Source organism: Ascaphus truei, unplaced genomic scaffold, assembly GCF_040206685.1.
Source record: "Ascaphus truei isolate aAscTru1 unplaced genomic scaffold, aAscTru1.hap1 HAP1_SCAFFOLD_317, whole genome shotgun sequence".
In the NCBI taxonomy this organism is placed as follows: domain Eukaryota; kingdom Metazoa; phylum Chordata; class Amphibia; order Anura; family Ascaphidae; genus Ascaphus; species Ascaphus truei.
This window is the reverse complement of record NW_027456147.1, coordinates 36,278-97,500: the sequence shown is the minus strand read 5'-3', so window position 1 is coordinate 97,500 and position 61,223 is coordinate 36,278. Positions and strand designations below refer to the sequence as shown.

General features: G+C 49.0%; 1 protein-coding gene and 1 pseudogene across 3 annotated transcripts in view; both read left to right on the top strand.

The window, feature by feature from the left end:
• Positions 1-1,626: 1,626 nt before the first annotated feature.
• LOC142483299 (importin-8-like) lies at positions 1,627-41,171 on the top strand (annotated as a pseudogene).
• An 8,042-nt stretch (positions 41,172-49,213) lies between these two features.
• Positions 49,214-61,223, top strand: part of LOC142483297 (importin-8-like) — a 19,190-nt gene continuing 7,180 nt past the window's right edge. Inside the window, exons 1-4 of one of the 3 annotated variants that reach the window (XM_075583396.1) lie at positions 50,590-51,866; positions 54,181-54,237; positions 54,500-54,624; positions 54,789-54,855. In XM_075583396.1, coding sequence (XP_075439511.1) covers positions 54,562-54,624; positions 54,789-54,855 — 130 coding nt within the window. In that variant the 5' untranslated portion in view covers positions 50,590-51,866; positions 54,181-54,237; positions 54,500-54,561. The other 2 variants (XM_075583395.1, XR_012797291.1) reach the window with 2 other exon arrangements.

Genomic DNA, 61,223 nt, shown 5'->3' with positions numbered 1-61,223 from the left:
CTTTACAACAAATAGTCACCTATTGTTCCACCATTTATAAATAATACTACCTATTACGCATTTACATCCCGGGCAACGCCGGGTCTCTCAGCTAGTAGTCAATATAGGCGTCCCAGTGCCCATTGCCATACAGGTGGACTCAGGGGACCCGAGTTGCAGAAGGGCGTTAAGGTTTGGGTTCTGAACCCATCAGGAAAAAAGAAGAGAAGCAGGAGGGGGGATAATGCAGCAGAACAGGAAAGTACCTGTTTAATGCTCATAGATGGGGATAATAGGCCTGTGTATTAACCCTCATAAAGTTTAATACCTATTGCTTAATGCTTCCTTCTTTTCTTACAGATGGTGGTTCCAGGTGCAGCTAATGTATGTGGTCGACCAGTACTTTTGTGACAACATGCCAGCAGCCAGAACCAAACAGATTGCTTTGGAGCCTTTTCGAAATGGATACCTTAGCTGTTCCATGGACTTACTAAGACTGCAATCTGTCCATATTGGGTGGTGCTGATGTACCCTTTCTTTCTCCTTTAATTTTACAATATGATCGTCTGATGATCAAGATATCACCATTGGCTGCTGGTACCATGGAGAATGATGACCAAGATACATCGAGGGACCAAAACAACAGGAGCCGACACCGGGAATTGAACCAAACTCCCCTACTTCAAAGTGCCAGTCAGTGTCATTACTCACTGAGCTACTCCCTCTCTTTTAGAATCTTAGCATGATTTGAAAACCTCTAAATATGAAAATATTCCCTCCACTCTCTGTTGTCTATGTGCGGGATACAATACTGCGTTATCCTGGTGTTTAAGAAGCTAACAGGTAACAACTTGCCTGCTCTCTGCCCTCAGTATGCGCTGCCGCTCCAGCTGGTGAATAATCAGATGATGACCCAATGGATGAGTGTTTTCAGCAGCATCACTGACAGGGACGTGCCTCCAGTAAGACTGGACGTGGATAATCTGCTTTGCATTATTCGCACGAATAAATCGCGTTTTCATGATGGACCTTGACATTTTCAGAGATGGTGTTGTGTGAGGTTAGAAGATTAGCAGCATAATAACCTTTTAAAAGGGCATAAATAGAGAGGCAGGATACCAGGAGCCAGCTTACCTTGGCACACCTTAAAGATATGAAAAACTATATAACATATTTAAGCATGTTCTAATGCCAACATTTTGTTACAACAATGGTACCTTTATCAACGAATGATTGGGGTGTTGTACCTGCCCATAGGGGCTTGGGCTATCTCCACAGACTTTGTCCATGTCACTTGGTGATGGTCTCTTAGTCAGATCAAGCTGCTGCCTTTTAAATTAGAATTTCTTTATTGCTTTGTGCTGTATATATTTTCAGCCTGTAGCAGCACAAGCTCTGTTATGCTGTATGTTCTCATCACAGAACAAGCAAATGGAGTGAAATTAGTCTGGATAAACTGGACGGTGAAATCTGATGCAGTTTCACCAAGAAAGGGAGTAGGTTCAGCAGTAAATGTGGGGTGGCAGGGTGAGCTCTGAATAAATGGGGAGTTCACATCTGCTCCATGAAGCTGCACAGCTTATTTCATGCTGAACAGAAGTTCTGTCTATTTACAGTATAACAGTTTGTTGACTATCTTCTGTCTGACAGGAAACATTGCAGGTGGATGAGGATGATTGTCCGGAGCTGTTGTGGTGGAAGTGTAAGAAGTGGGCGCTTCACGTCATCACGCGTCTATTTGAGCGGTAACGTTCCTGTTTAGTCCTGTACCAGGTGACACATTCCCTGGGCAATCAGGGAGCTAGTGGCCTGTGTGGCGTATTGACGGGGGGAGTACCACACTTTGGACCCCCCCTAAAAAAATATATATCTATTAAACGAGAGAAAGCCACGCACTTTCTCTATTCCCTTCCCACATGGCCCCTCCCAAAGAAAATGTCACTGTCATGTGTTCACTTGGTCCTCCTCAGAAGCCTTTGAGTTTCTCATATAATGTTAATACCTTGATCCCTTTAGCATGTCCTGTTCTTAAAATAAAAAAACAGCATTGGAAAGTGTAAAACTTTATACTGCAAAAAATGGCGAGCAGTGTGGATTGCGCTTTAGGACCTGTTTTAGTTACGCTCCCTACACAATTTGTAATGGAATTACATAGCATCCTTGTCTATTCACTGATTTCACTCTTAGAAGATCCATGTTCAATTTTTGTGTTTCTGTTTCTCGGCTCGGCTTTGTGGGTTGTTGTGTCCCCATTGCACCACACATCACTTTGTGGGCTACTATTACTAAATCCCAACACATCCTTCTCCTACTTCTCACCCTAATGTGACTATTTAATTCCCCATCATGTCTGTGGCCTGGACTTTGTCCCTCCACATGTCTGTGTGGGCTGGTCATGGTCCCCTTTCTCTCTCCACCCCCCCCCCCCCCATGGCATGTCTGTGTGGACTGGTCATGGTGGCCATGGTCCTTTTCCTCCCCATTGCATGTCTGTGTGGGCCTGACATGCTCCCCTCACTCCTGCATGAGTTGTGAGTTGTACTGTGCCTGTTGCTGATGAGTGCCTTGTCCTTGGTAGGTATGGGAGCCCGGGGAACGTCACCAAGGAATATTTTGAATTTTCAGAGTTTTTTCTGAAGACATACGCTGTTGGGATTCAGCAGGTAACACTTCAGAGATTTGAAATGAAAGATTATGGCATTGTTGCAGGGCTAGGGACAGGGGCTGGCTGACAAATTGTAGCCTGTGGGCAAACACAACCTACTGCTCATGGACTAGTATCCCACGGAAACAAATACATGAACTTCTGAAATTGGATAGATACACACGGGCAGTAGTTCATAAATACATAATATGGACATAAGCTATGTCAAAGCACATCTTAGGCAATTTCCCAGTTACCTTTTAGAGTAGAGTGCTTCTGGAGGCTCCCTGATTTGCCTTTTCAGCCCATTACCCATTTACAATTTGTTGTGTCTGTCTGCCTTGAACCGGTTTCTCTCCACTTCTTGAGTCTCTTTGGCATGTGCCTTATGTCTCAACCCTGATCCCTGTGTCTCACCACAATGTATTTTCCCATGTCTGTCTCCTCAATGCCAGGGAAGGCCACTTCTCTATATAACTCTGCAGCAGGTAGGGAGCTGGTAAAGTAGAGAGGTGAGAATTAGGTTTCCCATGGGTCCTACTGCTTACCGCATCCTGAGACAGATACAGCTTTCAGCTGTTGAGGTCAGAAAGATTTTGTTTCTTAGACACTGGTCCAAGTAATTAAGGCGGCCCAGGGGAATTGCTGCCTTCTACCCCAGCCAGTCCAGCCCTGGGTAGGGTGAATTTATGGTGAGGGTTGGTAGAGTTATGGGACATCAATCCAGTAAAAGCATAAATCCCTGTTGTTCTTTTACATAATTGTGACTGGGGAGTCCCCGGGAGTTAGGTAACATTATTCCTAGCTCTGTGGGACCCTGTGGTTCCAAAGATGTTTACTGTATGTCCCAGTAAAATAAAAACAGGTTGCTGTGGTTCTCCAAAAAGAAGCTGAAATGTGGGAGTGGGGCTTGGGTGGCAGCCATGTTAATTTCCCAAAAGTGACCAGAAACAACGGCACACGAGAATGTAAATATCTCAGGAAAATCTGGCCTCCCCGTGTCTTAAACACGACTCTGCTTCCGTTCCAATAGTATGACGTTCCCTGTAAGTCATAAGACCCCCGGTGTGCCAGCCCCCATGACCTACTGGATACGTCGTAAGGGCAGCCTGGAGGTAAAGTTAGAATATATTAATGGGCTAATGATAATGAATTGCAGTCTTTATACGTTTTGTTATAGAAAATGTAGAAATAATATTTCATGCTAATAGATTGTTTGGGCTTTATTCAGAATGAAACCAAAGCTGCACTCAATGCGATGATACTCTGGATATAAGCAAAATAGTACATTTAATGTGAACACATATCAGCGAACATAACATACAGACATAGATGCACAGTAATTGCAAAAAAAGGGGAAGCAGTTACTCAAGGTGTAAAAAAAATACCTGTGAGTAAAAAAGGTGAAAAGGGAGGACAAGGGATTGGGGAAGGAAGGGAAAACAGATGGGAGGGGAGGGGAGGGGGGGGGAAAAGGGGGGCGTTTAACAGAATAAAGGCAATTGATGGGGATAACGTTTCGGGGATAGACCCCTTCTTTTGGCCCGTTCCCTGCGATCTGTAGGACCAAAGGTACTTCCCTTGCTCTATATCCTGACCTCCTAAAATCAAGAAACGTGAACCAATGCAACTAAAGAAGTCTCTGTGGGGGTAAGCCCAGGCATACCCAAATTGGTACAGAGAGCAGCAAAAGCACTGGTTCGGGCACTACGGGTCTGTAAGAATAAAATAAGTAGGAAGCCCTGGAGCCGCGCTTGTCCCTGCCAATGAGGGCTTAGTTGGCCAATGATGCTCAAGTGGTAAAGCGTACATAAAAACTCCACCGTACTCTACTCTATCAGCAGTGAACTCTTCTGGGTCACAATTAACACTGAAATCTACATGATGCTATAAAAATAAATATGCCAAATTCAGAAACAAACAAAAGCGACGTTTTGACAAACATGGCTCAATCCACCGAATCTTTGCTCCAAAAATAGAAATAAAAAACAAACAAAACTTCAGTCTCCTTCGAGGCCTAATTCAGGGGCATGGTGGCCCTCTCTAATCCCTGACCATATCGGCGTTGATGGTGAGAATTAGATCCTCTGCCTTCATATCTCCTTTTGTTCCCTCTTCAATGGGGTTTTGTTTTTTAGGTTTTTTTTAATCTCCTTTTTCTTCTTTTCAGCTCTTGCTCCCTTAGGTCCCGCTTCCACTACAGTGTTTATATCAGGGGTCTCAAAGTCAGTCCTCAAGGGCCACTAACAGGCCAGTTTTTATGGATATCCCTGCTTCAGCACAGGTGGTGCAGTCTTCCACTAAGCCACTGATGGAGCCACATGTGCTGAAGCAGGGATATTGATAAAAGCTGGCCTGTTGGTAGCCCATGAGGACTGAGTTTGAGACCCCTGGTTTATAGTGTCTGCCCCCCCACCCCCCTCATATGCATGTGGCATAAAAATATTGCCATGGTAAAAATAATTGTACTGCTGACAATATGCCTCTAATGAATAGGTTGTTGGAAATAAATAGCAATGTAGGGAGATCTCAACCTTAAGGTGAATCAGGCATTATGTTGGGGGGGAATGTAGATGTGTTGTTTTGTTGCCTACTGCTTGTATTTCTAGGTTTGTGGGGGGGATTGGATTATATGAGTTGGTAGTGGGAATCAGCATCTGATATGATTTACAGCAGGCATGTCAAACATGCGGCAGCCCGCAACGGATATTTTTGTGGTCCGCTCACAACCAGCGCGGCGGTCGTGTGTGTCGACGAGCGCGTGGGCGGCGGTTAAAAGTTTTGGCCGCGGGAGAAGCGAGCGCGGGTGTGGGGGAAGAGAGTAGCACGGGCGGAAGTAAAATCTGGCCTGCAGGGGCTGGAGGCGTACGGTGGCCGGGTGCAGTCAATCTGCACTCGTGCCGTGTGTGGGAGGACACGGGGGCGGAGTCAAAACCCCGGCGGAGACATTCTCCTTGAAGCCTGGTAAACCTGGGGGGGGGGGGAGTGTGTGTGTGTTTGAGTGAATGTGTGAGTGAGCATCTCAGTGTGTGTGTGTATCTCAGTGTTTGTGTGTGTGTGTGTTCAGCTCTCAGGCTTACATGAATGATGAGCTTTCCTCTCCAGCACTGCAGCATGGAAATCACTATCATGCCCCCTCCGGGAGGAGGGCACAAGGTATATACCTATCCCATAGGTCTCAGACCTGGAAGTCACAAGCCTCCTGCATAATGTATTGTACAAGGATGAGAACAGCAGCAGCACTGGGTTTCTCCCCTAGATCCAAATCACTGGGATCGCAGGGACACAAGATTTCCCCTGAATGCAGTGATCCCTGCAGAGGGCGAGCGCGTGGGCGGCGGTAGCAAGCGTGTGACCGAGAGTTGCGAGTGCGGTGGCGGGCGGAGGTGGCAAGCACGGCTGAAGGAAGAGCTGGCCTGCTGGGGCTGTATGGTGGCCGGGCGCAGTCATCCTGCACTCGTGCCATGTGTGGGATGTGGAGAGCACAGCAGAGGCGGAGCCAACTCCACCGGCGGAGAAAGCTTCAGAGACGTCTGTGGGACTGCCTCCTGCCTGGAAGCCTGGGAATAAGGTAAGGACAAAATGCTGATGAGGCATGGGGGCCAGCCTGGGGTCACCCACCCGACCCCTGTCACCCCCTGCCCCTGTCACCTCCTGCCCGTCACCCCCTGCCAACCCCTGCCACCCCGTCACCCCCTGCCTCTGTCACCCTCTGTCACCCCCTGCCCCTGTCACCCCCTGCCCCTGTCACCCACTGCCCCTGTCACCCCCTGCCCCTGTCACCCCCTGTCCATGTCACCCCCTGCCCCTTTCACCCCCTGCCAACCCCTGCCACCCCGTGTCACCCCCTGCCTCTGTCACCCCCTGCCTCTGTCACCCCCTGCCCCTGTCACCCCCTGCCTCTGTCACCCCGTCACCCCCTGCCTCTGTCACCCCCTGCCTGTCACCCCCTGCCCCTGTCATCCCCTGCCTCTGTCACCCCCAGTCACCCCATGCCCCTTTCACCCCCTGCATCTGCCACCCCCTGCCTCTGTCACCCCCTGCCTCTGTCACCCCCTGCCTCTGCCACACCCTGCCACCCCGTGTCCATATCACCCCCTGTCAAGCCCTGCCCGTCACCCCCTGCCTCTGTCAACCCCTGCCCCTGTCACCCCCTGCCCCTGTCACCCCCTGCCCCTGTCAACCCCTGTCACCCCTTGCCTCTGTCACCCCCTGCCTCTGTCACCCCCTGCCTCTGTCACCCCCTGCCCCTTTCACCCCCTGCCTCTTGTCACCCTCTTTCACCCCCTGCCTCTATCACCCCCAGTCACCCCCTGCCCCTGTCACCCCCTGCCTCTTTCACCCCCAGTCACCCCCTGCCCCTTTCACCCCCTGCATCTGTCACCCCCTGCCACCCCCTGCCTCTGTCACCCCCTGTCACCCCCTGCCACCCTGTAACAGGAGACTTATCCCTATTCAGGTAATGTGCCTCTAATCCAGCAGTGTGGTGGTTAACCTCTGGTAGTTAATTACTAAACACCACCTGCCTTATTAGATGGCTTAGAAAGCCTGTCTTTTGAAACAGGAAGTGAGAACTCTTTAGCTGACACCTGAGCTGAACTTAGAGACACACTGGTCTTGAGCTCTGCAAAAGAGATAGCAGAGAGGCTTTCAAGACACAGGGAAACCTTCTAAACCTGTATGCTGACCAACCCTGGAGACAAGGGAGCTGAAGCAGGGACAGTGAGAAGATTTTCCCTCCAAGAAACAGATAAGACTTTTATTCTTAAGAGACTGCTTATATCTGCTTATTTTCATGCTATATGTTTTGGGGCTGCGAGAACTGCTTAACTAATAGGAGATGTGAACTAATTGCATAGGATTTCACTAGAAATACTCCCAAGTGAATGGAAGCTTTGTTCCCCCCCTGTGTTTGGATAATTTCCTGATGAAAAGGAACAGGCACAATAAAGCCTATTATAATTTCACATTATAAAGCCTCCTAAGTGTGTACCTCTGTGAACGTCCATCCACACACCCCCTGCCTCTGTCACCCCCTGTCAACCCCTGCCCCTGTCAACCCCTGTCACCCCCTGCCCGTCACCCCCCTGCCTTTGTCACCCCCTGTCAACCCCTGCCCCTGTCACCCCCTGCCCCTGTGTGTGGGGGGGAGAGTGTGTGTGTGGGGGGGGGGAGGGAGTGTGTGTGTGTGTGTGTGTATCAGTGGCTGTGTGTGTATGTCTATGCAGACCAGCAGTGACTGTGTGGGTGTCTGTGCGTGGTCAGTGTCTTTGTTGGTCTGTCTGTGTGTGTCTGTAGGTCAGTGGCTGTGTGCGTCTGTGCAGGTCAGAGAGAGAATGGGGGGGGGGAGAGAATGGAGGGGGGGGAGAGAATGGAGGGGGGGGAGAGGGAGATGGGTGGGGAGAGAGAAGAGGGGATTGCGAGAATGGGGGAGGGAAGGGAGAGAAAATGGGGGGAAAAATGGGGGGGAAGTAGAGAATGAGGGACAAGGCCGCCAACAGGGGGTCTGCCGGGGTTGACGTCCCGGGCCTGGTGAGTCAGTCAACCACCCTCTCTCCCCCTCTCTCTCTATCTCCCTGTCTCTCTCACTCTCCATCTGTTTCTCTCACTCTCTGTTTCTCTCTCTCTGTTTCTCTGTCTCTCTCTGTCTGTCTCACTCTCTCACTCTCTCTGTCTCTCTCACTCTCTCTGTCTCTCTCACTCTCTCTGTCTCTCTCACTCTCTCTCACTCTCACTCTCTCTGTCTCTCTCACTCTCTCTGTCTCTCTCACTCTCTCTCACTCTCTCTGTCTCTCTCACTCTGTCTCTCACTCTCTCTGTCTCTCCCACCCTCTCTCACTCTCCCACCCTCTCTGTCTGCCTCCCTCCCTCTCTGCCTCCCTCCCTCTCTGCCTCCCTCCCTCTCTGTCTGCCTCCCTCTCTGTCTGCCTCCCTCCCTCTCTGTCTGCCTCCCTCCCTCTCTGTCTGCCTCCCTCTCTGTCTGCCTCCCTCCCTCTCTGTCTGCCTGCCTGCCTCCCTCTCTGCCTACCTCCCTCTGCCCCTGTCAGTCTGCCTCCCCCCCTCTCTGTCTGCCTCCCTCCCTCTCTGTCTGCCTCCCTCCCTCTCTGTCTGCCTCCCTCTCTGTCTGCCTCCCTCCCTCTCTGTCTGCCTCCCTCCCTCCCTCTCTGTCTGCCTCTCTCCCTCCCTCCCTCTCTGTCTGCCTCTCTCCCTCCCTCCCTCTCTGTCTGCCTCTCTCCCTCCCTCTCTGTCTGCCTCCCTCCCTCCCTCTTTGTCTGCCTCCCTCCCTCTCTGTCTGCCTCCCTCCCTCTCTGTCTGCCTCCCTCCCTCCCTCTCTGTCTTCCTCCCTCTCTCTCTGTCTGCCTCCCTCTCTGTCTGTCTCTCTCTGTGTCACCCTCTCTCTCTCTCTGTGTCACCCTCTCTCTGTCTGTCACCCTCACCCACTCTCTTCGTTTTTATCTTAACTGCCCTATACCTACACCGAAATAACCTATTCTGCTTTCTTCCAGACCTGACTCTCAAGTTTCACATGGGGGACATTAGAAGACAGGTAAGGAACACCTCCCCTCCAGTATACTACGTTGAGAGACTGTGGATCAGGTAAGATCCCAGGTGGGATTGCTGCTTTGGAAATTGTTAAGAGGGGGCATCCTGACACTGGTTAATGCGTTCAGAATCATTCACATCTGGCTTTTTTTTTTTTAGGTCATCCGACACACACACAGACACACACACACACACACACACACACTGTACTTTTCGAAATAAACCTACGGTTCTATGAAAATGTAAGTTTTTATTTTTTTGCGTCCCACCTAGACTTAAACCTTGTTTATTTGGCTTGTTAGCATTTGAGTTTGACATGCTTGATTTACAGGATATGATCATCTTGTCGGGGGGGAGGGGTCTGTAATTATATCGCCCACCCCTGGCAATGTCCAATAGAGAAGGGGATTTTGCCATTTTTAGTGCAATTTGATTTCTGAAGTTTAGACTGAAGCAGTGATTCTGTCCCGTGAGTTGTCTGCATTGTGCTTGACCCTTGTACAACCAGAGATGCCAATATATTATCTTGTGGAGAATCACATTATGTCTCCAAGTCTAGAGCTGCAAGGTTTGAAATGTGAGACGGAGGCATCTCTTACAAGGATGTTCAGACTCGCAAGATCTGTTCTTATGGTCTGCATATACTGGCAGCCTTACTCCCTATCAAGGCCCCCTCTTCCCTAGTGTTGAGCTGTCCAACTGATCCCATAGATATGTCAACCCCATTGTCCCTGAATGAAACAGAAAAGTAGAGGTTTGCTGTGTACGCAATGCATCTTTTTGCCATGTATAGCAAGCCTCCGTTTGGAGGCTTTAATTCTTAACCTCTTTATTGCAGTGTACCAGGCCTCCCAGCGTAGGGTTGGGGTTAAATTGCCGCACATGCAACTACCACTGTTGGCTGAAGGTTAAATTGCTCCTGCACTAGGTTCTGTTGAAGGTATTGGAGTAACATCGACAGGATCAATATATCGCCCCGCAGGTTCTCCAGCAGACACTCAACTATCTGAACCTAGGTTTGTCTCACTCCGTCACGTGGAAGCAGCTGAAGCCACACATGCAGGTGAGTGCAAAATAGAAAGAAAGTGGCCTCTCCCACTGTGTGCCTGACTGATAACTCGGAGGAGGAGCTGGGATATCTTTGTGACACTCAGAAGTTGTTTGTGGCTTTAACACGGTTAGAACACCAGGTTCTATCAATCTTTCACAGATAATACCATAGTTCATGTGTCATACTGTCCGTGCTCGTTATTAGACCGCCATGATATTTAAATGTTTAGTATTTCGCCTGTTAATGCTGCCCTATTCATTTTACTTTTTCTGCCTGCTTCAGCTTTTTTGGTTAAGTAGAATATTGTGTTTCTTCTGGAGGCCTCCCCACCCAGGATATGTTCTTCTCTCCTAGGGTATTGCTGAAGATGTCATTTTCCCTCTTATGTGCTACGAGGATGAGGATCTGTGGCAGGACGATCCCTATGAATATATTCGCATGAAGTTTGGTAATCTCTCCCCCCCCCCCCCTTATATTTTTTTTTTTTACTGTGCAAGTTGTATGGGTTGCAGAAGAACAAATATACATAAATGTAAAAAAAGAGCAATTACTGTATGCAAAAAGGCAAAATAGAGGGTAATCCGGAAAAGGGGGAGCAAGGGGTGACATGTAGTCACCATCTGCAAATCATCTGAAATCAGAAAGACATCCCAATTTGTATCTTCATGTTATGCCATGTCTGGCCAATCTCCACACCTCATTGGTAGGAATTGTCACGGTGTACAAATGATAGGTTCTCAGTGCTGGACAGCTCCTTTGGTTGGTGATGGGTGAAAAAATCTGTACACTTTCAATCTTTGTTTCCTCGATATTTCCACGTGTATCTGTAATCCTCCATGAACCCTCTCGTTTCTTGATTTGGGCGACACCTAGCTGGACACTGGTTAAACGTGTTTATTTGAATGGCATAACTGCCATATCATATAGTTCTCTACATGTGTATAGGTGCTCATTACACACCCATCTACTTTCTTTGTTTCCTAGATGTATTTGAAGACTGTGTGTTTCCATCCTCCGCAGCACAAAACCTTCTATATACTGCATCAAAGAAAAGAAAAGAGGTGGGCTTGAGACTGGATGAATGTCTGGATTTCTGTCGGCCAGACATTAAATGTCTCTTTGCTTTAGGTCTTGCCGAAGATGATGGCCTTTTGTTACCAGATCCTTACAGCGTCCTCTGTAGATCCTCGGAAGAAGGATGGGGCTCTGCATGTTGTGGGGTCCCTGGCAGAGATCTTATTGAAGGTAATTCTGTAATATTTTAGGATGAGGTCTTTGTAGAAGTACAGAAAGAGCCTACTGTTGATACTCATAAACATTCATTTGCTAGATTTTTTATTGTTGTTTCATAAAACGTCACTTTTTAATATGTGCATTTTTTAAAAAGAAAATAGTACAAAATAAATAAATCAAAACTGCACTTTATTTACATGTGACGCAATGTTTGTGAAAACAGCTGTAAGCCTTGACTCCACATTAGGATATTCTGGGACAATGTTCCCTTATATTCTCTGTGGATTAGTGGACATTTTAGAGTAGTTTGTAGGGAGAGACTTGCTGATAAGGGGAAAGGGTGGGGGGTAGTGTAATTGACAAACTGATGGGAAGGGGTAACGGGGGGAACGCAGGAGTTTTTTAAGGCAAAAAGTGGAATATTCTGCAATGGCCGAGTCAATCACCTGATCTCAACCCGTTCGAGCATGCATTTCACTTGCTGAAGACAAAACTTAAGACAGAAAGACCCACGAACAAAGAACTGAAGACAGCTGCAGTAAAGGCCTGGCAAAGCATAGCAAAGGAGGAAACACAGCGTTTGGTGATGTCCATGCGTTCCAGTCTTCAAGCAGTCATTGCCTGCAAAGGATTCTCGACAAAGTATTAAAAATTAACATTTTATTTATTGTGTTAATTTGTCCAATTACATTTGAGCCCCTGAAATAAGGGGACTGTGTATGAAAATGGTTGCAATTCCTAAAGTTTCATATGATATTTTTGTTCTACCCCTTGAATTAAAGCTGAAAGTCTGCACTTCTATTGCATCTCGGTTGTTTCATTTCAAATTCATTGTGGTGGCGTACAGAGCCAAAATTATGAAAATTGTGTCAGTGTCCAATTATTTCCGGACCTAACTGTATATGAGTGACAAATATTTAAAAGAAATGATATATCTACTTATATCCTGAAGCTAGGGTCACGTGTTGAGGTATGAATAGCTTCAGTTAGCTTTAACTCATGTCTTCCCTCTTCCAAAGCATGACAAGTCCTTAATGTCTTTCTTAACTTTATTGCAGGAGTAGAAAACAACAGGAACTTGTAGGTGTAGTGTAGGCAGAGAGTACTTCTCTATGTGGGATGCTTCTATGAGGTTAGACTATGGTAAGAGAGAAAGGCCTTACCAGGGGTGGATGCAGACATGTCTGTACTCACTGTGATCTAGGGTGGAAAAGGAAGTGAGGAGCAATGTGGGTAAAGGAAATAGCCTTGGGACAGACTATCTTGAACAAACAGGAGGGGGGGCAGACTAGCCCATTCTGGTGAGGATCTCAGAGGCTGCAGTAGCAGCTCACTGATTTCATGCCCAGAGGCAAGAAAGGCAACATTGTTGCATGTCACGCAGGCACAGAATGTGTGTGCAAACTCCATGCAGCTGAGAATAAGATCTGACAGGCAGAAGCTGCAAAGGAGAGAGGGGGGTGAATCAGAAATGTAGTTCTTGTTCCATGACAACTTACGTACAGATCTGAAACTCGTACTGTGCAAGGCACTCGCCCTCTCCCTCGACACGGACACGGACACGGTTTGTTTGCGACACAATTTCTCATATGTATACAGCGGTTTTAGCATAATCTTTGTCATGTAAATACTGTAGTGTGCACTTTTTTAATATTTGCTTTTGAAAAAATACACTAAGTAAAAATGTTTTATAAAACAGCAATAATACAAAACAAGTAAATGAATGTTTGACGAGGGCATCAACAGTAAGCTTTCTCTCTCTGTACTTTTACAAACACCTCATCCTAAATTCTTTATCTTAAATCCTTGGTAGTAACCACACGAAATGATAACTCTAAGACAAAAATAAACCACGGGTCTGAGCGAGATCAGCCATTCTGTAAGACTGTAATATGTGTGTGATATATGTGCATACTGTATAGTATATTTCAAGACATAGATTTGTCTACATATGTGTCCAGTACTGTATTGGTATTAATTTAATCTTTGTGATCCTGATGAATAAGCACAGTTTGTTGGCTTTGTCAAGATAGCATGTTTATAGCATGCACAAAACATCACACAAAGATCCAAGGTGGGACTGAAATGTTGATCCAGTTCAATAAATGTTATACTTTTTTAATCTAGACCATAGGAGTGTCTGGATATTCTTTTCTTCTCCTTCTATAGACAGTCGACAGGTTGGTTTGTCTCAATTCTGACCTTGTAATTCCAGATGTTCCCACAGATGTAGTATTTGTAATTTTTTTTTGCTGTGTTTGGATTCTGCAACACGTTGACACCGCAGAGCAGAGTGAGGCAGACCATGGTATATATTATTCATAGCACAATGTTTTTACTTAATATGTTCATTTTTCACTTCCTTACAGAAATCTGTATACAAGGATCAGATGGAAGGTTTTCTTCAGAATCAGGTCTTCCCCCTCTTCTCCTCTGACCTGGGCTACCTCCGGGCAAGAGTGCGTTCTTACGGTCGGTTGAATTATTAATAAAGCGAGTGGCTGTATCCCAACGTCTTACATGTTCTTTCTCTTGTGTTACAGTCCTGCTGGGTCCTTCACTCATTCAGTACATTAAAATTCCATAATGAGCTGAACCTGAGAAATGCGGTGGAGTTGCAAAGAAAAGTCTCATTGGGGATAAAGAGCTGCCGGTGAAAGTGGAGGCTGCGATCGCACTGCAGATGTTGATAAGCAACCAGGGGCCAGGTAAGACAAGTGATGGACATTTGTGAAGCATTATGCTGTTTATGGTTCCTAGATGGGATAATTGCGGGATCTAACAATGTTCTCCCCTTACTCTCTGTCTGTTATCAATCTGACATGTATTTGGCACTGAATCCATTCTTTCTTTTGCTACCTCTTCTTCTATTTTCTTGGCTTTCTTGTGATTGGCTCTCTCGCTGCATGTAATTTGGCTGCTGCCTCATGGTTGGCTGCTTTATTATTGGCTGTCTTGTGATTTGGATCTTTGCTGTGTTGTCTTGTAGTTACTTCCTGACTGCAGCTTTGTGTCTCCTAGCTAAAGAGCATTTGAGACCATACATCAGGCATGTTATGCAAGAACTGCTTCACATAGTCAAAGAGACGGAGAACGATGACCTGACCAACGTTATTCAGAAGAGGATCTGTGAATACAGCCAGGAGGTGGCTCCCATTGCAGTAGACATGACAAGGCATCTGGTAAGTGGGAAAATATTTTCTTTATATGTAATGTATATTTAAGCTTGGCCCCCTGCAGAAGCACTTACCAGAATGCCTTCCTACTGTCTCTGTACGTCCTTCCTACCTATCAATTAGATTGTAAGCTCTTCGGAGCAGGAACTCCTTTTCCTAAATGTTACTTTTGTCTGGAGCACTGATCTGTTGTTTGTATTATTTGTTATTTATATAAGATTGTCAAGTGTATTACTGCTGTGAAGCACTATGTACATTAATGGTGCTATATAAATAAAGAGATATACATATTTTTATCTTTCACTAGCTGAAAGACCAGGCGTTGCCCATGAGTTAAATTTCCCGCTAGGAGAAGGGGGGGGAAAGGGGGGAGGAGGGGAGGGACAGTGAACAGGAGGAGGGGACGGGGGGAGGGACAGTGGACAGGAGGAGGGGAGGGGGAGGGACAGTGGACAGGAGGAGGGGGGGACAGTGGACGGGAGGGGGGGGGCAGTGGATGGGAGGGGGGGGGACAGTGGACGGGACCCCCCCCCATGCGTAGCTCCGGTCCCCACCCTAGAGTGTCTGACACACACACAGTGACTCACACACACACATAGTGTCACACTCACACACAGTGTAACACACACACACACACACACACACAGTGTCACACACACACACACACACACACACACACACACACACAGTGTCCCCCCCCCCACACACACAGTGTCACACACACACACACACACAGTGTCCCCCCCCCAGAGCACCGGGGGGGAGCTGAGCGGAGCACCGGGGGGGAGCTGAGCGGAGCACCGGGGGGGAGCTGAGCGGAGCACCGGGGGGGGAGCTGAGCGGAGCACAGGGGGGGGAGCTGAGCAGAGCACAGGGGGGGAAAGCTGAGCGGAGCACCGGGGGGGAAAGCTGAGCGGAGCACCGGGGGGGAGCTGAGCGGAGCATCGGGGGGGAGCTGAGCGGAGCACCGGGGGGGGGAGCTGAGCGGAGCACCGGGGGGGGGGAGCTGAGTGGAGCACCGGGGAGGGGGGGAGGTGAGTGTGATGGTTTGGGGGGAGAGGACAGAGAGAGAGAGGGGTGTGTGTGTGTGTGTGTGTGTCCTTTGGCCCGTCACTCCGCCTCAGGCCAATGAGAGGTGTGCGGGGGAGGGTGGGCCAAGGGACCAATGAGATTTCCCCTAGGGACAGAGACCATGCAGACATCCAGACAGGCATACAGTGCTTTCACAAATATAGTATAAGATTATAAGGCAGCAAGATATTGTGTAAGGTAGTAACAGAAGGTGAGAGACAATAATGCAATGTGGCAATCTATGAACACTCTCCAGTTGTAATCCAGGGGGAGCATGAAGGGAAAAGAACATAAAACAAGAAAAACAATCTAAGTGCAGACAATAAAATTCAAGTGATATAAATTCTGCGTTCTTTCTTGGCTTATATGTGATGTCTACTTACAAGATGTAAGTCAAAATCAAGCGGTTTTGACACTCAATGGTCTCTGCTGTGCAGGTATTCCCACCAGGTGATAGGGTCTCCAGCTCTCAGCTCCGCAGCAAAGTGTATGTAAAAGAAATACAAACCATAGTGCAGACCAGTATAATGTAAAAAAACTAGACTTTATGGGGTTTGAAAAATGAACACTTACAATAAAAACAAGTATTTCAGGCATGTACCACAATCATTGTGATCAAAGAGAGAAGATTTTTTGGTTTACACTTCAGGCTCACCCGCCTCCTCCAGTGTGACTTGGTGTGGACCACCACTCTCAGGGACTTTGTACCTCCAGCGGTGGGCGCATTGATCCAGGTCTCTCTCCCCTCGTGGGTTCCCTCTTCTGTGGGTCAATCACCTTCCCATAACAGCTGCCCGCAGGCACTGTGGAGTTCTCCACTGGGATACAGCCTCTCGGATGGATGTTTCAGCTTCACTCGCACACCGATGCGTCACTTCCGCTCCGTCCCGATACGTCACTTCCGGTCGCGGTTCTGTGAGTATCTGTCAGTAAATTTCTCCTCTCTTCTCTCTCCTCTCTGGGCGGCTACCACTCTACGCGTTTCGCCAAAAAAGGGTGTGTGGCTTCCTCAGGAGTGTACCGCCCCCTACTCTAAGGTAACATTATATACCTTCCTTAATTGGAATTTGATCTGGAACACTTGTGCATAAAAAACTGGTCTGCACTAATTACCATCTGTGCCTTTGTATGCATGAAGGAGCGATTCCAAATAGGGAAAAAAACCTCTGACTCATGACAGGATTAACCTGTTATTTTCTGGAACCGCAATATGAGGTGATAAAACGGATAATACTCATAGCTTTTTTTATGGGTAATCTGATCGTCAGGAGGGTGATTCTATGGAATCTAAATTTTGTCCAAAAAAATTGGAAACAGTGTAATATAATAGGGATTAACTGTGGTAATATAGGGTTGAATCAGAATATTTTCATGCTGTATATGATTACATTAGCATATTTCTATCTAGCAGGGAAGGGGTTAAATTGTGTCTTATCATTGTTTCCATAATAGGGGAGATGTTACTTATTCTCACAAGTGGGCTTAGATTAGGGGGCGGTACACTCCTGAGGAAGCCACGCACCCTTTTTTGTCGAAACGCGTAGAGTGGTAGCCGCCCAGAGAGGAGAGAGAAGAGAGGAGAAATTTACTGACAGATACTCACAGAACCGCGACCGGAAGTGACGTATCGGGACGGAGCGGAAGTGACGCATCGGTGTGCGAGTGAAGCTGAAACATCCATCCGAGAGGCTGTATCCCAGTGGAGAACTCCACAGTGCCTGCGGGCAGCTGTTATGGGAAGGTGATTGACCCACAGAAGAGGGAACCCACGAGGGGAGAGAGACCTGGATCAATGCGCCCACCGCTGGAGGTACAAAGTCCCTGAGAGTGGTGGTCCACACCAAGTCACACCGGAGGAGGCGGGTGAGCCTGAAGTGTAAACCAAAAAATCTTCTCTCTTTGATCACAATGATTGTGGTACATGCCTGAAATACTTGTTTTTATTGTAAGTGTTCATTTTTCAAACCCCATAAAGTCTAGTTTTTTTACATTATACTGGTCTGCACTATGGTTTGTATTTATTTTACATACACTTTGCTGCGGAGCTGAGAGCTGGAGACCCTATCACCTGGTGGGAATACCTGCACAGCAGAGACCATTGAGTGTCAAAACCACTTGATTTTGACTTACATCTTGTAAGTAGACATCACATATGAGCCAAGAAAGAACGCAGAATTTATATCACTTGAATTTTATTGTCTGCACTTAGATTGTTTTTCTTGTTTTATGTTCTTTTCCCTTCATGCTCCCCCTGGATTACAACTGGAGAGTGACGATTTGTGGGACTAGCGAAACCAGTCCCCACCAGCTGGGTTTGAGCAGGGGGTTTGAACCTTTCAATAATATTATCACGTTATTTGAACACAATATCACTGTTTAACAATTAATTGATTTGGTCAAAATATTCACTGTATATTATTAGTGTACACTAATAGAGTTAGCGCCGTTTTCTTTCACCTTCACGTAGCACAAATCTATGAACACTGACAGAGAAAAGAGTCTGTAAACATGAGCTTATGAAGTCAATTCTAGGAGAGAGTGAGCGCACAAGGTATAGTGGGGGAGAGACTGGCTGGGCAGGGTGTAATGTTGGGCGAGGGGCTAGCAACATATAATGCTAGGAGACTGACCAGATTGGTTCTTAAGCTGGTCTCCATGAGCAGTATGGGGCCAGCTTGGCTCTGCTTGTGTCAGTATGGGGGCAGGAGGATGTTGGATAGGCTTCCCTTAAGAATTGAACTTTCACGGCACCTTTTACATGTGTGTAAGGGATGTTGCAGGATGGATTTGACCTGGCTTTCAAGGGCAAGTTACGAGAAAGGTGCAGAGGCAAATATGTAGAGTAGAATACATTATTAATAATCATAGTAATAGCATGTTCTTGTATAGTGCTACTAGTTTTACGTAGCCTTTTAGAGACATTTTGCAGGCACAGGTCCCTGCCCCATGGAGCTTACACTCTATGTTTTTGGTACCTGAGGCACAGGGAGATTAAGTGACTTGCCCAGGGTCACAAGGAGCTGACACTGGGAATTGAACCAGGTTCCCCTGCTTAAAACTCAGTGCCAGTCAGGGTCTTTACTCACTGAGCCACTCCTACATTGGCATATACTCTGTGGCTAAACTACTGCTGCCTTTAGAAATGTTAACCCTTTAGTTACAGCAGACGTCTATAACATATGGTACTGTATGGGATCGAAAAACACGTTTATGTTGGGTATAGTCAATGCAATGCATATTGGAGTCCAGTAAAAACATTCTCTGCAATGCATGTCGTTTTGGAATCATAATGTGATATTGAAGTGATTTCAATCTTGGAATTCTGGGAAAAATAACTGGATATTTTAGCATCCATCACATCACCTACTTACTGCCTGTCCTGTCCATCACAGACATCACCATTATTCCAAACACTCAGGAATATCTCATACTTTACAGCAGGAGTGTCCAACTGCAGTCCTCAATGGTCACCAACTGATCAGGAATTAAGAATATCCCTGCTTCAGCACAGGTGGCTCAGTCAACAACTGAGCCACTGGTTGAGCCCACCTGTGCTGAAACGGATATCCTTAAATGCTGACCTGTAGGTGGCCCTAGAGGACCTGAGTTGGCCATCCCTGCTGCTTTACAGCAAGGGTTTATATTTGGTTCATCAGCTGCTATTTTAGGAGTCTTGGTGCTTGTTTTATCCATCTTGTGCATCTCAATCTTCTAAGGCAAATATGTGAAAGCTCTTGATGCAAAATCTAAATGTGTGATAAGCCGCATTATGCCTCAGTTTAATTTACCTCCTGGTTATCCAATTACGCTGCAGTGATATTAGTCTTCACATCTTGACACCAGTGTGACACTGTGTCTTTCTTTCAAGGCTGACATATTTGTCAAGGTTCTTCAGAGTGAGGAGTATGAAGAGGTGGAGGATAAGACAGTGATGGCCATGGGCATCCTGCACACAATCGATATTGTCCTGACCGTGGTGGAGGATTACAAGGAGGTGAGTGCACTCTGCTACTGCCTTTAACTGCTCTCTGCTGAGTGATCCCGCATAGCACCTTCTCTTTTCCTCCACTGTCTGCTTTGTTTGTTTGTGCCTGGAAATTATTCTTTACTGGGACACCTTTTATTTTCGGGATTGTAGCCTCTTTTGTTTTTTTTCAGGTAAAACAGCAGTTGGAGGAAATATGTTTACAGATCATTGGCCTTGTTTTGCAGAAACACATCATAGGTATCTTTCAAATATTCAGGTTTTAAATAACAGGACTCATGAGCCTGGCTGGCCTTTATGCACAAACCCAGGGTTTGTTTGGTTTCCAAACATTGGTTTACTACACATACACTGCATATAATATTTTTTTGTGTTATAGATCTTGCAGGGGTGGCAATTTTTTGGGGTTGGAGGGCCACTTGACAAGCTTGGGTAAACGTTGCCGGCTGCAAACATAATGTAGAATCTACACAAAGTCTGGGGTTCGCAAAGTTTATCATAGCTCCCCTTCTCGCAACCGGCATCTCACCTACCCACCTCACTCTCTCACTCACTTTCCCTCTTCTCTTTTAATAATCACTCTTCTTTTTTTTAATCTTCCCTATTCACTCCTCACTCTGATCCCCTTGCTCCTTTCTCCTCCTCCCCTTCCTCCTCCTTGCTCCCCTTCCTCCTCCTCACTCACCCTCTTTATCCCTCACTGTCCTTCAATCTCCCTCCTCTCCCCAACTTCCCTTCCCCCTCTCCTCCGGTCTCTACATGGGGTGCGGGCAACGGAGGCAGCAGCAGATGCTCTGCGTGCGTAGGTGACGGCACTGTGGCTGGATGTCCACCCATATAGTTATTTATGGAAGTTGGGCCCGACTTTCAGTCCATCCTAACTTCCATTTTAGGACCACCTGGGTGGGCTCCAGCCATGCTACTGTCTCAGCTGCCGAGCTGCTGCTGCTGCCACTGACGCTGCCTCAGTCGCCTGCACCATAGGCAATCATCCGACCTGCAGGCCTCACTTTGCCCACCCCGGCTCTAGAGGAAGAGAAATCTTTTCCATCACTCTCCACGGCAAGCAAATTCTGCATCATCCCTGCTGTTACAATAAAGAATATATTTTCAGCAGGTTACATTTCTTCAGCCTTGGTTGGTAATTCCATAGAGCAAGAATCTCCCCTGTAAGTTTTTTTTTGTATTGTTTGATATAGGTGTATATTTTTTTAAAAAAAATAGGAGATGGGGCACACGGATTTCAAAAATAATGAAAATTTATTAAAGCATACATTTATTAAAGCACATGCTTGAATACATTTTCATTATTTTTTAAATCCGTGTGCCCCATCTCCTATTTTTCTTATTTTCATAAGTAAACAGTTCAAATTTGATTAGTATTTCCTCTTACGGCTGACCTTACAGCAATCTGACTCGGCTCAACTACTTTTAGGTTTTCTTAGTTTAGAATCTGTAGTTTAGTTCTGATATATCCTTTTTAACGAATGTGTTCTAAGAATATCGTAGCTTGAGTATGGTATATTCTTCCTGGAGATTTAGAATGGTCAAAATCAGTGTCTGCTTCCCCTATCCATACACCGGTCATGCCATTCTATAGATCACCACTACTCTAAGTTTTCTTTTGGGGATATCTCCTTCCAAACGGGAAATGACTTGGATTAATGTCTTGTATATAATGTATAACCCTGTTCACTTGATGTAACTATGTATTTGTAACCATGTATTTCACATCATAACTCTGTGCCTAGGACATACTTGAAAACAAGAGGTAACGCTCAGTGTATTACGTCCTGGTAAAACATTTTATAAATAAATAAATCCAGTAACCACCAACCTTTTTCCTTCTGACTATCTCTCTCCCACGGCAAATGAAATTCCAGTGCTTACCTAGGCTAATTTTTAGATCAGCGTATGCCATATACACACAGATCTTTTCTTGGTACAGTACGCTAAAGTATATTGGATTCTGCCTTTGAATTTTCTATGACCTTATTGCCAGGTATGCAGGGAATTATGGTTGACAAGTTCCTGACCCACCATTTAGTTTACCAAAATCAATCCTTACGTTCTCCTTTACTCGCTGTTGCACACTTCCCACCCAACCTCTCTCTAATTTTTCAAACACCTTGGATATGGACTTGCCCTACTCTGAAGTGTACGACACTGCACGCTTTAATCACCTCTCTCCAGAGCAAACTCTGAGTAGAGTTATGCATGCCTAATATTTATACAGTACTAGTGTCCGTAATTCTAATTTATCGCTCCTCTTTCTATGCCACTAGGAATTAAAGGGAAAAAAGCCCAGGTTTTATTAGAGTATAGTGAATGACAGTTTAAGGACAAGTAACAAAGACTTTGAATTATTTCAATCGTTTTCAATTCTCTTACAAAAAAACAGTCGTCTTCAACGGATCGTCTTCTTTTTAAAAAAAATATTTTTATAGGTGATCATCATAAGAACCACAGAATCCATATTTAGAGACCAAGAAATGTTACGTCCATCACATGTCTTTCAACTGCTGAGTCAGTCAGAAAGCGCCCATGGAATCAGTTTGTTCTGCAGCAGAAAGAAGGGATCTATTGATCTGTAGATTCTGTCCACAGGGTGACACAGATGGAACCTATGACCCATGAAAGCAGTCTCTGCAATGTGACACACTGACATAAACAGGCGGGGCTTCCTATTGACTTCTATAGCTAGGATTTGGTGAGATTAAAGTGTTAATTGGTTCTATCTTTGTGAATTCCTTTTACTGTATTTCTTGCAGAGTTTTATGAGGAGATCCTGTCTTTGGCATACAGTCTGACCAACCAGACCATCTCCTCTCAGATGTGGCAGCTTCTAGGCATCTTGTTTAAAGTCTTTCAGAGGGATTGCTATGAATACTTTACAGGTTCGAGATAATTCAGGTTTCGTTTATTTGCCCTTGTCTAGCTGATCAATTTTTTTTCTAATAACTGTTTATTTGCAAGATTTTGGGCTTACAGAAGAGAAGGGTAAAGGGACCCAACATAAATTATAGTAGTAAGACATTTATACAAAAAGACCAAGGAGAGGGTAAACAGGAAGGAAAAAGGGATAAAAACAAATCAGTCCAAGTAAGGCCGCGGCTTGTAGTATAAGTAAAAAGTGCTTCCTCAGGGCCTGATGAAGCTGCACATCGTGGTGTTTGTATGCGTGACCTACGGAATACTTGGCAGCAGAGACCCGTCCACCTTACAGAGAGGAGTCACTTTTTTTAAAATTTTACTACAGGCTGGCAAGCTTCTGAGGCCTATTTTGGACCTAACTTGTCTGATACAAAGTCCGCATTGATGCTCGGGAGAAGGACACTTCTTTCCCTGAGAGATGCTTAGAGTTGTTTCAAAATGGCGATGCTAAGGCCGAGTCCATGCTCCCTGCTTGCTCGCTGAGGCGCACTGAGGCTCAGGAAAGCGGGTGCTTTCCCTGGCCTTGCGGTTGCTTACCGCACGCGCTCTCAGCAGGCCGTCAGGGGGTGGTCCGGGGGTGGGCGTGTCACTGGCCGGGGCAGGCCAGTGACATCACGGAGCTGGTTCGCCCTCATTGGGCGAACCGCTCACGTGACCGGCCTGTCTCGCCGGCAAGCAGGGGAATTTTAAATTCCCCTAAGACCTGCGCTTTCGCAAGCGCGCGGAAGCGCAGGTGAGCCCCTACTAAAGCCGCTCTAATTGCGACTGTAGTGGCTCAGTGCTGAGCGGGAGCGCGCGTCAGCACGCTTCCACCAGCAAGCGGTAAACATGGCCGAGGCCTTAGAGACTCGCAAGTATTCTCAAATTTGAATTGTTTGCCTACTGCACTGTCCCTTGCCTCTCTGAACCCCTAAATTACTATCGGGATGTGAAGACTTACTTTATTTGACTTTTTTCTTGTTTGGAATCATTCATCTTTAGTTTTCCTTCACGCATATCTGCAATCCACAATATTCTGGGTCAGTTTGAGTGACGTTATCCAGGCCAATTTCAATTTGCTATTCCCTACGAGGATGGCTGATGCATTTCCTTCCAAGGATCTGAGTCTTTATTCTGGTGGCCGTGCTGATATTACTTTCTTCTCTCTGGTTTATCGTCTTGCATGCACGGACGCTATATTGGGGTCTCCGATTATTTTTGCAGTTGACACTTATGAGTTCTGTTATCGTGCTGTTCTTGTATGTATGTCTTTATTTATATAGCGCTTCACAGTAGTAATACAAACGACAATCATATAAATAACAACCAATATAAATGACACGATGGGAATAAGTGCTTCAGACATAAAAGTAACATTAAGGAAGAGGAATCCCTGCTCCTATAAGCTTACAATCTAATTGGTAGGTAGGAAGAATGTACAGAGACAGTAGGAGGGCGTTCTGGTAAGTGTGTCTGCAGGGGGTCAAGGTATATGTATCAGGTGTACAGTATTAGTCACGGAGCTTCTCATACGCTTCTTTAAGCATGTGTGTTTTAAGGTGGGTCTCGGGGTGCTGCCGCGACGCGCTCTTGGAGCAATCACATTAATGTAATAAAATGTGCCTGTCCACTCTGGCGCTGTGCATGTGGACGTACGCTTGCCAATGCTCAGCGCTTGCCAATGCTCAGCGCTTTGGGAGACAGGCAAAAGTGATTTTCAAGCGCGCTGAAGGGTCACATGACCCCTCAGCAACGAATCAGACTGAGGGCAAAGAGAAATCCTTTTGTGCCTGCACACAGCAGCAACAGATGTAGATTTTGCACTGTGTAGACTAATTAGACTAAACTCTAAATAGCATACAGTAGTTACAATAACAAGAGATCCCACGCATATATTTTATAAAAAATGTATATTTATTATTTCACTAGCTGAGAGACCCGGCGTTGCCCGGGATATAAATGCGTAATAGGGAGTATTATTTATAAATCGTGGAACAATAGGTGACTGTTTGTTGTAAAGGTTGGATAATAATATTGAAAAGAAAGATGGAAGAAAATGTAATACGATGTTGTATAAAAATGGTTTATTGTAACCACACCACAGTACAATGTATATTTTGGTGGCATAAGTGATGTAAAAATCTGAGTCGTGTGTCCTGCTAGGGTGTGAGGCGGCGGGTGGCGCGTGGGTTGTGAGTGCTGTGTGCGAGTGGGGGTCCTGCTAGGGTGTGAGGCGGCGGGTGGTGCGTGGGTTGTGAGTGCTGTCTGTGAGTGGGGGTCCTGCAAGGGTGTGAGGCGGCGGCTGGCGCGTGGGTTGTGAGTGCTGTCTGTGAGTGGGGGTCCTGCTAGGGTGTGAGGCGGTGGGTCAGTGATGTCGGTGCGTAGGGGCGGGAGGCAGCAGGCGAGTGTGGCGGGTGTCTGTTGAGTGCGTGCAGCGGCTGTGAGGCGGTGGGTGAAAGGCAGAGGCGGCCGGAGTAAGGGCGGGTGAAAGGCAGAGGCGGGGGTGGGGAGGCGGTAAGGCGGGCATGAAGGCGAAGGGCGGCGGGAAGGGGAGGAGGGGGTGGAGGAGGGGGGCAAGGGGTGGAGGAGGGGGCAAGGGGTGGAGGAGGGGGCAAGGGGTAGAGGAGGAGGGGGGAAGGGTTAGAGGAGGGGGGGGGGAAGGGTTAGAGGAGGGGGGGGAAGGGTTAGAGGAGGGGGGGGGAAGGGTTAGAGGAGGGGGGGGGGAAGGGTTAGAGGAGGGGGGGGGAAGGGTTAGAGGAGGGGGGGGGAAGGGTTAGAGGAGGGGGGGGAAGGGTTAGAGGAGGGGGGGGAAGGGTTAGAGGAGGGGGGGGAAGGGTTAGAGGAGGGGGGGAAGGGTTAGAGGAGGGGGGGGAAGGGTTAGAGGAGGGGGGGAAGGGTTAGAGGAGGGGGGGGAAGGGTTAGAGGAGGGGGTGGAAGTGTGGGAGGGGGTGGGAGGGGAAAGGGGAAAAAGAGGTGGAGGGGGGGGGGGAAGAGGAGCGGAGGGGGGGGGAAGAGGAGCGGAGGGGGGGGTGGAAAGGGGAGCGGAGGGGGGGTGAAGGGGAGCGGAGGGGGGGGAAGGGGAGCGGAGGGGGGGAAGGGGAGCGGGGGGAAGGGGAGCGGGAAGGGGAGAAGTGGTGGGAAGGGGGAGGAGGGGGGAGGTGGTGGAAAGGGGGAGAAGGGGGGAGGTGGTGGAAAGGGGGAGAAGGGGGGAGGTGGTGGGAAGGGGGAGAAGGGGGGAGGTGGTGGGAAGGGGGGAGGTGGTGGGAAGGAGGAGGAGGGGGAAGGTGGTGGAAAGGGAGAGAAGGGGGGATGTGGTGGGAAGGGGGAGGAGGGGGAAGGTGGTGGGAAGGGGGAGAAGGGGGAAGGTGGTGGGAAGGGGGAGGAGGGGGAAGGTGGTGGGAAGGGGGAGGAGGGGGGAGGTGGTGGGAAGGGGGGGAGGGGGGAGGTGGTGGGAAGGGGGGGATGGTGGTGGGAAGGGGGGGAGGTGGTGGGAAGGGGGGGGAGGTGGTGGGAAGGGGGGGAGGTGGTGGGAAGGGGGGGGAGGGGTGAGGTGGTGGGAAGGGGGAGGAGGTGGGAAGGGGGAGGCGGAGGGAAGGCGGGGGGTGGGAGGCGGGGGGTGGGAGGAGGTGGGAAGGCGGGGGGGGGCGGTGGGAAGGGGGGGGGGCGGTTGGGAGGCGGTGGGAAGGGGGGGGGAGGCGGTGGGAAGGGGGGGGAGGCGGTGGGAAGGTGGAGGGAAGGGGGGGGAGGCGGTGGGAAGGGGGGGGGAGGCGGTGGGAAGGGGGGGGAGGCAGTGGGAAGGGGGGGGGAGGCAGTGGGAAGGGGGGGGGGAGGCGGTGGGAAGGGGGGGAGGCGGTGGGAAGGGGGGGTGGAGGGGAGGTGAAGGGGGGGTGGAGGGGAGGTGAAGGTGGGGGGGTGGAGGGGGGGGTGGAGGGGAGGTGAAGGGGGGGAGTGGAAGGGAGGTGAAGGGGGGGTGGAAGGGAGGTGAAGGGGGGGGTGGAAGGGAGGTGAAGGGGGGGGGTGGAGGGGAGGTGAAGGGGGGGGTGGAGGGGAGGTGAAGGGGGGGTGGTGGAGGGGAGGTGGAGGGGGGGGTGGAGGGGAGGTGAAGGTGGGGGGTGGAGGGGGGGGTGGGGGGGTGGAGGGGAGGTGAAGGGGGGTGGAGGGGAGGTGAAGGGGGGGGAGTGGAAGGGAGGTGAAGGGGGGGGTGGAAGGGAGGTGAAGTGGGGGGGTGGAAGGGAGGTGAAGGGGGGGGTGGAGGGGAGGTGAAGGTGGGGGGGTGGAGGGGAGGTGAAGGGGGGGTGGAGGGGAGGTGAAGGGGGGGGGAGTGGAAGGGAGGTGAAGGGGGGGGTGGAAGGGAGGTGAAGGGGGGGGGTGGAAGGGAGGTGAAGGGGGGAGGTGGAGGGGAGGTGAAGGGGGGGGGTGGAGGGGAGGTGAAGGGGGGGTGGTGAAGGGGGGGGGGGTGGAGGGGAGGTGGAGGGGGGGAGGTAAATGGGGAGGTGAAGGGGGGTGGAAGGGAGAAGTGGAGTGAGGGGAGGTGAAAGGGGGCGAGGGGAGGTGATGGGTGGGTGAGGGGAGGTGAAGGCCGCTCACTCACCCGTCCGGCAGGTCCCACGTGGATCTGAGGCGGGAGGCAGCGTGTTGTGGCCGCTCTCCCGCTGTGTCCCGGGCTGACTGTAGCGGCGCCGGGGGGGGGGGTATCGGGGAGACACTGACACTGGAGGGGAGGGGGGGGGTGGAGGGGGGGTGGAGGGGAGGTGAAGGCCGCTCACTCACCCATCCGGCAGGTCCCACGTGGATCTGAGGCGGGAGGCAGCGTGTTGTGGCCGCTCCCCCGCTGTGTTCCCCGGGCGCCGCCATCTTGGGCACTCGGCGCCGCGAGGCAGCCTGCCTGGCCACTGGCTGTTCCCCCGCCGGGGAGGGGTGAGTTGTAGCGCCGGGGAGGGGGGGGCATGTATATGTGTGGGGGGGGGGGGAGAGGTGGGAGATATAGAGGGGGGGTCTCGCACGGCCGCTGACACTGGGTGGGGGGGGGGGGGCGCTGAAGGGGTAATAATAGTGTGTTAGCCCCGCTAATGTATGTAACAGTGTGTGTGTGTGTGTGTGTGTGTGTGTGTGTGTGTGTCACTGTGTGTGTGTGTCACTGTGTGTGTGTCTGTCATTGTGTGTGTCCCTGTGTCCGTGTGTGTGTGTGTGTGTCCCTGTGTCCGTGTGTGTGTGTCCGTGTGTGTGTGTCCGTGTGTGTGTGTGTGTGTGTGTGTGTGTGTGTCCCTGTGTGTGTGTGTCCCTGTGTTCCCTGTGTGTGTGTGTGTGTCCCTGTGTGTCCTTTGGCCCGTCACTCCGCCTCAGGCCAATGAGAGGTGTGCGGGGGCGGACGGGCCAAGGGACCAATGAGATTTCCCCTAGGGACACCGGACATCCAGGCAGGCAGGCAAACATACAGTGCTTTCACTAATATAGTATAAGATGGGAACTGCAAAAAAAAATTAAAACACACACACACCTTTATTATACCTTTCATAACATTTCTGGGAGGTCCATCTCATGGCCTGTGGAGTTTTATGTGATAGACATTAAATACAATTATTCACCACAAATCTTAATTATTGCTATTAAAAAAAAATCCTGAATGAATTTATGGCTAGTCCCCAAACGAGAGCGCTCCCAGTTTAAAGCTTCAATTCTCTTCATTCTACCTTTATCTCCTACGAGAGGCGATTTTTACAAACGAACCTCTGAATGCTTTGTACGCTTCCCATACAGTCGAGCAGTTTGTGTTGGAGAAGTCAAGGTCATTTTTTCATTGTAATAATACCTGGGGATGCATAACAGATGTGATCACTCTCCATTGATGAATCATGTTGCACGGGGCCAGATTATTGATAAGAATATCTATCGTAGCATGATCCGACCATGTAATGTGAATACGCGACTGCTGAATCTGAGAGGCCAGGCGCGTATCCACCAAGTACATGTCAACATGTCAATTCAAGAGTATGATTTATGTGGCACTGAGACAAAAGTATCATCTATGGCCAATGGGTGTAAGTTCCTCCAAATGTCTACCAATTCCAGATCTTTTAACCAATCCAAGAGGATCCTGGACTCCTTTAAAACATGGATGATGGGGGAATCATCGAAATTATGTGATCTATCAAATTTAGTGTTAAGGACAGTATTAAAGTGACCACCCATGATGAGACCTTTTTTGATGTCCTCTAATAAAGAAAAGGTGCTCTCAAAAAAGAGAACTTTCGAAGCGTTAGAAGCGTAAACCTTGGCTAATATTATTACCAGAGGACCACCTACGGTTGCATACAAACCAGAAAAATGTATCTGCCCTCTTTTTTTGTTTTAATCTGGTTTGATTTTAAAAGAGATATTATCAGTTGTCAGAATGGCAACCGCTATCTCTCTTCGCTGGTGCTGAGGAGAGAAACACCTGGGAGTATTGCTTATGAAAATAAGTAGCTGAAGAACGGCTGCTAAAATGCGTTTCTTGTATTAAAACGACGTCCGCTGCTTCTGTTCTATAGTTAGATATGGCTAGTCTACGTTTCTGAGGGCTATTAAATCCCTTATGTTGATGGATTATCATAAGCAAAGACATGAGACTATGCAGTGAAGGTTATGTTGAGTGCCATAGCATTAGCCCCCCCCCCATCCCTCCCTCCCCCAGAATAACCCGTTGAGACGCATTTGATCGAAAAATAAACCACAAGGGAAAATACATTTGAGCAAACAAAAAAAGAGTTGGTAGGAAGCCGAAACACAGGAGTAGAGTAACCATGCCAACTTTGTGACCGGCACGAGACAAAAAAAATGGGGAAAGCACCCACGACACATCATGCGTCTTACGTGGACAGCCAAGACTCAACCCAGGAAGCACATAATACTGCAATAGGCATCTTATCAGCAGATTAAAACTGGCATAGTCATGAAACATAATGACCAAGAATAACTCTGCCAACTTTATCTATATAACGGAACAAAAATGAACCAGAAGACCCTACAAAAGGGAGAGAACCAAGTTATATTAGAAACTAAGTCAACTATAATGATTTAAACATTTAAAAAAAAACAAGGGAACACAATTTATCAGACGATAACATCAAATGACTGCCATCGTTTGGCTGCGGCGGAGGGTCCTTCTGCGGCCGATCTGCCACTGGAACCTTCGCTGCCAGCCGCTTCTAAGTTGAGTTTTACTAGTTGGGGTAGGGGGTTAATTTAAAGGGGCCTTAGCGGTTAGGGTAGGGGGTTAATTTAAGGGGTTTTAGGGTAAGGGCTTAGTTAAGGGGTTTATGGTAGGGGGTTTGAGGTAAGAGTTTAGGGTAAAGTGGATTAAGGGTAGGGGTTCAAGTTTTTATGGCAGAGGTAGCGTTGGTTTGGGTTTTTGTAGGGTAAGGGTTACATGTCGGGACTTACCTTAGTGGCAAAGCGGCCGGCGGCTGAGCATCCCGGCAACGGGGTGAGTAGCGGCGAAGTGCAGATGGACAGCCACGACAAAATGTACTAGACCAGTTCTCAATGTAGCGCCTGAGAAATGTAGCCGAGACCCATAACACCAGAAATGTTTTGTTTGCTACAAATATTCTCAAATCCTTTAGGGTGCTGCATAGCAATGCACTTGTTTTCATGTGTGAATTAAGAAGAAAATAATGAGTCGGAATTGTCTCTCCTGTTTCTCAGGAGATCTTACTCCATTCAGGTTGTGTTTGTAAGAACAAAAATAGGTTTAGCTCCTGAATATTATTGTGTGACGACCAATTCTGAGGGAGTGAACTGTAACTAAAATCTCCCTCGTGCTCAGTTTAATCAATGCAGGAGTTTCTTGCATTTTAAGAAAATCTAATTATTTAAGCTGCCGATCAATCCATTCGCCCGTGATCGGTGAAAATACTGCTTCTCAAAGTATGGCTGCCTATTGTAAAGCTGCAGTTTAAGTTGCCGTTAAAAAAAATATCTATATCTACAGCTTAACCTCTTTATAGCGCGGTCCTCGGGGGTTTTGTGGTGGTACTGCGCCCGCCGGAGGGGGAAACCTAAGAACACTCCCAGCCTTCCCAGACCCGGTGGGGCAGCGGCAACACCACGCAGCACTTACCCGGCATCTGGCAGCTCTTCTCCCTGTCTCTGCTTCCTGCTTCCGCTTCCGTCTTGCGAGAGCAAGCTCCCTTATAGAGACAGTGTGTCTCTGCGTGTGTGTGTGTAAGTGTCTGGGAGTCACGCCGCCCTCGGCGTGCTCCTCACTTACCGGCAGCTCTGACGGGTCCTCCCGCGACACGCAGGCAGCCTCTCTACGGAACGCCGATCACTACTCCACGTGGGCGCGCGCGCGCACGCCAAAACTCCCCTTCTACTCTCGGTCCGGCGGCTACGCTCGGTCACGCGGCCGCAAGCACAGCTACACAGAGGCGTGGCCACACACCAACCCCTTAAAGGCACAGCACCTCAAACCATTGCTGCAATCCAATGCAGTCTGGGCTGCATACTGGGCTTTATGGCTCCTCCCCTGGGACTCATGCTGGACCTATCCCTGCCGTAGCCTGGCCCTTCCACACACCCCTACCTTGCTGCGCTGCCATTGGACCTGCTCTCCTATATATACCTAACAGTGTCACTGACTCGTTGGCTGAGCATAGAACCAGTTGTTCTCATCACTCTCTGCCTCCCTAGTCCTGTCTTGTCTTGTTTTGTTTTTGCAGTCCTCTACGTGTACCGAACCGGCTTCCGCTACGTCTATCCGCACCTCTGGCATCCCGAACTCGGCATACGGCAACACGACTCTCCGCACGTCTGGAATCCCAATCCTGGCAAACGGTAAAGGATTACGTCCTTATCTCTAACCTCGGACTTTGCATACAGCACCCTCTACCATCCGTAGCTCTCCTGCCCCGATTCGGACTCCCAGACCACTCTACTCTCAAGACGTGTCCTCGTGGCTGTGGGTGGCGTTATATCCTATCCCACCTCAGCACCGCGGTCCCGTCTCGTTTGTGGTGAGCACGCCCTGACATTATGCTCAGCCCCACAAACATGGACCCCGCTGAGGTGGAGCGCACTATAAATGCCCATACTAATCTCTTCACCAGGCTAGAGACTTATTTGGAACAAGCTGATAGGCGAATGGATACATTACAGCAAAGCCTTCATTCGCTTACTGTTCAAGTCCGAGCTCTCAGTTGGCAACCTTCACCCGTGTCTTCCACAGCCTCCGCAACCGCCTTTCCAGCACCTCCGTTTGCTTTGGAACCTCGTATTCTGGCTCCCAAACACTATGCCGGGGATCCCTCTCGTTTTGTCTCTTCTGTCTTTTGGCTCTTCTCATCGACGAGGCGCTGGCATGGGCTTCTCCCATCTGGGAACAACAAGGCCCTCTCACACAGGACATCGATCTCTTCGTCGAGGAATTCCGAAGAGTCTTCGATACTCCTGCACGGCAATTAACGGCAGCATCTTCTCTTCATCACATAACCCAGGGAGATCGACCCGTCGCCCGGTATGCTATGGAGTTCCGTACACTTGCTGCTGAGACGGGATGGAATAACGAAGCACTATCTTCAGCGTTTTGGCAAGGTCTGTCTGAATCCCTAAAGGATGAGCTCGCAGCGCGGGAACGTCCCACTGACCTAGAGGAATTGATCAGTCTGTGTGTTCGAGTGGACCAGCGTCTACAGGAGCGGAGAATTGAACGTTCTCGTTACCGTCAACGGATTTTTAGGCATCTTGCTCCATCGTTCATGGCTCCTACACCCCCTTCCGTGGACGTACCGGAACCTATGCAGTTGGGAGGTAACAAGCTGTCTGCTGCTGAAAAACAACGTCGGCGCAATGCCGGTCGCTGCATGTACTGTGGCAATTCCGGTCACATATTACCCCAGTGTCCCCACAAGCCGGGAAATGCCAACTCCCAATGAAATCCCGGAGAGTTTCATTGGGAATACTGACACTTTCTCCCATCGTCAAAGACGTATTTCCCTCCAGGATAATGTTGCCTATAACACTGACTGGAGAGGGATTTCACACTCAAGCACGGACGTTCATTGATTCCGGTTCCGCAGGCAATTTCATCGATGAGACTTTTGCTAGACGGAACAATATTCCATTTATCAATAAGAAGATGCCAGTAGGTCTGGAGGCTATTGACGGTCGACCTCTACAGCCGGCATTCATCACGCTACAGACGGTGCCTCTCCTACTGCAGTTCGTCGATGTCCATACAGAGATCATTACTCTCGATGTTATCCACACTCCCTCTGTTGAGCTGATTTTGGGTCTTCCTTGGCTTCAACTCCATAAGCCTCGCATCGACTGGACGGATCAGGAACCTATCCAGTGGAGTGCTTCTTGTGCCAAGACATGTACCAGGAGTTTCCAGAAGATTGGTGGGTTGACTACCCTGCCAGAGAAGGTCGATTCCCTACCTTCTGTGTACTGGGAATTCCGTGATGTGTTCGACAAAGCACGTTCCGAGGTTCTACCTCCGCACCGTTCGTTCGACTGTCCGATTGACCTACTACCCGGGGCACCTCTGCCCAGAGGACGATCCTATCCTCTCTCTCTCCCATAGACTAAAGCCATGAACACTTACATTGCAGAGAATTTAGAGAGGGGTTTCATCCGAAAGTCTTCCTCTCCAGTCGGAGCAGGTTTCTTTTTTGTCAAAAAGAAGGACGGTTCTCTTCGTCCATGCATAGACTACCGGGGTTTGAATAACATCACACGCAAGAACCGCTACCCACTGCCCTTGATACCGGAACTCTTCGACCGTCTCCAGGGAGCAACCATCTTTTCTAAATTGGATTTAAGAGGTGCCTACAATTTAGTAAGGATACGTGAGGGGGACGAGTGGAAGACTGCTTTTAACACCCACGACGGCCACTACGAATACCTGGTCAAGCCGTTCGGCCTGTGCAACGCACCAGCAGTTTTCCAGGATTTCATCAATGAGATTTTTCGGGACATTCTTAACACATTTCTTATCGTTTACCTAGATGACATCCTAATCTTTTCGAAATCTCCTCAAGAACACATCAAACACGTTCAACAAGTGCTGTTACGCCTCCGGGAGAACCATCTCTTTGCGAAATTGGAGAAATGTCAGTTCCATCTCAAGTCGGTGGCTTTTTTGGGATACATTATCTCTGACTCCGGATTCAATATGGATCCAGAGAAACTTAAGGCTATCTCGGACTGGCCCCGTCCGACCACTCTCAAAGCCGTGCAACGCTTTCTAGGTTTTGCAAATTATTATCGACGCTTCATTCGCAATATTTCTTCTACGGTATCTCCCATAACTGATCTCACTAATCTGGTCTGTAACTGTTCCATACGCTCATAATATATATTTTCTTTAACTGTGCATGCAATGTCTTGTATATAATGTATACCTTGTTCATTTATGTAACTGTATTTGTAACCATGTATTATTTTGTTTTACTCTGTGCCCAGGACATACTTGAAAACGAGAGGTAACTCTCAATGTATTACTTCCTGGTAAAATATTTTTATAAATAAATAAAAATAAAAAAACTAAGAAGGGTGCAGATCCTTCATCATGGTCTGAGACCGCCATACGGGGATTTAATCTGCTAAAAAAGGCTTTTGTGTCTGCCCCTATCCTCACCCACCCAGATCCTAAACTTCCTTTTACCTTGGAGGTAGATGCCTCGGACATCGGGGCTGGGGCTGTATTGTCCCAAAGGACCTCTCCCTTAGCCAGACTACACCCATGTGCCTTCTTCTCGAAAAAAAATTCGTCCGCAGAACGGAATTACGATGTCGGGAACCGGGAACTTTTGGCGATCAAGTTGGCATTAGAAGAGTGGAGACATTTCTTAGAGTGTACGGAGACACCTATAACCATACTCACAGACCATAAGAACCTTCTCTACTTAGAAGGGGCACGTCGTTTGAGCTCTCGACAAGCCCGCTGGGCACTATTTTTTTCACGATTCAATTTTCTTATCTCCTTTATTCCTGGCTCCAAAAATCTAAAGGCGGACACCCTGTCTCGACAGTTCCTGGCAGAGGACAAGTCTGAAGAACAGCTAGAGACAATTATTCCCTCTAGATGTATCCTGTCCGCCAATTCCTTTGATATTTTGGACAAAATTCGATCCGAACAATCACAAATTCCAAGGAGACTTAAGGTTCCGGAGGGAAGACTCTACACGGCACCCCAACACCGCAAAAGGGTTCTCGAGTGGTGCCATTCCTCTAAATCAGCAGGACATCCAGGGATACGGAAAACCAACGACCTTGTTCAACGTACCTTCTGGTGGCCAGAGAGGGCTAAGGATGTGGAGGAGTTTGTTAAAGCGTGTGGTACGTGCGCCCGCAACAAAGTACCACGGGTCAAACCAGCAGGCCTTCTTCTCCCCTTACCCATTCCAGATCGCCCCTGGAACCATATTTCTATGGACTTCATTGTAGAGCTTCCAGACTCCAAAGGAAAGAATACGATTCTTGTTGTCATTGATCGTTTTTCCAAACAGACTCACCTTGTTCCCTTGAGGGGTCTTCCAAATTCCTCCAGGCTTGCGGATGTTTTCATCCAGGAGATTTTTCATCTTCACGGAGTTCCTGCAACCATCGTCTCTGATCGTGGGTCCCAATTTGTGTCAAGATTTTGGCGAGCCTTTTCCCGTAAAATGGGTATTTCACTTCAATACTCCTCGGGATACCACCCACAGACCAATGGGCAGACAGAGAGGGCCAACCAAAACCTGGAACAATACCTTCGGTGTTTCATAACCGATACACAGGATGAATGGGTGGATCTGCTTCCTTGGGCTGAGTTTGCTCTTAACTCCCTTCGCAATGACTCCACTCAAGAATCTCCCTTCTTCATAAATTGTGGTTTTCATCCTTCCCGCCTACCCTTCTCCCCTCTATCCTCAGGAGTACCAGCGGTTGACAAGCGCATCTCCCAGCTGAAAGACTTATGGACGAGGATTCAGGAGAACTTTAAGGTGGCTACAGGGAGACAGAAACTCCAGGCAGACCGCCTTCGACGCCCGGTTCCGGAATTCGTCCCAGGAGACAGGGTTTGGCTTTCTTCCAGGAATATCCGACTAAAGGTTCCTACCATGAAGCTAGCACCTAAGTTCCTCGGCCCCTTTCCTGTGGTCAGGAGGATTAATCCTGTGGCTTATCGCCTACGCCTTCCACCCTCGATGAAGATTCCGTCAGTCTTTCATATATCGTTGCTTAAACCAGCATTCCAGAGTCCTCGCTTTTCTAAGACCACGTCTCCTCCACTTCCTCTTCTGATCCAAGGTCAACAGGAGTACGAGGTTCAGGCTATCCTGGATTCTAGGATTTCCAGAGGTGGAGTACAATACCTGGTCCACTGGAGGGGGTTTGGACCAGAGGAACGTTCCTGGATTCCCAACCGGGATCTCCACGCACCTCAACTCATCCAGGCTTTCCATCGTAAGAATCCCTCCAAGCCATCTCATGGACGCCCGGAGGTCGCCCCTGCAGGGGGGGGGGGTACTGTAAGGGTCTGGGAGTCACGCCACCCTCGGTGTGCTCCTCACTTACTGGCAGCTCCGACGGGTCCTCCCGCGACACGCAGGCAGCCTCTCTCCGGAACGCCGATCACTACTCCACGTGGGCGCGCGCGCGCACGCCAAAACTCCCCTTCTACTCTCGGTCCGGCGGCTACGCTCGGTCACGCGGCTGCAAGCACAGCTACACAGAGGCGCGGCCACACGGAGCCGCACCAACCCCTTAAAGGCACAGCACCTCAAACCATTGCTGCAATCCAATGCAGTCTGACTACTGGGCTTTATGGCTCCTCCCCTGGGACTCATGCTGGACCTATCCCTGCCGTAGCCTGGCCCTTCCACACACCCCTACCTTGCTGAGCTACCATTGGACCTGCTCTCCTATATATACCTAACAGTGTCACTGACTCATATAACAAACAACAGTAGATGGCGCTCTAATACTTAAACTTAATGTGTGCAAGTGAATAAATAATTCAATTGATTAGGTGTATAAATATACAGGTATACAAGTGCAAAGTGAATATTTAAATATAACTAAACAAGTGCAGTATAGGTACAAACAAAAACACTCAAACCTTTAGATGGACTGTTTCAAGGTCCAAGAAATCATGAGCACAGAAGAACCAGGGGAGCGATGGTACCTTAAAAGTAAAACAAAATCTACATAGTGCAATTTTGTAAGAACACAATAATGTGGCTTCCAGATAATACTTTGAAAGCTATAGAAAGGCTAGAACAATTATAGCCAGCAGGTTGTATGGTCAAAAACCAAAACCAAGGGAGGAGGTGCAATCTCAAGCAGAGAAAGACATAGACAGAGCCAAGAATAAAAACAAAGAGCGTGACCCTACGATTGAGAGGGAGAAAGACTGCTGAGTCCGTGACGTCATCTCCAACCGGCCGGAATCCCGGAAGTGACATGTCGGCTCCTGATCGAGACACAGTCGGGTGGCGTGCAGCAGCAGCAGCAGCGGCGTGAAGTGATCGTGAGATCACCTACTTCCTATGCTGTTTATCCATTTGGATTCTGTAAGCCTCCAATTTTATCATGTGTGGATAAATCATTTGTTTTTATTCTTGTTTAGATTTTGTTTTACTTTTAAGGTACCATCGCTCCCCTGGTTCTTCTGTGCTCAGTGTCACTGACTCGTTGGCTGAGCATAGAACCAGTTGTTCTCATCACTCTCTGCCTCCCTAGTCCTGTCTTGTCTTGTTTTGTTTTTGCAGTCCTCCTCGTGTACCGAACCGGCTTCCGCTACGTCTATCCGCACCTCTGGCATCCCGAACTCGGCATACGGCAACACGACTCTCCGCACCTCTGGAATCCCGATCCTGGCAAACGGTAAACGATTACGTCCTTATCTCTAACCCCGGACTTTGCATACAGCACCCTCTACCATCCGTACCTCTCCTGCCCCGATTCGGACTCCCAGACCACTCTACTCTCAAGACGTGTCCTCGTGGCTGTGGGTGGCATTATATCCTATCCCACCTCAGCACCGCGATCCCGTCTCGTTTGTGGTGAGCACGCCCTGACAGTGTGTTTGTGTGTGTATTTGACTGTGTGAGATGCTGTGAGTGTATGCAGTGTGCTGTGAGTGTATGCTGTGAGTGTGTGTGTGCAGTGTGCTGTGTGTGTGCTGTGTGTGCAGTGTGCTGTGTGTGCAGTGAGCAGTGTGTGCAGTGAGCAGTGTGTGCAGTGAGCAGTGTGCAGTGTGTGCAGTGAGCAGTGTGTGCTGTGAGTGTGTGCGCGCGCTATGAGTGTGGGTCTGCGCTGTGAGTGTGTGCGTGCTGTGAGTGTGTGTACGCGCTGTGAATGTGCAAAAATTTACGAGGAACTACCCTTAAAGCTCTGCAACAGGTGGTCCTAGCCTATGGGATCCCTGAGATCAGAGTACACACTTCACTGGATCCATGGTCCAGGCGTGGGCAAAGGACAGTGGAGTACAATGGACAATGCATAATCCTTACCACCCACAAGCAGCGGGTCTAATTGAACGCAGCAATGGGTTGTTGGAGGGGCAGGTGAAAGCAATCACAGCATCACACACCCTCAGTGGGTGGGCGACAGGGGGGGGGTGACATTGGTGACTGACATTCATCAGTGGCAAACACAGCCGACTGGGACAAAGATAGACCGATATATTGAGACAGGCACTGTGCTTGGTATAGTCAATAAAGGCGTCCCAGTGCCCATTGCCATACAGGTGGACTCAGGGGACCCCGAGTTGCAGAAGGACGTTAAGGTTTGGGTTCTGAACCCATCAGAAAAAAAGAAGAGAAGCAGGGGGGGAGGATAGTGCAGCAGAACAGGAAAGTACCCGTTTAGTGCTCATAGATGGGGAAAATAGGCCTGTGTATTAACCCTCATACAGTTTAATACCTATTGCTTAATGCTTCCTTCTTTTCTTACAGATGCAGCTAATGTATGTGGTTCCAGGTGCAGCTAATGTACTGTATGTGGTCGACCAGTACTTTTGTGCCGACATGCCAGCAGCCAGAACCAAACAGATTGCTTTGGAGCCTCTTCGAAATGGATACCTTAGCTGTTCCATGGACTTACTAAGACTGCAATCTGTCCATATTGGGTGGTGCTGATGTACCCTTCCTTTCTCCTTTAATTATACAATATGATCGTCTGATGATCAAGATATCACCATTGGCTGCTGGAGCCATGGAGAATGATGACCAAGAAACATCGAGGGACCAAAACAACAGGAGCCGACACCGGGAATTGAACCAAGCTCCCCTGCTTCAAACTCAGTGCCAGTCAGCGTCCTTACTCACTGAGCTACTCCCTCTCTTTTAGAATATTGGCATGATAAGAAAACTTCTGTGAGCATTTGTCTGCAGGTTCAGAGTTGGCAAGGGTGGAATGGTGTCATGGGCATGATCAGAAGCCTAAATTCCTTTCTATTTTAAATCTCACCACGTAAAATGCCCTCTAAATATGAAAATATTCGCCTCCACTCTCTATTGTAGTCTATGTGCGGGATACAATACTGCGTTATCCTGGTGTTTAAGAAGCTAACAGGTGACAACTTACCTTCTCTTTGCCCTCAGTATGCGCTGCCGCTCCAGCTGGTGAATAATCAGATGATGACCCAATGGATGGGTGTTTTCAGCAGCATCACTGACAGAGATGTCCCTCCAGTAAGACCGGACTTTGATAATCTGCTTTGCATGATTCGCGCGAATAAATCACGTTTTCATGATGGACCTTGACATGTTCAGAGATGGTGTTGTGTGAGGTTAGAAGATTAGCAGCATAATAACACCCTTTTTAAAAGGGCATAAATAGAGAGGCAGGATGCCAGGAGCCAGCTTACCTTGGCACACCTTAAAGATATGAAAAACTATATAACATATTTAAGCATGTTCTAATGCCAACATTTTGTTACAACAATGGTACCTTTATCAACGACTGAATGGGGTGTTGTACCTGCTCATAGGGGCTTGGCCATCTCCACAGACTTTGTCCATGTCACTTGGTGATGGTCTCTTAGTCAGATCAAGCTGCTGCCTTTTAAATTAGAATTACTTTATTGCTTTGTGCTGTTATATATTTTCAGCCTGTAGCAGCACAAGCTCTTTTATGTTGTATGTTCTCATCACAGAACAAGCAAACGGAGAGAAATTAGTCTGGATAAACTGGCCGGTTTCACCAAGAAAGGGAGTAGGTTTCGCAGTAAATGTGGGGTGGCAGGGTGAGCTCTGTGATTAAATGGGGAGTTCACTTCTGCTCCATGAAACTGCACAGCTTATTTCATGCTGAACAGAAGTTCTGTTTATTTACAGTATAACAGTTTGTTGACTGTCTTCTGTCTGACAGGAAACATTGCAAGTACAGTAGATGAGGATGATTGTCCAGAGCTGGTGTGGTGGAAGTGTAAGAAGTGGGCGCTTCACTTCATCACGCGTCTATTTGAGCGGTAACGTTCCTGTTTAGTCTTGTACCAGGTGACACGTTCCCTGGGCAATCAGGGAGCTAGTGGCCTGTGTGGCGTATTGACGGGAGTACCACACTTTTGACCCCCCTAAAAAAATATATATCTATAAAACGAGAGAGAGCCACGCACTTTCTCTATTCCCTTCCCCCATGGCCCCTCCCAAAGAAAACGTCACTGTCCTGTGTTCACTTGGTCCTCCTCAGAAGCCTTTGAGTTTCTCATATAATGTTAATAGCTTTATCCCCTTAGCATGTCCTGTTCTTAAAATAAAAAAACAGCATTTGAAAGTGTAAAACATTATACTGCAAAAAATGGCGAGCAGCATGGATTGTTACATATTACATAGTTACATAGTTACATAGTAGATGAGGTTGAAAAAAGACGTACGTCCATCAAGTTCAACCTATGCTAAATTTAGACAACAGATACTTTATCCTATATCTATACTTACTTATTGATCCAGAGGAAGGCAAACAAAAAACCCCATTAAGGGGAAAAATTAATTCCTTCCTGACTCCAAGAATTGGCAGTCGGATTAATCCCTGGATCAACATCCTTCCCATGTATACTTATTTGGTATATCCCTGTATACCTTTCCCATCTAAAAAGATATCCAACCTTTTTTTGAACAAATCTATTGTATCTGCCATCACAGTCTCCATGGGTAATGAATTTCACATTTTAACTGCCCTTACTGTAAAGAACCCTTTCCTTTGTTGCTGGTGAAATTTCCTTTCCTCCAACCTTAAGGAATGGCCCTGAGTCCTTTTGTACTGCCCGTGGGATGAATAGTTCTTTTGAAAGCTCCTTGTATTGTCCCTGAATATATTTGTATATTCTGCTGCTTTAAGACCTGTTTTAGTTACGCTCTCTTCACAATTTGTAATGGAACTACATAGCATCCTTGTCTACTCACTGATTTCACTCTTAGAAGATCCATGTTCAATTTTTGTGTTTCTGTTTCTCGGCTCGGTTTTGTGGGTTGTTTGTGTCCACATTGCACCACACATCACTTTGTGGGCTACTATTACTAAATCCCAACACATCCTTCTCCTACTTCTCACCCTAATGTGACTATTTAGTTCCCCATGTCTGTGTTGGCTGGTCATGGTCCCCTTTATCTCTCCCTCCAACCCCCCCATGGCATGTCTGTGCGGACTGGTCATGGTCCTTTTCCTCCCCATGGCATGTCTGTGTGGGCCTTTCCCAAAAGTGACCAGAAACAACGGCACACGAGAATGTAAATATCTCAGGAAAATCTGGCCTCCCCTTATCTTAAACATGACTCTTTGCTTCCGTTCCAATAGTATGACGTTCCCTGTAAGTCATAAGACCCCCGGTGTGCCAGCCCCCATGACCTACTGGATACGTCGTAAGGGTAGCCTGGAGGTAAAGTTAGAATATATTAATGGGCTAATGATAATGAATTGCAGTCTTTATAAACCAGTGGTCTCAAACTTAGTCCTCATGGGCTACCAACAGGCCAGCTTTTATCAATATCCCTGCTTCAGCACATGTGGCTCCATCAGTGGCTTAGTGGAAGACTGCACCACCTGTGCTGAAGCAGGGATATTCATAAAAACCGGCCTGCGCCGTATGCACCTGCCCCCTACGCGCCATACCCACCGGCGCTGCCAACACATGCACCCACACACCATGCCCCTGCGCCTTATGCACCTGCGCCTGGCGCGCCGGCACCAGCCTTGGATCCATCAACGGCAGTCCCACTACCCCAGGCTGCGCGGTGCCCCCCAGTGTCCCGGGCCCCTGCCCCGGTGGACGCAGGAAGCATCGCTGATCCGGGGAGCAGCAACAGGAGCCGTGCGGTCAAAAGACCCAGGACCGGTCACCCAGGTGCACAAGCCGCAGGATCAGGTGAGCATGATAATGCAGCATTGGAAAGTAATGAGGATGATGTTGATGGTGATGTTAGCGATGGGGGGTCGGTTAGGTCAGGGTCGGACTGTGAGTCCCAGGGGTCAGACAGCGAGGATAGTGAGAGCGCAAGAGCGAGCAGCGAGTCAGATGCAAGCAGCGGCGCAGACAGCGACGAGACCCCAGGGGTAAAGCGCATAAGGAAACAGGTAGAGGCGCTGAGCAAGGCGGTAAAGCTGAGTAGGACAGATAAGGGAAAACGCAAATCGCGCAAAGACAAAGGGGCGGCTTCCACCCACAGCGGGGAGGATTCGTTTGCAGTCGAGACTAGCTCCCTGTACACTTACCTGCCCAGGAGAACACAGAGAGACATAGGTAACAGAAAGTATGTGGATATGTTTAAGCTGTCTGAAAAGGGGCGAGCAGAGAGGAAACGCGCACGAGAGGCGGGCGGAAAAGGGCAGGTAGTGAGGAATAATGCGAACTGGGTTATTCGTTTCATTGTGTTCGGGGACTGTTTCCTTTCAAAATATCCCAAGGAATTGCATAATGTGATGAAATACATGTGTGATACAGAACATACATGACGAACACGGGTGGTCAGCGTGGTGAGATTATGATGAGCATTTCAGGCACAGGTGGCAGGGAGATACACGGTTGAGTCTGGGGAAGATGGACATGGAACTGTGGATGAAGCTAGTGGGAAACACGAGCCGGGGGGGGGTAACGCGCCCTTTCGCAAGGGGCCAGGCGGTCGGCCCGGGAGTCTTTCCGCAAGCAGAGGCAGCAACGGGGAGTGCTGGGCGTTTAACGATAAATACTGCAGATGGGGGAGAGTTGCAAGTTCAAACGTGTGTAGCCAGTGCGGGGGTAGCCACCCCGTTAAGAAATACTTCAAAGCCCGGGGCAACCGCAGCCAGGGGAGAGGAAGGGAGGCACCTAACACAGGCCCCAACACCGGTCAGCCTTAGCAGGCTGAGCTATTGGTTAAGGGGGTACCCCGACCGGGAGAAAGCAAGGTTCCTGGAAGGGGGATTTAGAAAGGGGTTTTACATACCAGTGGGGGGGGGGGGTGGTACAAGCTAGGGGTGTTAGCCAGAACTTGAAATCCGCTGCAACACACAGACACATAGTTAAAGGAAAAATAGAGAAAGAGATAAAATTGGGGCGTGTGGCGGGCCCATTCGCATCCCCCCCTATCGCCCAGTTAATTATTTCCCCACTGGGTGTAGTGCCAAAAAAGGACCCGGGCAAATTCAGGCTAATACAACACCTGTCATACCCAAGAAGGGGGTCTGTGAATGACGCCATAGACCCGGAGCTATGCCGGGTACAATACCAATCATTTGACACCGCCATAGGGATAATTAAACCATGTGGGGAGGGAGCACTATTGGCAAAAATCGACATAGAATCAGCCTTCCGGCTGTTACCTTTGGCCCCCAGCAGCTTCAGATTCACAGGGTGTAAATTTGAGGGTGCGTATTACATTGATAAATGTCTCCCCATGGGTTGTGCCATTTCATTGAGGCTTTTAGTACTTTCTTGCATTGGTGCATAGTCAGTCAGACGGGGACTAGCACAGTTGCGCACTATCTGGATGACTTCCTGCTGGTGGGTCCCCCGGGTTCACTGCAGTGCAACAGTTTGCTGGAGAGAACTAAGGGGATCATGAGGGAATTGGGGGTTCCCATAGCAGAGGAGAAAACTGAGGGCCCAACAGAAATCCTGTCATTCCACGGTATAGAGATTGACACGCTGTCAAGGGAATCACGCTTACCCGCAGACAAGGTCAGGAAGCTTAGAATGAGCCTAGGTCAGTCAGGGAGGGCAGAAAGGTGACCCTGAAACAAATTCAGTCACTCCTGGGTCTGCTAAACTTCACCTGCAGAGTAATCTGGGTGGAGACGGGGCTAACTAAGAACATGGCTTTCCTGGAGTTGTTCCCCATTGTAGTAGCGGTAGAGCTATGGGCCAAGGAGTTAGCGAACAAGCACATAATATTCTGGTCAGACAATTTGGGGGTAGTGGAGGCAGTGACCGGCCTATCGGCTACGTAACCACCAGTGATAAGGTTGTTGCGCAGGCTGGTCCTGCAGTGCATGCAGGGGAACATAAACTTTAAGGCAAAGCACATCCCCGGGAAGCTTAATGTAATTGCAGACGCACTATCCCGCTTTAACTGAGATAGGGTTTTCAGGTGGTTCACTGCAGTCGCAGGGGCATAAAAATAGAAATCCTCACGCAATAAATAAAAGGTTGTTTATTGAGTGCATTGGCTTTTACATATATGCACTCAAAATGAGTAATAATAGAAAAAATCTTTCTAAACAACCAAATTGCGTGTTTATGCCCCCAACGAAAAAACTTGGTATTGTATATATTTAGTAATTCCTTTTATCCAAGTTCTTGATTGTAGAAATGTGCCTCAATGAGGAAACAGTATATGGTATATAGGTACTGTAGAAATGTCCCAGAGAAACTCCAAGATAAAACCGTTGCTGCCAAAATTGTGCACATATAAATAATCTACAGTAGATCCATGAAAGTAGTTCAGTAAATGCACTCCCGTTCAGTCTCCCAATGTATGGTACATAGAGTAAATAAAAACAGTAGTACTGTGTATCTGTGACTCACCTCCGGAACGGGGCTAGAGTGTGGTAAGTGGGAAGTAGAAACTCTGTGCAGCCGTGTCCCCTGCAAGGGAACTATATGCGGTCTTAAGACACCCTGATCCTCCGCCACTGCCCTCACATAACCGGCGTCACACACGCTTTAACTGGCCTGCATTTAGGCGAGCAGCCCCAGACGCGCAGGCAAGAGGTTTGACCTGCCCAAATTATCTGTACCAGCTAGGGCAGAGGGAGTGATGGCTTTGGTGCAGCAATCGCTAGCCCCCCACACCTGGAAGACGTACAACAACACATGTCGGCAATGGCGCAGTTTCCGGAAGACCCCCAAGGGGAGTGGTAAGGTTAGCAGAACCCATCAGCGAATCAATTTTTTACTTACTCAGAAGCGGGCGGGCATGCTAAGTGGTAAGGCGGGCGGTACACTAGCGGGTATTGCTTTTTCCTGAAGTTGGGGGGGCAGACAGACATCACCAAGGATTTCCTCCTCAGGCGAATACTAATCGGGTGGGGCAGAGGGGAGCGCAAGCGGGGAGTTAAGAGGGAGCCGGTAACGGTGGAGAGGTTACAGAGCTTGAACCAAGCAGCAGAGTCAGTATGCGCAGGACCGTTCGAAATAAATTTATTTAAAGCGGCTTTCACTTTTGCCATTTTTGGAGCCTTTAGAGTAGGGGAACTTGTAGCAGCGTCAAAAACTAGCAGGGACACTGGCCTTTTGCTAGAAAATGTGATTATAGGGGAGGAGACAGTGGCATGCCGCATACACAGGTCAAAAACTAACCAAGCAGGGAAAGGGGCCTGGGTGCACCTGAGACGGCACGAGAATAGGAAGGTGTGCCCGGTGAGGGCGGCAAAGCGCTACGCCAGGCAGTGACCGCAAGGGGGCGAGGTTTTCCTGACACATAAAGATACAACTCCCCTAACCAAGTTTCAGTTTAACACGATTTTCAAGCGTTGCCTGGAGGCAGGGGGCATAGATGCCACCAATTTTGGGACCCACTCGTTTCGGATTGGGGCAGCAACGGTAGCCTCCGAGCAGGGGCTGCCGATAGCGCAGATTAAGGAATTGGGTAGGTGGAAGTCAAACGCATACAAGGGGTACATTAGGTCCCAGCAGGGGCGCAAGTAGATGATCGTGCAGTTTCTAACATGTTTTCTGTCTTCACAGTGGGAGAAGCAGGCGCAGCACGGGAAGTCTGGCTGATTGGTCATTCTTTCATGTACTGGGCCCGGGAGTGGGCGGCGAGCACGCTGGGTCTGCAGTTGGGAATCCCACAGGAGAGCAGGAAAATACGATGGCTGGGTAAGAGAGGAATGTGCTGGAGAGATTTGGTGCCAACCACCACAAGCGCGCTAGCAGTTTACGGCAGAAAGCCCCACGTGATAATGATCCACCTGGGCGGGAACGATATGGTGGCCACCAAGTCTTTAGACGTAATCCTCCAGATACACGCTGACTGCGCCAGACTTAAAGCCCTATGGAATGACGCAGTCATTATTTGGTCAGAGATCATACCTCGGCTGGCATGGAGGGGGGCGCGCAGCTGGGTGGGCATCGAGAAGGCAAGGCGAGAAGTCAACAGAGACATCCGTAAGTTCATGCTCACTTGTGGGGGGCTGACGGTGAACCACAGGGAATTCGAAGACAGGGGGCGCAGGTGGCACAGGAGGGACGGGGTACACCTGACGGACGAGGGCCTGGATATTTTTATTGACAACATTCTCAGGCCGTTGCAAGCGATCAGCAGTCAGGGTTTAGGGTCACAGCTTGGTGTGTGGGGTGAGTCCCCAGTAAGTGGCCTTAATGGGTCCTCCGGGTGGCGGAACTGTCAGGCCAGTCATCGTAGGCACACCGTAAATACCCGAAATGGGGCTCCACCCGATGCGGATGGGCCGCCAGGTAACGGTCCCCCGGAGAAGATCGTGCGGGCTGGAGGCGCCGACGCAGGCGGTCGGTCGCTGTACCCCTGGCACCAATCTTAGGTAGCTGGGCTCTATCCTATGCGGGTAGGCCCACGCGGCCATAAAAGGGGGGACCTAGTGTGTACGGATGACGGGGCCGTGGTAAGGGACGAGAGTGCCCCTCACGGCGGAGACTGTGTCTCCCGGTTGACGCGTGTCGTCATTTATGGCCTGACAGTTATTTGATAGTATTGGTAAACAATAAAGCTGTGACCATTTTTACTTCCACAAAAAAACTGTGTCGTCTAAGTTTGTATGGTGGGGTAGGCAAACCACGCAGTAGGCCCGCTAGGCCGTTAAAAAGGGTAGAGGATCAAAAATGGCCCCGGAGCCCTCATAATGGCCGCTGGACATCTGGGTTTGCAGGGATTAGCGGTCTCCCCCTCCTCCCCCGCACCACGAGGCGGCGTGGAGTTGCGCGCGCAGCAAGGGGAGGGGGAGCAGGAGGGCGGGCTAGCTATTTAAACCCGCAGCGCTCGGTAGAAGGCACTAATCCTGTTTTTTCTCCCTGCAGGTACCTGTGAGCGTGTTCACCGATCAACCGCTGCATGGATCCCAGCAGCACGAGGCCGACCAGCAGCATCCAGGCTCAGGCAACCGATCGCTGGACATCTCGCCCGGCGGCCCCACGGAGGCAGTGGCCCGAAGAGGAAGCACAACAGCCGCAGCCCTCTCCCAGCCGGGGAAGGAAGCAGGCTGCCAGGCAAGTCAGCTCCGCCCCCCAGCCTCACTCCCAGCCCCCTCCCAGCTCCTCTCTCAGCCGGAGAGGAAGAGAAGCAGCCCGGCAGGCTGGCTCCGCCCCCCAGCCTCACCCCCGGTGCCTGCTCGCAGCAGAGCAGGGAGGGGAGGGCTGCTCTACCCCCCCTCATGGGAGAACACATTCAGCAGCACCCTACCGCTCCGGTCCCCGCTCCCCCTGCTGCCATGACCCCCACCCCCCCTGCTAAAACAGCCCCTCTTCCCCCCCCAGCTTCCAACCTCCCCCCCCTGCAGTTTTGAGCCATGCTCCCACTGCTGGCCTGTCCCCCCTCCCGCTGCACAGCACATCCATCCCCCCGCCGCCTATACCACACCCACCCTGCTGACTGGACCCCCACCCCCATGGCCGGGCCGAGCCAACCCACCACCGCTGCAGAGTCATCCGCCGCGTTCCTGGCGCCTTACCCCCACGCGCCTTACCCCCACGCACCTTACCCCCACGCACCTTACTCACACGCGCTTTACGCACACATGCCTTACCCCCACGCTGCTTACTCACACGCGCCTTACCCCCACACCTTACTCACACACACCTTACTCACACGCTACTTACCCCCACGCACCTTACCCCCACGCACCTTACCCCCACGCACCTTACTCACACGCGCCTTACCCCCACGCGCCTTACTCACACGCACCTTTCTCACACGCACCTTACCCCCACGCACCTTGCCCCCACGCACCTTACTCACACACACCTTACTCACACGCGCCTTACCCCCACGCACCTTACTCACACGCACCTTACCCCCACGCACCTTACCCCTACGCACCTTACTCACACGCACCTTACTCACACGCACCTTACCCCCACGCACCTTACCCCCACGCACCTTACTCACACGCACCTTACTCACACGCACCTTACCCCCATGCACCTTACTCACACGCACCTTACTCACACGCGCCTTACCCCCACGCACCTTACCCCCACGCACCTTACTCACACGCACCTTACTCACACGCACCTTACCCCCACGCACCTTACCCCCATGCACCTTACTCACACGCACCTTACTCACACGCACCTTACCCCCACGCACCTTACTCACACGCACCTTACCCCCACGCACCTTACCCCCACGCACCTTACTCACACGCACCTTACTCACACGCGCCTTACCCCCACGCACCTTACTCACACGCACCTTACTCACACGCGCCTTACCCCCACGCACCTTACCCCCACGCACCTTACTCACACGCACCTTACTCACACGCACCTTACCCCCACGCACCTTACCCCTATGCACCTTACTCACACGCACCTTACTCACACGCACCTTACCCCCACGCACCTTACTCACACGCACCTTACCCCCACACACCTTACCCCCACGCACCTTACCCCCACGCACCTTACTCACACACACCTTACTCACACGCGCCTTACCCCCACGCACCTTACTCACACGCACCTTACTCACACGCACCTTACCCCCACGCACCTTACCCCTACGCACCTTACTCACATGCACCTTACTCACACGCACCTTACCCCCACGCACCTTACCCCCACGCACCTTACTCACACGCACCTTACTCACACGCGCCTTACCCCCACGCACCTTACTCACACGCACCTTACTCACACGCGCCTTACCCCCACGCACCTTACCCCCACGCACCTTACTCACACGCACCTTACTCACACGCACCTTACCCCCACGCACCTTACCCCCATGCACCTTACTCACACGCACCTTACTCACACGCACCTTACCCCCACGCACCTTACTCACACGCACCTTACCCCCACGCACCTTACCCCCACGCACCTTACTCACACGCACCTTACTCACACGCGCTTTACCCCCACGCTGCTTACTCACACGCGCCTTTACGCACACATGCCTTATGCCCATGCGTCCCAAGCCCCCCCCGTACGCACCGGCACATTACACGCACTACGCCCCTGCGCCGTATGCACCTGCCCCCTAAGCGCCATACCCACCGGCGCTGCCAACACATGCATCTGCACACCATGCCCCTGCGCTTTATGCACCTGCGCCTTGCGCAAAGGCACCAGCCTTTGAGCCATCAACGGCAGTCCCACTACCCCAGGCTGCGCGGTGCCCTCCAGTGTCCCGGGCTCCTGCCCCGGTGGACGCAGGAAGCGTCGCTGATCCGGGGAGCAGCAACAGGAGCCGTGCGGTCAAAAGACCCAGGACCGGTCACCCAGGTGCACAAGCCGCAGGATCAGGTGAGCATGATAATGCAGCATTGGAAAGTAATGAGGATGATGTTGATGGTGATGTTAGTGATGGGGGGTCAGTTAGGTCAGGGTCGGACTGTGAGTCCCAGGGGTCAGACAGCGAGGATAGTGAGAGCGCAAGAGCGAGCAGCAAGTAAGACGCAAGCAGCGGCGCAGACAGCGACGAGACCCCAGGGGTAAAGCGCATAAGGGAACAGGTAGAGGCGCTGAGCAAGGCGGTAAAGCTGAGTAGGACAGATAAGGGAAAACGCAAATCGCGCAAAGACAAAGGGGCGGCTTCCACCCACAGCGGGGAGGATTCGTTTGCAGTCGAGACTAGCTCCCTGTACACTTACCTGCCCAGGAGAACACAGAGAGACATAGGTAACAGGAAGTATGTGGATATGTTTAAGCTGTCTGAAAAGGGGCGAGCAGAGAGGAAACGCGCGCGAGAGGCGGGCGGAAAAGGGCAGGTAGTGAGGAATAATGCGAACTGGGTTATTCGTTTCATTGTGTTCGGGGACTGTTTCCTTTCAAAACATCCCAAGGAATTGCATAATGTGATGAAATACATGTGTGATACAGAACATACATGACGAACACGGGTGGTCAGCGTGGTGAGATTATGATGAGCAGTTCAGGCACAGGTGGCAGGGAGATACACGGTTGAGTCTGGGGAAGATGGACATGGAACTGTGGATGAAGCTAGTGGGAAACACGAGCCGGGGGGGGTAACGCGCCCGTTCGCAAGGGGCCGGGCGGTCGGCCCGGGAGTCATTCAGCAAGCAGAGGCAGCAACGGGGAGTGCTGGGCGTTTAACGATAAATACTGCAGATGGGGGAGAGTTGCAAGTTCAAACATGTGTGTAGCCAGTGCGGGGGTAGCCACCCCGTTAAGAAATACTTCAAAGCCCGGGGCAACCGCAGCCATGGGAGAGGAAGGGAGGCACCTAACACAGGCCCCAACACCGGTCAGCCTTAGCAGGCTGAGCTATTGGTTAAGGGGGTACCCCAACCGGGAGAAAGCAAGGTTCCTGGAAGGGGGATTTAGAAAGGGGTTTTACATACCAGTGGGGGGGGGAGGGGTGGTGGTACAAGCTAGGGGTGTTAGCCAGAACTTGAAATCCGCTGCAACACACAGACACATAGTTAAAGGAAAAATAGAGAAAGAGATAAAATTGGGGCGTGTGGCGGGCCCATTCGCATCCCCCCCTATCGCCCAGTTAATTATTTCCCCGCTGGGTGTAGTGCCAAAAAAGGACCCGGGCAAATTCAGGCTAATACAACACCTGTCATACCCAAGAGGGGGGTCTGTGAATGACGCCATAGACCCGGAGCTATGCCGGGTACAATACCAATCATTTGACACCGCCATAGGGATAATTAAACCATGTGGGGAGGGAGCACTATTGGCAAAAATCGACATAGAATCAGCCTTCCGGCTGTTACCTTTGGCCCCCAGCAGCTTCAGATTCACAGGGTGTAAATTTGAGGGTGCGTATTACATTGATAAATGTCTCCCCATGGGTTGTGCCATTTCATTGAGGCTTTTAGTACTTTCTTGCATTGGTGCATAGTCAGTCAGACGGGGACTAGCACAGTTGCACACTATCTGGATGATTTCCTGCTGGTGGGTCCCCCGGGTTCACTGCAGTGCAACAGTTTGCTGGAGAGAACTAAGGGGATCATGAGGGAATTGGGGGTTCCCATAGCAGAGGAGAAAACTGAGGGCCCTACAGAAATCCTGTCATTCCTCGGTATAGAGATTGACACGCTGGCAAGGGAATCACGCTTACCCGCAAACAAGGTCAGGAAGCTTAGAATGAGCCTAGGTCAGTCAGGAAGGCCAGGAAGGTGACCCTGAAACAAATGCAGTCACTCCTGGGTCTGCTAAACTTCGCCTGCAGAGTAATCTGGGTGGAGACGGGGCTAACTAAGAACATGGCTTTCCTGGAGTTGTTCCCCATTGTAGTAGCGGTAGAGCTATGGGCCAAGGAGTTAGCGAACAAGCACATAATATTCTGGTCAGACAATTTGGGGGTAGTGGAGGCAGTGACCGGCCTATCGGCTACGTCAACACCAGTGATAAGGTTGTTGCGCAGGCTGGTCCTGCAGTGCATGCAGGGGAACATAAACTTTAAGGCAAAGCACATCCCCGGGAAGCTTAATGTAATTGCAGACGCACTATCCCGCTTTAACTGGCCTGCATTTAGGCGAGCAGCCCCAGACGCGCAGGCAAGAGGTTTGACCTGCCCAAATTATCTGTACCAGCTAGGGCAGAGGGAGTGATGACTTTGGTGCAGCAATCGCTAGCCCCCCACACCTGGAAGACGTACAACAACACATGTCGGCAATGGCGCAGTTTCCGGAAGACCCCGAAGGGGAGTGGTAAGGTTAGCAGAACCCATCAGCGAATCAATTTTTTACTTACTCAGAAGCGGGCGGGCATGCTAAGTGGTAAGGCGGGCGGTACGCTAGCGGGTATTGATTTTATCCTGAAGTTGGGGGGGCAGACAGACATCACCAAGGATTTCCTCCTCAGGCGAATACTAATCGGGTGGGGCAGAGGGGAGCGCAAGCGGGGAATTAAGAGGGAGCCGGTAACGGTGGAGAGGTTACAGAGCTTGAACCAAGCAGCAGAGTCAGTATGCGCAGGACCGTTCGAAATAAATTTATTTAAAGCGGCTTTCACTTTTGCCTTTTTTGGAGCCTTTAGATTGGGGGAACTTGTAGCAGCGTCAAAAACTAGCAGGGACACTGGCCTTTTGCTAGAAAATGTGATTATAGGGGAGGAGACAGTGGCATGCCGCATACACAGGTCAAAAACTAAACAAGCAGGGAAAGGTGCCTGGGTGCACCTGAGACGGCACGAGAATAGGAAGGTATGCCCGGTGAGGGCGGCAAAGCGCTACGCCAGGCAGCGATCGCAAGGGGGCGAGGTTTTCCTGACATAAAGATACAACTCCCCTAACCAAGTTTCAGTTTAACACGATTTTCAAGCGTTGCCTGGAGGCAGGGGGCATAGATGCCGCCAATTTTGGGACCCACTCGTTTCGGATTGGGGCAGCAACGGTAGCCTCCGAGCAGGGGCTGCCGATAGCGCAGATTAAGGAATTGGGTGGGTGGAAGTCAAACGCATACAAAGGGTACATTAGGTCCCAGCAGGGGTGCAAGTAGATGATCGTGCAGTTTCTAACATGTTTTCTGTCTTCACAGTGGGAGAAGCAGGTGCAGCGTGGGAAGTCTGGCTGATTGGTCATTCTTTCATGTACTGGGCCAGGGAGTGGGCGGCGAGCACGCTGGGTCTGCAGTTGGGAATCCCACAGGAGAGCATGAAAATACGATGGCTGGGTAAGAGAGGAATGTGCTGGAGAGATTTGGTGCCAACCACCACAAGCGCGCTAGCAGTTTACGGCAGAAAGCCCCACGTGATAATGATCCACCTGGGCGGGAACGATATGGTGGCCACCAAGTCTTTAGACGTAATCCTCCAGATACACGCGGACTACGCCAGACTTAAAGCCCTATGGAATGACGCAGTCATTATTTGGTCAGAGATCATACCTCGGCTGGCATGGAGGGGGGCGCGCAGCTGGGTGGGCATCGAGAAGGCAAGGCGAGAAGTCAACAGAGACATCCGTAAGTTCATGCTCACTTGTGGGGGGCTGACGGTGAACCACAGGGAATTCGAAGACAGGGGGCGCAGGTGGCACAGGAGGGACGGGGTACACATGACGGACGAGGGCCTTGATATTTTTATTGACAACATTCTCAGGCCGTTGCAAGCGATCAGCAGGCAGGGTTTAGGGTCACAGCTTGGTGTGTGGGGTGAGTCCCCATTAAGTGGCCTTAATGAGTCCACCGGGTGGCGGAACTGTCAGGCCAGTCATCATAGGGACACCGTAAATACCCGAAATGGGGCTCCACCCGATGCGGATGGGCCGCCAGGTAACAGTCCCCCGGAGAAGATCGTGCGGGCTGGAGGCGCCGACGCAGGCGGTCGGTCGCTGTACCCCTGGCACCAATCTTAGGTAGCTGGGCTCTATCCTATGTGGGTAGGCCCACGCGGCCATAAAAGGGGGGACCTAGTGTGTACGGATGACGGGGCCGTGGTAAGGGGCGAGAGTGCCCCTCACGGCGGAGACTGTGTCTCCCGGTTGACGCGTGTCGTCATTTATGGCCTGACAGTTATTTGATAGTATTGTTAAACAATAAAGCTGTGACCATTTTTACTTCCACAAAAAACTGTGTTGTCTAAGTTTGTATGGTGGGGTAGGCGAATCCCTCGGCAGCACTGGGTCCAGGTTTTCACCTGCTTCACCCCCCACATACCAGCACATCCGTGAGTGTGTTAGCAGTGGCAGTTTGCGGCATCGTGGATCTCTAGAGGCAGAGTTGTGACATCTTCCTACCAGGTTTCGGTTCCAGACAAGGACATTGTGCTACGGGCTTATTAATATTAGCTTTGCTGTAAGTAGGGTTTCAATTTTATCCGTACCGGATGTCATTGCTATATAAGTGTCTCTAGCCCAACATTCAAGTGTTTGTTGTTTTTATATTTATTTTAATTCAATTGCATTAAATTTGTAATCATTTTCTTGTCAACCTTATCAGTGATTTTTTGTTTTCAGTTGCACTATGATCTTTTTCTCTTTTTTTCTTTTTTGTTGTTGTCTTATTCGTTTGTTTGTCGTTCTATGAGACTTCATTGAAGAATCTGCCTTGGATCTCATCCCAGCCGTATTGGACTTTATATTTGGTCAGGCTATATTTATATTTTCTTTTGGAGGCGCCGGTTTATTTGTTTTTATTGTCTGTATTGGTTTGTGTGGACCTTTTTTCCTGGCAGCCCCCACTTTAACATTTAAAGTGTGTACAGTATATATTTTATGTTAGTCACCTAAGTGTCACTATTTGTTATTTTTAGCATTAGCGCTGTTCCCACGACCCTTCCCCTTTATCTGCAGTGATATTATGCTTCACATCTTGACACCAGTGTGACACTGTGTCTTTCTTTCAAGGCTGACATATTTGCAAGGTTCTTCAGAGTGAGGAGTATGAAGAGGTGGAGGATAAGACAGTGATGGCCATGGGCATCCTGCACACAATCGATATTGTCCTGACCGTGGTGGAGGATTACACGGAGGTGAGTGCACTCTGCTACTGCCTTTAACTGCTCTCTGCTGAGTGATCCCGCATAGCACCTTCTCTTTTCCTCCACTGTCTGCTTTGTTTGTTTGTGCCTGGATATTATTCTTTACTAGGAGACCTTTTTTTTTCGGTATTGTAGCCTCTTTTGTTTTTTTTCAGGTAAAACAGCAGTTGGAGGAAATATGTTTACAGATCATTGGCATTGTTTTGCAGAAACACATCATAGGTATCTTTCAAATATTCATGTTTTAAATAACAGGACTCATGAGCCTGGCTGGCCTTTATGCACAAACCCAGGGTTTGTCTGGTTTCCAAACATTGGTTTACTACACATACACTGCATATAATATTTTTTTTTGCTATAGATCTAGCAGGGGTGGCAATTTTTTGGGGTTGGAGGGCCACTTGACAAGCTTGGGTAAACTTTGCGGGCTGCAAATATAATGTAGAATCTACACAAAGTCTGGGGTCCGCAAAGTTTATCATAGCTCCCCTTCTCGCAACCGGCATCTCACCTACCCACCTCACTCTCTGCTTCACTTTCTCACTCACTTTCCCCCTTCTCTTTTAATAATCACTCTTCTTTTTTTAATCTTCCCTCTTCGCTCCTCACTTTGATCCCCTTGCTCCTTTCTCCTCCTCCCCCTTCCTCCTCCTTGCTCCCCTTCCTCCTCCTCGCTCACCCTCTTTCTCCCTCACTGTCCTTCAATCTCCCTCCTCTCCCCAACTTCCCTTCCCCCTCTCCTCTGGTCTCTACGTGGGGTGCGGGCAACGGAGGCAGCAGCAGATGCTCTGCGTGCGTAGGTGACGGCACTGTGGCTGCATGCACACCCATACGGTGATTTATGGAAGTTGGGCCCGACTTTCAGTCCATCCTAACTTCCATTTTAGGACCACCTGGGTGAGCTCCAGCCATGCTGCTGTCTCAGCTGCCGAGCTGCTGCTGCTGCCACTGACGCTGCCTCAGTCGCCCGCACCACAGGCAATCATCCGACCTGCAGGCCTCACTTTGCCCACCCCGGCTCTAGAGGAAGAGAAATCTTTCCCGTCACTCTTCACGGCAAGCAAATTCTGCATCATCCCTGCTGTTACAATAAAGAATATATTTTCGGCAGGTGACATTTCTTCAGCCTTGGTTGGTAATTCCATAGAGCAAGAATCTCCCCTGTAATATTTTTTTTTTAATTTTTTTATTTTTGTATTGTTTGATATAGGTGTATGTTTTTTTTTTTTTATAAAATGTTTTACCAGGAAGTAATACATTGTGAGTTACCTCTCGTTTTCATGTATGTCCTGGGCATAGAGTTAAGATGACATGGTTACAAATACAGTTACATAAGTATATTGTAATACTATTGCCTTTTAGCTGTTTAATTTTCAAAAGTAATAAAACAAGGGATAAATGCTGCACACAACAATGTAATAAAGAAATTGATACAGTTACTGGTGCTCCCTTCAATGTACGATCGGCTGCGTCCAATCCACGGCATACAATAAAAATAGGAGATGGGGCACACGGATTTCAAAAATAATGAAAATGTATTAAAGCATACATTTATTAAAGCACATGCTTTAATACATTTTCATTATTTTTGAAATCCGTGTGCCCCATCTCCTATTTTTCTTATTTTCAAAAGTAAACCGTTCAGATTTGATTAGTATTTCCTCTTACGGCAGACCTTCCAGCAATCTGACTCGGCTCAACTACTTTTAGGTTTTCTTAGTTTAGAATCTGTAGTTTAGTTCTGATATATCCTTTTTAACGAATGTGTTCTAAGAATATTGTAGCTTGAGTATGGTGTATTCTTCCTGGAGATTTAGAATGGTCAAAATCAGTGTCTGCTTCCCCTATCCATACACCGGTCATGCCATTCTATATTGGAAAAAATGTGTTGTATGGTGCTCTAAAGAAAAAAATCGTAGTCAAAAATGGAATAGTATCTGGAAAAACAACCCTATATTGTATATGTGTCCAATAGGATGTAACCTGGTAGAAAATAATCCCACATAGCAAAGCGGTAAGGATAAAATCATATACACCTGCCGGTGACCAGTAGATAAGACATCCTATAACTTTACTGGACAAATGAATGAATGGTGTCAAACTGGATTAAACTCACTTGGGATAGTTGTCCACGATGAGCAGCAAGTCCAATGTATCCAGTGACCCAGGGTTGGATGTGCCTCCGTTTGAAGATGAATATCGGAGAAAGAGGGCTGGAAAACGAAGCACTATATCCAGTGCTGATGATGCAGCAATAAACCACCAGGAATGCGTTCCCATAAAATAAAGCTATTTTAATGGATCAAAAATATGGTACAAAACACACCAACGCGTTTCGGACTATGAATAGTCCTTTATCAAGGTGAATACACAAACAACATAAGGAGTGCAATTTATACTGATCGCGGCACCAATTGCGTTGACTTCCCGGTGTGACGCGGGCACAAGACCTGTGACGTGGCACCAATGGCATTGACTTCTGGGTGTATCATGTGACGCTAGCACATGACCCACGACCGGTAGACGCAGCACAAATGCATAGCCCATACCAGCGTGTGGCGTCACCGCGCAGGGGGACCAGAGGGGCGTGGCATGCTTGTCAAAGAAAGAACACGCAATGCCAAAACAAACCCCTGAGTCCGTATGGTGGAAAAGGCGCGTGACGTCACCACGTCGATTGGCACGTGACAGAACGTCACAATGCATTGTGCTGCTAGGCAACATGACCCCCACGGGTCAGAACCAGAAGAAACAAGTAAAACAAAACTTTATTAACATTAAACTATAACACTCTCAATGGTTACCTTTATGGATACACAAAGACATGTAAATAAAATCAAGTTACAAAAAATAAGATTAAAAACAATGAGTGATACTCAAATTACAACCTCAGATATTGGGTATCCATAAATCGTAATTACGAATCGTGCATTGCTTGTAATGGTTATGAAGAACATGAATATAAAGATGTTAAATAAAATAAGGTTACATGTAAATATAAACAGAACCTGTCACATAACATACATAAAGTTAATCAAAACCCCCGGAGAACAGAAAGTAAGTGAACAGAGACTGGGATGCGACTGATATCATTTTATAATTTTATCTAAACCCATTGTTATTAAATACACAATAGATAATTGATTAACATATTATAACTCACAAGCATCAAATAGATGTACAGTTAATTATTATCCAGACAACTTGTGCTGGTGCCAATAACATAATACCAAGAGACCTTATGGAGAAATACTTTCAAATATCAAATAGAAGAGGCCCTATATCCCAGTCTGAATTCAGACCATGAGGGATACGGGTTTGTAAAGTAAAGATCCAATAGAGTTCTCTTCTATTAAGGATATTTAATCTGTTGCCTCCTCTAATCGGACAAGGTACATGTTCAATACCCAAAAATGACATGTTTTTTACATCGCCCATACCGCAATTGCTAAAATGTTGGGACAATGTTGTACCATATTTTTGATCCATTAAAATAGCTTTATTTTATGGGAACGCATTCCTGGTGGTTTATTGCTGCATCATCAGCACTGGATATAGTGGTTCGTTTTTCCATCCCTCTTTCCATGCCATTCTATAGATCACCACTACTCTAAGTTTTCTTTTGGGGATATCTCCTTCAAAACGGGAAATGACTTGGATTAATGTCTTGTATATAATGTATAACCCTGTTCACTTGATGTAACTATGTATTTGTAACCATGTATTTCACATCATAACTCTGTGCCTAGGACATACTTGAAAACAAGAGGTAACGCTCAGTGTATTACTTCCTGGTAAAACATTTTATAAATAAATAAATCCAGTAACCACCAATTTTTTTCCTTCTGACTATCTCTCTCCCACGGCAAATGAAATTCCAGTGCTTACCTAGGCTAATTTTTAGATCAGCGTATGCCATATACACACAGATCTTTTCTTGGTACAGTACGCTAAAGCAGGAGTGAGCAAACTTTTTAGGCCGAGCCCCCCTTTTAATCCATGAAATTTCTCGGGCCCCCTCCTGTCTGATCAAAATCACATTAAAAAAAAACCTTTATTAAACGGTATACAATGTAAATACAAATATGTCTAAGGCCGCGCGTATAGTGCCCGCGTCGGCGACGCTAGCAAAAGTTGTATTTCGCTTCGCGGCGGTGCGGGCCACCTGGCCATTGATTGGTTCAGGGGCTGTCACATGAGGCGACAGCCCCTGAAAAATCAAATATTGCCGGCTTCAAAAAATCGCATCGCCACGTCACGCTTACTGTAAGCACACGCGGCAGCGACAATGCATTTTTTTGGATGACGTCGCGTCGCCGGCACTATAAGCGCAGCTTAAATACTTACATACTTCAACAGCTCGCTCTTGCAAAATTAGACTGCGTCCACGCTGCCGCTGAGAGCGGTGACATCACCAACTCTCCAAGCATGAGCACAGGGTGTCCTGCATAATTTTGCAAGCACGAGTGGGGAAGTGTTTACACTTTTTTTACCTTAATTCTGTACATTCATAGTATGAGTGATAAAGTGGCAGCCTACCCTTTCACTTGCAGAGGATCGCAGCGAAGCAGGTTGCCAGCGGAGGAGAGCAGCAACACAGCGTTATTGTAGGGCAGACACCGGAGGGAGGGGCGTTTGACATCACAGGGCTCGCGCGTGCTCCTCCCCCGTACCTCCGAATTATGTGACCGCCACCTGCACTATTCTGTTCGGCCGCGCGCGCACATCTTTTTCGCCTGCGCAGCCAGGTTTTGCCGCACGCGCCCCGCCTAAATAATCTTGCGCCGGGGCGACCCCCCTCAGTTTGTGCACCGCTGCATTCAATCACCACCCACACATACAATCACAACCAACACACAGACACAATACACACTGCAGTCATATATATACACATATATATATATATACACACACACACATATATATATATACACACACATATACAAATATATACATACACACACATATACACATATATACATACATACACACATACACACACACACACACACACAAATACATGTACGCGCACACACACACACACACACTCTCTCTCTCTCTCTCTCTCTCTCTCTCTCTCTCTCTCTCTCTCTCTCTCTCTCGTTCTCTCGTTCTCTCGTTCTCTCGTTCTCTCGTTCTCTCTCTCTCTCTCTCTCTCTCTCTCCCCCTCTCTCTCTCTCTCTCCCCCTCTCTCTCTCTCTCTCCCCCTCTCTCTCTCTCTCTCCCCCCTCTCTCTCTCTCTCTCTCTCCCCCTCTCTCTCTCTCTCTCCCCCTCTCCCCCCTCCGGTCCCCCCCTCTGCTCCAGTCCCCCCATGTGCTGCAGAAAACGGGCGGGTAACAGACAGGAGGAGGAGGGCTTGTCTGTGTGCAGGGAGGGCCCTGCAGCAAGGCCCCGCCCCCTCTGCAGGCAGACACAGCATAGAAGCAGCAGCAGCAGTCTCTGCACGGAGCTTCTGGCCCCGCCCCCTCTGACACAGACAGCAGGGAAGCAGCCAGTGCACGGAGCTTCTGGCCGCCGTGCACAGCTCTGCCCGCCCCCAGGTTTCCCCGCACTCAGCCCGCGCCCCCCCTACATAATCTTGCGCCCCCCAGTTTGTGCACCGCTGCGCTAAAGTATATTGGATTCTGCCTTTGAATTTTCTATGACCTTATTGCCAGGTATGCAGGGAATTATGGTTGACAAGTTCCTGACCCACCATTTAGTTTACCAAAATCAATCCTTACGTTCTCCTTTACTCGCTGTTGCACACTTTCCACCCAACCTCTCTCTAATTTTTCAAACACCTTGGATATGGACTTGCCCTATTCTGAAGTGTACGACACTGCACGCTTTAATCACCTCTCTCCAGAGCAAACTCTGAGTAGAGTTATGCATGCCTAATATTTATACAGTACTAGTATCCGTAATTCTAATTTATCGCTCCTCTTTCTATGCCACTAGGAATTGAAGGGAAAAAGCCCTGCCCAGTTGGGGGGTGGAGGTTTCATCTTTTAACAAATGAGAACCCAGCACCCTTTATATGGCTCCCTGCTCTCCTTTAAACCCCCATTTTTAGTTGTAACTGTCAAGGGGGTAGATTTGTTCCTCACAGGGTTTATTTTTTGGTACACTTTGCCTTTTGGTCTTCCCTGTTGCTAAGCAAAAGAGAAGATTTGGTTCCCTAGTGCCAAGATGCATCCGTCTGGTCAGTGGGGAAGAAGCGGATGTGTAGGGATGTAGTCAGGTTTACTGTCCCCGTGACTGCGAGAAATTACGTGTAAATCCCCAGCATTTATTTGCATTTTTGCGAACACAGTGACTTAGCTTCAAAACTGGAGTTTAGAGTCGGCCATAGTACTCTGCAGGAACAGGTAGGCGGTGCTAGTGTGTCTTAAATGTAAATTCAATGTAAGCCTTCCCTTATTCCCGTTCATTTCATACGAGATGATATATCTCATTTTATTTCAATGTAACCTACCACTTCTTCCCCTAAACTTCAGAAGACTTAAAAGTATTTTTAAAGTATGGCATGGTTTTATTAGAGTATAGGGAATGACAGTTTAAGGACAAGTAACGAAGACTTTGAATTATTTCAATCATTTTCAATTCT